The sequence below is a fragment of the Papaver somniferum genome, unplaced genomic scaffold (assembly GCF_003573695.1).
Source record: "Papaver somniferum cultivar HN1 unplaced genomic scaffold, ASM357369v1 unplaced-scaffold_115, whole genome shotgun sequence".
Classification (NCBI taxonomy): Eukaryota; Viridiplantae; Streptophyta; class Magnoliopsida; order Ranunculales; family Papaveraceae; genus Papaver; species Papaver somniferum.
In genome coordinates, this window is record NW_020620492.1 from 2,428,599 (window position 1) to 2,500,687 (window position 72,089).

Here is a 72,089-nt window from a genome sequence, read left to right on the forward strand (position 1 = left end):
TGAGTATAATATTTACAATCTCCATTAATGGAGTTTAATGAAAGAAATCAAGAATATAATCTCTCTCTTAGAATTTCTATCTCCTGAAAACTTTCTCAGCACTCCAAGACTGATCTCAAAAACCCCTCCCTTTTCTTGAGCCTACTCGTCCTCTTTATATAGGGTAATTACATAGTGGATGACAGCTAAGCTGTCTTTTTGTTTCGGATCTGACTTGCGAGTTCTTCGCAAGAGTTCTATTGTACATTCTCGCAGACACTCTAAGCTTCGCAGAATCATCACGCTTTTCCCATGTTTCTGCCACCATCACCTGCTATGTCATTCTCTCAAATCACTCTGCGACACTCGCAATGTGTTTTTAATGAAGACTTCGCAGATGTAGTCTTCTTGCGATATTTTGATCCTACATTGATATTTGATGCCATTGTTTTTTTTTTTCTTATATTGGTCTGATGTACCTTGACCAAGGAAATTGCAAATTGTAGGCATGTGTTCCGCAATTTTTTGGTTGTAAGTATCATAATGAATAGAACCTTTGTGCTTGTGTTTCCACAATGTATGTATGAGTGTTGAAATGTGTATCGCAGACCTGAGTTTCATGATAACTTGCGTCGCATACCTGTGTTTCTGGATAAATTAAATCTAGGTCCGGTATAATGGATCAATACCCATTTTTTTTAATTGTAACTTAAATAATTGTCACGGAAATAATTGTTACAAAGAGTGTTAGTTAAAAAGAACACGTGTCATCATCTGAGTGCTGATATAGGAGGATGACACGTGTTGCTAAAAGATTTGTTACAAGAAATAGGTAACACTTATAGGTCTTACTGTAACCGTTACTACAAGAAGACAATGTCCTCAAACGACTCGTTGCAATAATATGCTCACACCTAAAACTGTTAGAATTTTCGTGAAAAATGAGCCACGTGTCACAATCCTAAAATTAGGTCAATTGTGACTATTAACTATTGTAACACTTTTTATATGTGACTGTATCTGGATTTTGTCACAGATGAAACCGTTACAAAACACCATCACAGTTATTAATAATGGCCTATTTAGTATAGTTATAACCGTTGCAAACTCAATCAGTAACAGGTATATCCCGTGAAAAAATCCTGGAAACGGTGTAGTGTCAGTAAGGGGTACAAAAATATGACCAAGGCGTCGACGTATTCGGTTTATCTGCGGGTGCATGAGACCTCCGGAGCGTTACCGTCCATGTACGTTTGGAAAGCCTTGGCTACGATGCACTCGATCCCAAAGAAACCCCACTTAGGGTGTGACTTCGTAACCCCAAGCCATATCGGCGAAGGTGATAAGAAGCCACGAAAACTACTGAATGTCGTAATAACTGGATGGGAGGAGACCAACATGCATTTTAGGGTTACCCTCCTTGAAGGGGCAATCAGGGGGAATATAAAGGGATGACACCCTCCATATTAGTGAGCTGTGTGACCAAAAAATACGGCAATGTCATGGGGCTAATGTTCATGGGAATAGCTAGGCCTCTCGCATTGTCGCGGAAAAAAATAAAATAGATGTTAAGACGAGGTAGATGGATTATTATTCGCAAGGGTAATAAGCGACTGATACTTCGTCCAATTAAGATCCTTCAAAAAGGGTGGGAAAAAATAAGACCTTAACTAGGAGGCGCAATAAGACCTCGTAGAGCAGCAAGGGAAACAAAATATGTTCAAGAGGCAAAAGAAAGAAAGAATACAAAAGCAAAAGAAAAGAAAGAAAGAACATGAAATGAAGAAATATGATTATCAAGTAATACACTTGAAGGAAATGAAGTGATGCAGTGCGAGAGCTAAATTTGAATGAAGTCGAGGATGGAGCGAACTTGGAGCAAAAGAGAAATCGATGAGGAAAAGAAAATGGGCATGCGAGGAACAACGAAACAACACGAATCAAGATCAAAACAACGCGAAGATCAATGGATGGAGAAGAACCAAAATCATGCAACGAGTAACCAAAAACAACACGAAGTGAGACCAAAACTTTCAAAACTTAACGAATGAAATGCTTTAAGCAAAACAAGGGAAGAGTCAACAAAGGAGCATTATATGGGTTTTGCTTTAGATATCATAAGTTCCTTCATCCACCAAAGAAAAATGAGGCACACACATAACGAACAAGGGATATATTCTCACGAGGATGACGAAGGAGACCAAAGAAGGAGGCGACGAAGAGACGACAACGAAGAAAGGGATCTGATAAGGGCTTTGGAAATAACGAGATGGGAAGATCAAAGGCGGAGATACGAGGATGAAAGGAGGCAAAAAAACAAAAGGAAACACGAAATAAACTATAAGCGACGAGAAAAAAACCCGATCAAAGAAGATGAATCCATGAAGAAACAAGTCTGAATCATGAAATCCGGGGATGTTGGGGAAGAGGGGAAAAATCGAAAAGAGGAGGAGGATGATGATGTTAACAAGGATATAACATCGAAATAACCAAGTAAGACACCCCGTCGAGTAAGGTACCAACCGGAAAAGCAAGGTGGAATGGAAAAACGAGGCAACCGAATGACACAACAAGGGCATGAAAGCGGCAACGAAGTGATGATGGGAATCTCGCAAGAAAGAGATGCAAATTGAAAAACGAAAACGACTTCGTCCCGAAAACGGATCCTATATCGAGGGGAAGGAACTTATGAAGAATACGAGGAAGAAGACGAACGAGAAGGGAAGAAGAGAAGGCTACTAGAAGAGAGACCTAAGGAGGTTTCTATTGGAGGCGAGATATGAAAATCATACGCTAAGACGCGAAGAAGGAATAAGGCGCGAGGATAAGAGCAAACACCATAATCCAGGAAGAAGCATTGGAGAGACAAGAAGAAAGACTGTGGATCAGGAAATCTTACATGAGCTACGGAGATTGAGGGTACAGATGGGAGACTCGCTAAGGCAAGATAATTTGCAATGGATGGAGGAGGAGGGAATATCAACCGCACTGACTCGTGCAGGGTTGGAAACAACACCAAAAGGAAATCCAAGGCGGACTGACCAAAAGAAGGAAGGGTCACGTCGAGTTAACATTGAATAGAGTGAAGGACAACGCCTCAGCAAGGGAAAAGGCAATAGAACTGACAGGGCCGCTGGAAAATGATGAATAAATATGCAAGAAGTGGACCATGCAAACCATAGATTGCGTCATTATTCTCTCTCAATAAACGGGATAACGTTAACGAAGATATCTCGCTCACTACGTACTTCGTCAATTTTAGCTCATTATGTATAACACAACACCTCGCTACTTCTCGCCCACATGAAGAATCAACAACCGAACATACAAGGGAAAAATCGGATCGAAACAATGGATGATCCCAACAACAACTCATGATCGACAACAACAAGATCAAGGAATGATGCTTTTATACCACAAAGAAGCTTCGTAACTTCGCAAAAGAATAAGAGGCAAGTATATATTCAAGTTATTATTCTTTCGCTCGTTCCTTCATCATTAAAGGTCAAAGTCATCCACTTAAGCACCACACGTCTCGCTCCAAGAAATATACCAAGACGTATTTTTTCTTAAGGATCGCTCTCCAAGCAATACTCAAGGAAAAAAGGGAAAAATGTAGATACCAAAAACTGTGCTCGACATGTGGCGCCCAATGAAAGCCGGTGTTGTATAGCATCGCTAGGATAATCTACATGGTATCTTACCTTAGTTCTCTATCTTCTTCTTCTTCCCCAAAAACTAGATCTAGAGCTCCAAAGACTCATTAATTGAGTCTCATGTAAACACAAAGCATTATAGTGAAAATCATGGATGTAGATCCTTTATGGATCGAACCATGTAAAAATCTTGAGTCTCCTTTTCATTTCTAGTAATTTTATCTTTGATTTGTAGTTGAAATAAGTTTAAATCTTGAAAAATGAAGTAGAAATGAAAGTTTGGGTGTAGCTATGGATTTTCCGTAGTTACAGCTGCAAACTGGAAGGTTGGTAGATTTTTTTATTTTCTCTGTACAATTAAGATTTCTTGAATCATATCAAATCTGGTTTACCCTTTAACTGGTTTTAAGGATAACTTTCAATGAGCATGTCATGTGCTTGGTGCTACTGGGTGAACCACACCATTTAGTGATGTGCATACAGTGTAGACAGGAGTTATTTACCATCAGTAATTGAGTAGTTAAAATCAATCTTTTGCCAAAAATATGGTACTGGTAGAAGTCGTTTGACCTTATGGAATGGAGGCACTTCCATTTTGTCTGTTGGAAATCTTGAATTAGGAAATGATATTCTTCAATTATTTTATTTTTTGGATCATAGCATAATAATATCGGTCAGCTTGTTTCGATGCAAAGATCTTAATCTAGTATTGCTTGGTTTATCTCCGATTAGACCATCTGCTGCAACAGCTATTGTTCACAAACTACTGAAAGATTTACTTCTCTAGGTACCTCAAGGGGCGTGAAAAGAAGATTTATACGCAACTTGAAGAAGAAGGAATTGCAAGCAAAAATTGGGATTTTAGCAGTTTTTGAAGAAGAAGCTAATGATGGAGTCTGATGTGGAGTGGAATCAGCTAGTCAAGTTTTATTTCTTTGAGCTAGTGGCTCTGAACTAACCAAGATGCTGGAAGGTGCAGTCCACTTGCCGAATAAGTGTATATTCAAAGATCTTAGGTACGAGCTTCTCTTACATCTTTTTCTTTCTCAGACCTTTCACCCTATACGATAAACCGTCGAATCTTAGAGTTCCATAGTTTATCTTCTAACTCGCTCTCTTTCATGATTTCATCTATACATGATATGCCTCTACATTAGTCATCTGGAGTGGGACGGAGCGTGGATTCGAGAAATGGTGTGCAAGTTATCAATCAACGCATGTTGGAGGGGTGCAATTGCACACCCACCTCTTCACGTGGCTCCGCCCCTGCCTGGACAATATTTACGCGGGATGATGTCATTAATGATGTCATAGACCTTTTATAGTGACAAAAATACAATTTTTTCTTTTTTTATCTCTTTTAACAAAAATAAATAAATAAAAACTTAAAACTTAAATATCTTTTGAACCATATGTCCAAAAATGCTAAATTTTATATATTCGAAAAGCCCTCGACGATAGCTTTCCAACGAGTACCATTGTCACTATCTTTCGGAGATTTTAATTTTTGCCTTATTTTTTAGCTATAAAATGAACTATTATACGAGTTAATTTTACAAAATGAACTATTATACGAGTTTATTTTACAAAATGAACTATCATGCTAGTTAGTTCATTCCAAAAAGTGAACTCTTTGGATTAAATAACATACGAGTTCATTCTACAAAATGAACTACCATACGACTTCATTCTACCAAATGAACTTGTATAATGAACTATATTACGAGTTCATTATACAATATGAACACCTATCACCAAATGAACTTGTATAATGAACTATATTACGAGTTCATTATACAATATGAACACCTATCACGGGTTCATTTTACAATATGAACTACCGTTTACGTGTTCATTTTATAAAATGAACTACCATAATGAACAACTATTACGAGTTCATTCTACAATATGAATTACCATTCTTAATTAATATTATGAGTTCATTTTACAACATGAATTATCAATCCTATAACATGAACAACTATTATGAGTTCGTTCGAAATTAAGAATATCTATCACGAGTTCATTCTTCAATATGAACTATAATAATGAACTACCATTGCGACTTCATTCTTCAAATTGAACAATTAATATGAGTTTATTCTACAAAATAAATTGCTAGTGTATACGAGTTCATTCTACGAAATGAACTGTTAGAACTAGAATAAACTACCAATGTTATAAAATAGTATTTATTTTCAAATATGAACTACTATTATACCTAAAAAACTTAAAAGTTCCGGAACATAACGACAATGATACTCGTTGGAAAGCTATCGTCAAGGGCTTTCCGAATATATACAATTTATTAATTTTTGACTTATATTTTGAGAGATATTTAATTTTTAAAGTTTTATCTATTAAGGTTAAGAAAATAATGAAAAAAGAGAAAACCAAAAAAATAAAATAAAAACAAATGGAAAAAGTGATTTATGAAAGGACCAAATAGACATGAGATCACCTGAAAAACGACCAACCATATTTTCCCGATACAATTTGTTTTGCCAGATGTCATATTATAATTGGTCCAATAATCATTATCTAATAATTCCACGTAAACCAAAAATTATTCGTTTCTTATTCTATTTGTATTGCTGTTTGGAATAGGAATAGAAATAGGTGTACGAGAACAAGTAGGAAAGCTCCCCTGATACGAGACTTATATAAAGGGAGCAGGTACCTCAGCAAAACACACACATTGGCTTCTACAGGAGCTAGCTTTTCTTTGTCCTTCAAGGTATGGACGTGTCTTCTTCGAAAAATCGCGGGTTGTCATCATCTTCATTAAAGGTATTCTTAATCCTCTTATGCAGTGTTTTATGTGTATTTTCCGTAGTAGCCAAAGAGGAAGCAACGGCAAAGTTCGGAACAGTGATTGGTATTGATCTTGGTACGACCTATTCATGTGTTGGTGTTTACAAGAACGGACATGTCGAAATCATAGCAAACGACCAAGGTAACCGTATTACACCATCTTGGGTTGGTTTTACTTCTTTAGGAGAACGTTTGATCGGTGAGGCTGCAAAGAATCAAGCACCTGCGAATCCCGAGAGAACTTTCTTCGATAGCAAAAGACTTATCGGAAGATTGTTTGGCGATAAAGATGTACAAAAAGATATAAAACTCTTACCGTATAACGTCGTGAATAAAGATGGAAAGCCTTATGTTGGGGTAACGCTCAAGGATGGGGAAGCTAAAGTTTTCAGCCCTGAGGAAATCAGTGCGATGGTACTAACTAAGATGAAGGAGACAGCTGAAGCGTTTCTTGGAAAGAAAGTTAAGGATGCCGTTATCACTGTACCAGCGTATTTCAATGATGCTCAGAGACAGGCTACAAAGGATGCTGGTGTGATTGCTGGATTGAATGTAGTAAGAATCATCAACGAGCCAACTGCAGCTGCAATCGCCTATGGTTTGCATAAAAAAGGTGAAGAGAAGAACATCCTTGTTTTTGACCTTGGTGGTGGTACATTCGACGTCAGCATCTTGAATATTGATAATGGGGTTTTTGAGGTTCTTTCGACAAACGGTGACACGCATTTGGGAGGTGAGGACTTTGATCACAGGGTTATGGATTACTTCATTAAATTGATCAAGAAGAAGCATGGAAAGGACTTTAGCAACGACAACAAGGCTCTTGGGAAGCTAAGGAGGGAGTGTGAACGTGCTAAGAGAGCGTTGAGTAACCAACATTCGGTGAGAGTTGAGATTGAGTCTCTATACGAAGGCTTGGATTTCTCTGAATCACTTACCCGTGCTCGTTTCGAAGAATTGAACACTGATCTATTCAAGAAGACCATGGGACCTGTGAAGAAGGCTATGGCTGATGCTGGACTAGAAAAAAACCAGATTGATGAGATTGTCCTTGTTGGTGGAAGTACCAGGATTCCCAAGGTTCAACAGCTCATTAAAGAATACTTCAACGGCAAAGAGCCAAACAAAGGTGTCAACCCTGATGAGGCTGTTGCTTACGGTGCTGCTGTACAAGGAGGTATCTTGAGCGGAGAGGGTGGTGATGAAACCAAAGATGTTCTTCTTTTGGATGTCGCACCACTTACTCTCGGTATCGAAACCGTTGGCGGTGTGATGGCCAAGGTTATCCCTAGGAACACAGGTATCCCAACCAAGCGATCTCAATTTTTTACCACTTACCAGGATCAGCAGACCATTGTCTCCATACATGTTTTCGAAGGTGAAAGAAGTCTCACAAAAGACTGCAGGGAACTTGGAAAGTTTGATCTTTCTGGACTTGCTCCAGCTACAAGGGGAATCCCTCAGATTGAAGTCACATTCGAGGTTGATGCCAATGGTATTCTTAATGTAAGAGCTGAAGACAAAGCAAGTGGAAAGGCAGAGAAGATCACTATCACAACTGAAAAGGATCGCTTGAGCCAAGAGGAGATTGACCGAATGGTTAAAGAAGCGGAGGATTTCGCAGAGGAAGATAAGAAGGTCAAGGAAAATATCGAGGCGAGAAACAGCTTGGAGAGTTATGTGTACAACATGAAGGCGCAGGTCAATGATAATGACAAGCTTGCAGACAAGCTGGAATCAGATGAGAAAGAGAAGATTGAGGAAGCAGTAAAGGAGGCTCTTGAATGGCTTGATGAGAACCAAGCAGCTGACAAGGAAGATTACGACGAGAAATTCAAGGAAGTAGAAGCTGTTTGTAATCCAATCATCACTGCCGTGTATCAGAGATCTGGTGGAGCTCCTGGTGCTGGATCACAAGAAGATGCTGACGAGCTTTAGGAAATTTCCCTTTGTGTTTCATTTTTTTCTCTCTTTTTGTTTGTTTTATTGATTTTGATGACTAATCCGGTCTGCTATAGTACTAAATGAAATTTATGAGCCTTATTTTTTTTTTTTTTTTAAATCATGCATTCAGCTTTAATTTGATGGTCAAAACCTGACTTCTGATTTAGCTCGATCTATTTTGTTTTTGTCCTTTCATTCCCTTTCAAAATCCGAAAGATGAAGACCTGATAGGAAATTTGTAAGGCTTCAAATAGGACACATTCACTACATGTCGATATATTGGTCCCAGCTCATAGCTTCCAGGTGAAGAAGAGAAGTGAATGCTCAAGAGATTTGGTGCATTAAGTCGAGATAAGTGGACGCAAAATCATATCTCAGTCACTCAGCAGCCAGCATTAACTCATGCATGATTTGTGGCAAGTTAGGCTTACAACAAGCAATTGTTTTCCCTGACAATGTTATACAGTCATATACTTGCTAGATCATGCAGTGCATTGCAATGCCGTGCCATGTATATATGCATTCATTTACCTTATGAATCCTGGTCTGGGGTACCACGAAAAATCAATTTGGATTTTACCTAATAATAGGAAGTGAAGGTGGTGCATGATAACCTTTGAAAGAACTTGTATGTAGTACATGATAGCAAGATTTAATCTATCTGATCCTCTACGCGTTTTGTACCACAGATCAGCTATACGTACTTCATTACACCAAAACCATAACACCAGTATTCATGATCTACTTATGAAAATAATCTAGGATACACTTCACTCAATTCGACTACTCAAATGCTGAGTAGTACTACAAACTTTTTTTTGCTGAAGAATATTTTCTCATGCAATTGGTTATTCGATCTCTTGCAAACCAACCGAAAGTAATCATAGAAGTACAGAAGTGGATGCTGAAGCTGATTAATTAATTAACTAATAATATGATTTCAAGTGAATTTCCTTTTCTATGGTTAAAAGCTGAATCAAGCTTTCTTCTTAGAGCTTCTGGCCCATTAAATATATTTAGACCAATAAGAGTTTCCTGTTTTTTCATACCACCAATTTTTCGACCCCACTTCTCTACCTTTCCGTGGTATAATATTTTTTAAGGAAACCCTATAATTATTTTTCCTCTCTTTTTCGCTCATGCCCTCCTCTTCCCCGCTCTTTCTTTTTGTTGCCTCCCGGCTTCTACTTATCTTTATTCTTTCTTCTGCTTTCTTATTCGTTCTGATTCATCATATATTGTGATATTGATTAACTGTTTACGTCCTCTAGATAAAGATATTCTCCTCCACACAGATAACCTAGCATCAAACTTCTCTATAATTGGATCCCATATTAGTTTTGAACCAGACTTTGCACTAAGTGGCATCCCCAAATACATAAATGTTAAACAATCAGTTGAACAGATGAATTCTTCTGCCCAAGTAGATAGGTGAAGAACATCTCCAATAGCAATGAGGCGAGTTTTATAAGTATTTACCTTTAGGACGACAATAAACTCAAAACAATGCAATGCAGAAAACAAGTTGTGTAACTCCTCCTTTTTGTTATCGACAAAGAAAATAGTGTCATCTGCATAATGAAGGTGATTGACTATGATATTTTTGGGTGAAACATAGAAGCCACTAAATAGGCCTTGATTAGCTACTCTGTCCATGAATCTAGAAAAACCCTCCATTGCAATATTGAATAAAAGTGGAGAAACCGGACAACCTTGCCTAACACATCTTGTAGTGGTAAAATATATCCAAAAGAAGAACCATTGATGAGAACCGAGAAAGATTAAGTAGAATAACAGAACCTTAACCAATTACACCATTTCCTACCGAAACCCATTTGACGAAGCACAAATTCGAGATATCTCCAGTTGATTCTGTCAAACGCCTTCTCGAGTTCAATTTTGCACACGTTACCAGCATTTCCAGACCTAAGTCTAGAATCTACCAATTCATTAGAAATTAAAGTACCGTCAATTATCTGCCTACCTTCAATATATGCACATTGCACTGGCGAAATAAGTTTATCCATAACAAGTTTAAGCCTTGTAGCTAGAACTTTTGCTATGATCTTGTATACGCTAGTAAGAAGGAAAATAGGTCTACAATATTTACAGTTTCAATATGATCCTTCTTTGGTACAAGAGTAATGATATTAGAGTTATGTTTAGAGTTGATAATACTTGTAGTGCAAAATTCATTCACAGTACCCAAAATATCTTCTTTGACTAAATGCCAACACTTCTGAAAAACACATGACTGGGAAGCCATCTGGACCTGGGGATTTAGCATTAGCTAAATATTTGATAGCATGAAGAACCTCTTCTTTAGTGAAATTAGATTCAAAAATAGAGAACTCTGTAGAGGTAATAGTATCGAACTCAATTCCCTCTAAGACAGGTCTTATTAATTTTTCTTCAGTAAAAAGAGTTTTGTAGTACTCCACAGTATGATCTTGTAGCCTACCTCTATCAGAAACTAACTCATTGTCGATGTGAAGTTGTTGGATTCTATTGTATCTTCATCTAGCCGATGCACTATTAATAAAAAATGAGGTATTATGGTCTCTTTCTTGCATCCATGAAGTCTCCTACATCTTTGAAATCTTTTCAAACTCAAAATTTTTTAAAATTTGCATACTCCGTTCCTCTTCAGTAAGAATATTATCTTCCGCGAATTCTTCCAGTGCTTGTAAGTCCGAGAGAATTGCATTTAGCTTTGTATTGGTGTGTCCAACAACTTCTTTGTTCCAGACCTTTAGCTTCTCTTTAAGTTCTTATAATTTTTTCCAAATCACGGTGCTTGGGGTACCTGTAAAACAAAAGGAAAGCCACCAATCTTCTAGTAATTGTAAGAATCCATTCTCCAAGAACCACATAACCTTCAAACATGAAAGGACTAGTTCACCAGGATGGGTCAGAAATATCTAAAAGGAGTGGGATGTGATCATAGGTTGGTCTATCTTTGGCTAAATGAGAAGAAGGATGCCCCCTAGACAGTCCCGGTCTCCCTTTAGCAGATGCCTGGAAATGAGTCACCCCTTAGTAATTAGGTTACCCCTTATCCAAAGTGACAGTCCGTATAGTAATTTTCTCCCACAAGCGCAAAAACCACTTTTTTAGCCAATTTCGCCGCAAAAGCTTATTTCTCCAAAAATACCTACAGGGACATAAAAAGCCATAATAAATATAAAATCGAGCACTAATAATATATACAATTGAGATTATATAAGACACAAAAATGTGCCTATCAAATACCTCCAAACTTATTATTTTGCTAGTCCTCGATCAAATCAAATAGAAAATAAAATCTTAACTCACTGTCGCAGGCATCGTCGATTGCATTTAGCGTATGCAACAAGCCTTTAAACCCCTAGGTGGCCCTAGTGGCCGAGTTATAGTCTCGGTAGGGATTACAAGAGATATACCCACAAAACCTTAATACTCCAGACCCTAGCTATCTACAACGAACCTTGGAAGGCACTAAAGAATCTCCTTGATTGGCATACTTATTGACTACAAGAGGAAGTACCCTGATGCGAAATTTCAATTAATGTACACGAGTTTGCACTCAAGCATACTAAAATTCATATATAAGTGATAGAGCTCTACTCAGATAGTTGCACTATGGACATCATATTCGGAGTCAAACTAATCACATGGAAAGATTAAGAGATGGATATAGAAAAACATAGATGGTTTTGATATTTACTAAGTGAACGGCGTTTCCCATATCTGTCTGAAGGCCTCCGCAAAAATGAACCTATCCTAATGGATTTAGGTACTAGTCTGACTAATATCAACACACTGGCATATACAAGGGAACCAGTGGTCGATAACCTAACTCTAGGTCAACACAACTGGCATATACAAGGGTACCAGTGGTCGACTTTATTGAATTTTCCTTTTTGTCGAATGGTCTGGTCAAAAAAAAATTTCTTTTTTTTTTTCCTTTTTTTTTTCAACTGTTTTTTTCTCAATTGTTTTTTTTTTTCAACTGTTCTTTTATTTTTTTTGTAACTCAATCACTCTAATTCATCCTAGCATTGGTAACAACTTGAATCGTGGGCCCCACCTATCACTTAGAGAAACATGGTTTAAAAACAAAATAAAATAAAAATAGAAGTGAAAAGGACTCAACGAGATATGATGAAACTATCATGTTATTTCTAACCCCTGAGCTCTGTGCTTTTATGAATAGAATCTTTAGATGTTTCCATCTATTCAGATTGGTTCCTCAACTCCTACAACCAAAATGCTTCCATACACTTAGATTGGTTAGTGCCATCCTAAATACGCATAAGTTTCTAGGATCTGGAGTTTATTTATTCATACTGCAACTAAAAAGTTTCTCCCATACCCCCAAACTTAAATCTAACATTTTCCTCAATGTTCTAAAGATGAAATTAAAAACATGAACAAGGAGAAACTGTTACCATTTGAAGCAAAAGAGAGAAGGAAAGATATTACCGTGTTGCATGAGATTGGGTTACCTCCCAAGAAGTGCTAAGTTTAAAGTCTTCAGCCATACATAGAAAAGGTTTAGTCAACTCGAACCGTATAACAGTAGCCGGAAAAGAGCTGACAAAAGGAAACTGCAGTGAACCAAGAAAATGTACAAGACTAGCATGCCCTTACCTAGTTTCTGGATAACTATCGCTAATTGAGGTTCAGGTTCAGGTTCTATGAAGGGGTCTAAATAGACTATTTTCCTCGGATGCATTTCCTCATAGGTAGGATCCAAATTATTAGGTCCTAGAGTCTGGAAAAACTCAGATAAGAACCTCGAATCACAAAATAACCTAAATAATTTAGGATCCTCTAAGTCAATTAGGTATGACTTACATAGTTGACCACAGTCAGAGTAGTGGTCATTTTGAAGCAAATGTGTCGATTCTAATTTCCTAAAGTACTTAGGCTTAGTCTCAGAACTTAATAAGTGACACATTTGAAATCTATACGTTCCCACAATTGGAAGAAAACTATTTGGCGGGAAAACAAAGTCAATCTGGGTATCATAGCCTGGGAAAACCACATCAACCAGAGGATGGGTTTCTAACGACTGAAATTTTTTCAGGACATCATTAGGTTCGGGAAAACGAGTATGAAGGTAATCTTGCAAAATGGTCGAGGCAGAGATATCAAGTCCTAAGTGTGTGGACTTTCTGAGAGTTAAAGGTAAGGCACTACGAAAGTGATAATCACCCCCAAACTTAGAGTTTTCAGTGTCTTTAGATAGACCTCTAATTATTTCTTGAATTTCCGTACATTCAGAGTTCTTAAAATATTCAAGAGATTCTTCTAAGTTATTATCAGGTAGTGCATCTTTACTCATCTCTACGGGTCTATCTTCTTCTTCCAAGACTATTGTTTCTAAGTCGCTAGACTCTAAATAGTATTTTCGAAATGAACCGGTTCCTCTAAACCACTATCGGCTTCGTAATCAAAAGGAAAAACTACATCGTCTAAAACGGTGTTATCTTTAATCAAATCCTTGTCCTTTTGAATAGGTGAATAATCATAAAAATTATTGGGATTTGAACTAGAAATAATATAATCACTATATAGCTCAATTGGATTACTAGACTCCTGATCACTATGCCTACATATTTCAGATTCTTCATTACTGCTATCCTCATCATCATAGTACGAAGATGATTGAACCTTATCTAATTAAGTAGTGTCTTTTATTCTAACCTCGTCCTCTAGATTAGGTAAATATTCACTATTTACATCAAGGGTAAAATTGGAAACACTATTTTGGAAATTTAGATCTTTTAGAGAAGTTCTATTCTGGGTCTCTAACAAAAGATTTTGGGCCGACTCACATGAATTCCTGTCGTAATCTAGGAAATCAGGTAAAGAAAGTTCACTCATTTGCATTATTTTCGTCCATAACTAAGTTATTCATTTCAGCGAACTTACGTGTTGTCTCAGCTAAATTACGTGTCGACTCAAGTAAAGAGGAATTAGCAGAATTTTTCTCGTATGACTGATGGTTGTGAGGATAGTGATTGGGCTCACCATGGTATGAACCATAACCTTGAAAAGTTTGGCGTTCCCAACCACTATTCCCACCATGGTAATAAAACTGATGATGTCCATATTCAAGATCAGGTCGATATTCATTGTATTGGCTTTTAACATACCAGCTCGACATTCTTAATTGCAAGGGAATTCTACACAATCACAAACAAGGCTGACTCGACCAAATCAAACCTATAAAATCTAGCAAACAAAAAGCATGATGGCTCCACTTAGATTGTTTCTAGACCATCTTCTATCTTTCGAAAGGGAATTCGTTACAATTTAAGCAAACCCCTCTGGAGTCAATCCGAGTCAAAGTAAGTTGAATTGAGGCGAGGGAAGCTCAGTGGAGCTTTGATACCCAAGGCCTCACCGCTATCACAAGGCGGCGCAGTCACGCATTCAACTCACAGAGACCATCATGAACTTCGAAGTATGCTAAAAGAGTAACCAATATTTTTTGAATGACTGTCCTATTAAGCTCGTTACCCTATAGGTCTCGTTCTAGTCAAAATTTTAGGCTTAGGTTCGCGTTAGGTTTCGTTTTCCTAAGGCGGGCAAGAAGGGAGCGGTGATGAAATCCGAACCCTTATCTTGTATTGGCCAGGCCTTGCCCTTTACTAGGAATTTAAAAACAGTCCAAATTCGTCCTCAATCAATGAATCATCTTAAGGAATACAGTAACTCGCTTACAGGAGATTCGCGAGTGTTTCCATGGACTTACCTCCCGTACCAGACGGGGGATGAACCATTGAAGTCGACTCGGGCCACGACTCCTATGTCATGTACGAACCCGAGGGGTCGAGACGATATCGTAATCGTCGTCCTTCCCTGCACACAGTTTGTATTTTTTTTGTAACTCAATCACTCTAATTCATCCTAGCATTGGTAACAACTTGAATCGTGGGCCCCACCTATCACTTAGAGAAACATGGTTTAAAAACAAAATAAAATAAAAATAGAAGTGAAAAGGACTCAACGAGATATGATGAAACTATCATGTTATTTCTAACCCCTGAGCTCTGTGCTTTTATGAATAGAATCTTTAGATGTTTCCATCTATTCAGATTGGTTCCTCAACTCCTACAACCAAAATGCTTCCATACACTTAGATTGGTTAGTGCCATCCTAAATACGCATAAATTTCTAGGCTCTGGAGTTTATTTATTCATACTGCAACTAAAAAGTTTCTCCCATACCCCCAAACTTAAATCTAACATTTTCCTCAATGTTCTAAAGATGAAATTAAAAACATGAACAAGGAGAAACTGTTACCATTTGAAGCAAAAGAGAGAAGGAAAGATATTACCGTGTTGCATGAGATTGGGTTACCTCCCAAGAAGTGCTAAGTTTAAAGTCTTCAGCCATACATAGAAAAGGTTTAGTCAACTCGAACCGTATAACAGTAGCCGGAAAAGAGCTGACAAAAGGAAACTGCAGTGAACCAAGAAAATGTACAAGACTAGCATGCCCTTACCTAGTTTCTGGATAACTATCGCTAATTGAGGTTCAGGTTCAGGTTCTATGAAGGGGTCTAAATAGACTATTTTCCTCGGATGCATTTCCTCATAGGTAGGATCCAAATTATTAGGTCCTAAAGTCTGGAAAAACTCAGATAAGAACCTCGAATCACAAAATAACCTAAATAATTTAGGATCCTCTAAGTCAATTAGGTATGACTTACATAGTTGACCACAGTCAGAGTAGTGGTCATTTTGAAGCAAATGTGTCGATTCTAATTTCCTAAAGTACTTAGGCTTAGTCTCAGAACTTAATAAGTGACACATTTGAAATCTATACGTTCCCACAATTGGAAGAAAACTATTTGGCGGGAAAACAAAGTCAATCTGGGTATCATAGCCTGGGAAAACCACATCAACCAGAGGATGGGTTTCTAACGACTGAAATTTTTTCAGGACATCATTAGGTTCAGGAAAACGAGTATGAAGGTAATCTTGCAAAATGGTCGAGGCAGAGATATCAAGTCCTAAGTGTGTGGACTTTCTGAGAGTTAAAGGTAAGGCACTACGAAAGTGATAATCACCCCCAAACTTAGAGTTTTCAGTGTCTTTAGATAGACCTCTAATTATTTCTTGAATTTCCGTATATTCAGAGTTCTTAAAATATTCAAGAGATTCTTCTAAGTTATTATCAGGTAGTGCATCTTTACTCATCTCTACGGGTCTATCTTCTTCTTCCAAGACTATTGTTTCTAAGTTGCTAGACTCTAAAACAGTATTTTCGAAATGAACCGGTTCCTCTAAACCACTATCGGCTTCGTAATCAAAAGGAAAAACTACATCGTCTAAAACGGTGTTATCTTTAATCAAATCCTTGTCCTTTTGAATAGGTGAATAATCATAAAAATTATTGGGATTTGAACTAGAAATAATATAATCACTATATAGCTCAATTGGATTACTAGACTCATGATCACTATGCCTACATATTTCAGATTCTTCATTACTGCTATCCTCATCATCATAGTACGAAGATGATTGAACCTTATCTAAATAAGTAGTGTCTTTTATTCTAACCTCGTCCTCTAGATTAGGTAAATATTCACTATTTACATCAAGGGTAAAATTGGAAACACTATTTTGGAAATTTAGATCTTTTAGAGAAGTTCTATTCTGGGTCTCTAACAAAAGATTTTGGGCCGACTCACATGAATTCCTGTCGTAATCTAGGAAATCAGGTAAAGAAAGTTCACTCATTTGCATTATTTTCGTCCATAACTAAGTTATTCATTTCAGCGAACTTACGTGTTGTCTCAGCTAAATTACGTGTCGACTCAAGTAAAGAGGAATTAGCAGAATTTTTCTCGTATGACCGATGGTTGTGAGGATAGTGATTGGGCTCACCATGGTATGAACCATAACCTTGAAAAGTTTGGCGTTCCCAACCACTATTCCCACCATGGTAATAAAACTGATGATGTCCATATTCAAGATCAGGTCGATATTCATTGTATTGGCTTTTAACATACCAGCTCGACATTCTTAATTGCAAGGGAATTCTACACAATCACAAACAAGGCTGACTCGACCAAATCAAACCTATAAAATCTAGCAAACAAAAAGCATGATGGCTCCACTTAGATTGTTTCTAGACCATCTTCTATCTTTCGAAAGGGAATTCGTTACAATTTAAGCAAACCCCTCTGGAGTCAATCCGAGTCAAAGTAAGTTGAATTGAGGCGAGGGAAGCTCAGTGGAGCTTTGATACCCAAGGCCTCACCGCTATCACAAGGCGGCGCAGTCACGCATTCAACTTACAGAAACCATCCTGAACTTTGTAGTGTGCTTAAAGAGCAACCAATATTTTTCGAACGAGTTTCCTATTAAGCTCGTTACCCTATCGGTCTCGTTCTATTCCAAATTTTAAGCTTGGGTTCGCGTTAGGTTTAGTTTTCCTAAGGCGGGCAAGAGGGGAGCGGTGATGAAATCCAAACCCTTATCTTGTATTGTCCAGGCCTTGCCCTTTACTAGGAATTTAAAAACAGTCCAAATTCGTCCTCAATCAATGAATCACCTTAAGGAATACAGTAAACCCGCTGACAGGATATTCGCGAGTGTTTCTATGGACTTACCTCCCGTACCAGACGGGGGATGAACAGTTGAAGTCGACTCGGGCCACGACTCCTATGTCATGTACGAACCCGAGGGGCCGAGACGATATAGTAATCGTCGTCCTTCCCTGCACACAGTTTATATAATTTTTTTTTGTTTAATAATACCCTTCCGTAGGGTTAAAAAAAAAAGAAATAAAGTCCAATTGTTTAAAGTCCAATTGTTTAAAGTCCAAAGTCTAAAATAAATAAAAAAAATTACAGTTTTCCTCACACACTCTAAAAAAAATTTAAAATTTAAAAATTTAAAATTAAATCCTAAAATTGTCCTTTTTTCTTCTCTTTTCGCTTTAAGCCTTTTCCTCTGCAAGTCCTTAGTGCTCAACTTCGAACATGTAAAATCAAAGAAAAAAAGACAAAGTAAAAATGAACAAATAATAAAAAAAAAACCTAAAAAAATAAAATAAAAATAAATCTATATACAAGTCCGCGTCGGCGGCGTCATTTTGTTGTAGTATTTGTAGTGCGATAAATAGGGATTCGATGCTCGGACTTGTAAAGATTTAAAAACATAAAAATATATACAAAAATTTGTCACAGGATCAAGAGATACTGGGACTCAGGATTTCACCAATTCTTATACTCATGCGAATCAACTATTAATTCTAGACAATTATAGCTTATAATGATAACAAATATCGACTCTTTTCTTTGCCAAAAATAGATTTTGTAAAGTATTAGATGTAAATCATAAGCATGATGCATCAAGAGTTCCTAGACTAAGCATACATCATCAGATAAAATCACAAACAATCAAGAAAAATCATAAATCAACTCATAATAGTGCAAATAGTCATAAAAGAATTAAATAGAATTACTAATGCATAAAGAATGGTTTCCTCCATCATCCCAGTAATGGGGTTTAGCTATTCATAATAATCATGTTCTAAAAATATATATTTGATGCTCAAAATATGATTAAAAGAGTCAAAAGCTATGAAACAATGATTCTAAGACTCACAAGATGTTTAAAAGATTGAAAAAGGATAAAACAGAGGATCTACGACCCTCAGTAAGCGTCCAGAAAGAAACGATAGATGGTAACTGCTGCTGAAGAACGACACTTCCTCTCTGCTGCTTGCACTGTTGAAGAACGACGGCCCTGGAGGGTCCGTTCTTCGTCTTCTTCTTCCTCCTCGATCAGCAGCAGGAAGCTTTCCTGCAACTCCTGTTCTTCGCCTCTGCAACCTCCCTCTGGTCTCCGATCGACCCCAAAACTCTTGATCCTCTTCTCTCACTTCGTACCAGCCTTTTTATATACCCAATCAGCTCCAAAAATCCCGAGAAAATCTCTTCTATCGGCAACTATTCTTTTTTTCTTCTTCTCTGCGTGCAGTTGAGAAAATCTCTCCTGTTACTCTGTACGCGTTTTTTAGATATAAAATTGCCACCAAACTCTTATCAAGACTTGAACAGGACCAAGTATAGTTTACTTCAACGTAAAACTCTCCCAGAATCTCTTAAAAATAGCTTTGAAAGTTAAACAGAGAGTACGTGTCCTGTTTGGACTTTGATCGCTTCCTCCGACTTATACAGCCCAATTGGTTGGGTTAAATCACTTGTAACAGGCCTTTTTAGTCTATTAGAGTCCATCCCAGTCGAGTTTGGCGATTGAGTCTCTTTAGAAATCGTCCAACAATCGAATCCTAAAAACTGTTCGTGAAACATTTCTTTTCCCGCCAAAACGTTAATTTGAAATGTGAAGAAGGATGCCCCCTAGCCAGTCCCGGTCTCCCTTTAGCAGATGCCTGGAAATGGGTCACCCCTTAGTAATTAGGTTACCCCTTATCCAAAGTGAGATTCCGTATAGTAATTTTCTCCCACGAGCGCAAAAACCACTTTTTTAGCCAATTTCGCCGCAAAAGCTTATTTCTCCAAAAATACCTACAGGGACATAAAAATCCATAATAAATATAAAATCGAGCACTAATAATATATACAATTGAGATTATATAAGACACAAAAATGTGCCTATCAAATACCTCCAAACTTATTATTTGCTAGTCCTCGAGCAAATCAAATAGAAAATAAAATCCTAACTCACTGTCGCAGGCATCGTCGATTGCATTTAGCGTATGCAACAAGCCTTTAAACCCCTAGGTGGCCCTAGTGGCCGAGTTATAGTATCGGGAGGGCTTACAAGAGATATACCCACAAAACCTTAATACTCCAGACCCTAGCTATCTACAACGAACCTTGGAAGGCACTAAAGAATCGTCACCCCTTATCCAAAGTGAGAGTCCGTATAGTAATTTTCTCCCACGAGCGCAAAAACCACTTTTTTAGCCAATTTCGCCGCAAAAGCTTATTTCTCCAGAAATACCTACAGGGACATAAAAAGCCATAATAAGTACAGAAATGGGTACTAACACAATATACAATTGGGCTATATTAGACACATAAATGCGTCTATCAAATACCCCCAAACTTATTATTTGCTAGTCCCGAGCAAATCAAAACTACAAAATAAAATCCTAACTCACTGTCACAGGCATCGTCGATTGCATTTAGCGTATGCAATAAGCCTTTAAACCCCTAGGTGTCCCTAGTGGCCGAGTTATAGTCTCGGGAGGGCTTACAAGAGATATACCCACAAAACCTTAATACTCCAGACCCTAGCTATCTACAACGAACCTTGGAAGGCACTAAAGAATCTCCTTGGTTGGCATACTTATTGACTACAAGAGGAAGTACCCTGATGCGAAATTCCAATTGATGTACACGAGTTTGCACTCAAGCATACAAAAATTCATATATAAGTGACAGAGCTCTACTCAGATACTAAAATTCCAATTGGGTGCCTGGACTATGGGGGCGGTAGTGAGTAATGACTTAAGCTTCTCAAAAGCCTCTAAACAAGCATCATCAAAGACAAACTTAACATCTTTTGCAAAGAGGAAAAAGATATCAATTTTAGTATCTTATATATGAATTTTAGTATGCTTGAGTGCAAACTCGTGTACATCAATTGGAATTTCGCATCAGGGTACTTCTTCCTGTAGTCAATAAGTATGCCAACCAAGGAGATTCCTTAGTGCCTTCCAAGGTTCTGCGTAGATAGCTAAGGTCTGGAGTATAGGTTTTGTGGGTATATCTCTGGTAAGCCCTCCCGAGACTATAACTCGGCCACTAGGGCCACCTAGGGGTTTAAAGGCTTATTGCATACGCTAAATGCAATCGACGATGCCTGCGACAGTGAGTTAGAATTTTATTTTGTAGTTTTGATTTGCTCGGGACTAGCAATAATAAGTTTGGGAGTATTTGATAGACGCATTTATGTGTCTAATTTATCTCAATTGTGTATATTATTAGTGCCCATTGTTGTACTTATTTTGGTTTTTAATCTCCTTGTAGGTGTTTTTGGATAAATAAGTCTTTGAGGCAAAAATTGGCTAAAAATGTGGCCCTTGGATTGCCGTTGATAGGTAGCGGAAAACATCCCAGAAGAATTGCTAAAGGCACCCCTAATTTGGATAAGGGGCACCGCATTTCAGGGAATGTACTAAAGTGACACCGGAACTGGATAGGGGGAGGTCATCTTCAAAATTCAAAACAGAAATTGGCGAAAAAAAAAGGTAGCAGCGACATTAGTTTTTGAGCAGAGATTTGGGCGACTTCGGAGGAGATTCAATGGGCATATTTGGTACCTACGGACTCTAGAAGACATTACAATCCCAGTACAATCAATTGGACCCAGAAAATTGGGCTGGAATACCCGTGAGAAGCAAAGAAAGGGAAAACATAGTACATGTTCTCTGTTGGGTTTTTAGAATATTTTTGAGAGATTTCTGGAGGACTTTGACGCTGGATTAACATGTACATGGTCCTATTCAAGATTATGGAAGAGTTTGGTAGCTATTTTATAGCTAACAGCACGTGAAAAAGCTCAACAGAAGCGATTATCGTTTCAACTGCATGAGAAGAAGAAAAAGAATAATCGCATATTTAGTCGAGATTTATGGATCTGTTGGGCTATATAAGTGTTGGTTTACATCAAAGAAAAGTTTAGAGAGAAATATGAGAGAGTTCAGAGCCGAAACGAGGAAGATACCATTGATTGTTGCTGCTGCTGTTGTTCAAGGAGGAAGACGAAGAACGAAGAACAGACGCTTCTGGAGCGTCTTTCTTCAATAGTACCTACAGCAGAATTACTGTGTCGTTATTTTGCTGCAGTTCAGAAGTATCGTTTACAGGCAGTCTTATTCGAACATTGTAACAGTGACGCTGTAACATTTATACAGCGTTGCAAAAATTTTGTTAAACACCATATCATCAATAAAAACATCTATTAAGCCATTTTGATCAAGTTTTTGATATGATGAGCTAAACCCCTTAGCCAAGGCGACGGAGGAAGCCATTGTTTCATATTTATTATTTATTTGCAATATTTTTACATGATTATTTGCATGGAATTTATATTGGATAATTGATTTTTATTGAATAATTGTGATTCGTTTTGATGGAGCATGCTTAGTTTAAGACTTTTGATGTTTCATGCTTGGTGTTTACATTTATTACTTCAAAAATCTACAAAAGGCATAAAGTTAGAATCACTCTAAAAGAAAAATTGCATGAATATTAATTATTAGAATTTATCAAATAATGGGTCAATGGTGGAATCCAAGTCTTGGTGTTTTTCGCTATAACTTTGAACAACTCTTTTTATTTGCTTGTTTAATTTAAATCTAAAAATTGTTTTCTTCACAAGTCTGAAAAGACCCCTTTTTACCACTACAACTACAATCACTTTTGAAATACCACCAGAAGACGAACGAGAAGGGCAGAGGATAAGGCTACTAGAAGAGAGACCTAAGGAGGTTGCTAGTGGAGGCGAGATATGAAAATCATACGCAACGACGCGAAGAAGGAATAAGGCGCGAGGATAAGAGCAAACGCCATAATCCAGGAAGAAGCATTGGCGAGACAAGAAGAAAGACTGTGGATCAGGAAATCTTACATGAGCTACGTTGATTGAGGGTACAGATGGGAGACTCGCTAAGGCAAGATAATTTGCAATGTATGGAGGAGGAGGGAATATCAGCCGCACTGACTCGTGTAGGGTTGGAAACAACACCAAAAGGAAAGCCAAGGCGGACTGACCAAAAGAATGAAGGGTCACGTCGAGTTAGCATTGAATAGAGTGAAGGACAACGCCTCAGCAAGTGAAAAGGCAATAGAACTGACAGGGCCGCTGGAAAATGATGAATAAATAGAAGAGGACCATGCAAACCATAGATTGCGACATTATTCTCTCTCAATAAAAGGGATAACGTTAACGAAGATATCTCGCTCACTACGTACTTCGTCAATTTTAGATCATTATGTATAACACAACACCTCGCCACTTCTCTCCCACATGAAGAATCAACAACCGAACATACAAGGGAAAAATCAGATCGAAAGAATGGATGATCCCAACAACAACTCATGATCAACAACAACAAGATCAAGGAATGGTGCTTTTATACCACAAAGAAGCTTCGGAACTTCGCAAAAGAATAAGAGGCAAGTATATATTCAAGTTATTATTCTTTCGCTCGTTACTTCATCATCAAAGGTCAAAGTCATCCACTTAAGCACCACACGTCTCGCTCCAAGAAATATACCAAGACGTATTTTTTCTTAAAGATCGCTCTCCAAGCAATACTCGAGGAAAAAAGGGAAAAATGTAGATACCAAAAATTTTGCTCGACATGTGGCGCCCAATGAAAGCCGGTGTTGTATAGCATCGCTAGGATAATCTACATGGTATCTTACCTTAGTTCTCTATCTTCTTCTTCTTCCCCGAAAACTAGATCTAGAGTTCCAAAGACTCATTAATGGAGTCTCATGTAAACACAAAGCATTATAGTGAAAATCATGGATGTAGATCCCTTTATGGATCGAACCATGTAAAAATCTTGAGTCTCCTTTTCATTTCTAGTAAATTTATCTTTGATTTGTAGTTGAAATAAGTTTAAATCTTGAAAAATGAAGTAGAAATGAAAGTTTGGGTGTAGCTATGGATTTTCCGTAGTTACAGTTGCAAACCGGAAGGTTGGTAGATTTTTTTCTTTTCTCTTTACCATTAAGATTTCTTGAATCATATCAAATCTGGTTTACCCTTTTAACCGGTTTTAAGGAAAACTTTCAATGAGCATGTCATGTGCTTGGTGCTACTGGGTGAACCACCATTTAGTGATGTGCATACAGTGTAGACAGGAGTTATTTACCATCAGTAATTGAGTAGTTAAAATCAATCTTTTGCCAAAAATATGGTACTGGTAGAAGTCGTTTGACCTTATGGAATGGAGGCACTTCCATTTTGTCTGTTGGAAATCTTGAATTAGGAAATGACATTCTTCAATTACTTTTTTTTTTGGATAATAGCATAATAATATCGGTCAGCTTGTTTCGATGCAAAGATCTTAATCTAGTATTGCTTGGTTTATCTCCGATTAGACCATCTGCTGCAACAGCTATTGTTCATAAACTACTGAAAGATTTACTTCTCTAGGTACCTCAAGGGGCGTGAAAAGAAGATTTATACGCAACTTGAAGAAGAAGGAATTGCAAGCAAAAATTGAAATTTAGCAGTTTTTGAAGAAGAAGCTAATGATGGTGTCTGACGTGGAGTGAAATCAGCTATCCGAGCTTTATTTATTTGAGCTAGTGTCTCTGAACTAACCAAGATGCTGGAAGGTGCAGTCCACTTGCCGCTCGACATGTGGCGCCCAATGAAAGCCGGTGTTGTATAGCATCGCTAGGATAATCTACATGGTATCTTACCTTAGTTCTCTATCTTCTTCTTCTTCCCCGAAAACTAGATCTAGAGTTCCAAAGACTCATTAATGGAGTCTCATGTAAACACAAAGCATTATAGTGAAAATCATGGATGTAGATCCCTTTATGGATCGAACCATGTAAAAATCTTGAGTCTCCTTTTCATTTCTAGTAAATTTATCTTTGATTTGTAGTTGAAATAAGTTTAAATCTTGAAAAATGAAGTAGAAATGAAAGTTTGGGTGTAGCTATGGATTTTCCGTAGTTACAGTTGCAAACCGGAAGGTTGGTAGATTTTTTTCTTTTCTCTTTACCATTAAGATTTCTTGAATCATATCAAATCTGGTTTACCCTTTTAACCGGTTTTAAGGAAAACTTTCAATGAGCATGTCATGTGCTTGGTGCTACTGGGTGAACCACCATTTAGTGATGTGCATACAGTGTAGACAGGAGTTATTTACCATCAGTAATTGAGTAGTTAAAATCAATCTTTTGCCAAAAATATGGTACTGGTAGAAGTCGTTTGACCTTATGGAATGGAGGCACTTCCATTTTGTCTGTTGGAAATCTTGAATTAGGAAATGACATTCTTCAATTACTTTTTTTTTTGGATAATAGCATAATAATATCGGTCAGCTTGTTTCGATGCAAAGATCTTAATCTAGTATTGCTTGGTTTATCTCCGATTAGACCATCTGCTGCAACAGCTATTGTTCATAAACTACTGAAAGATTTACTTCTCTAGGTACCTCAAGGGGCGTGAAAAGAAGATTTATACGCAACTTGAAGAAGAAGGAATTGCAAGCAAAAATTGAAATTTAGCAGTTTTTGAAGAAGAAGCTAATGATGGTGTCTGACGTGGAGTGAAATCAGCTATCCGAGCTTTATTTATTTGAGCTAGTGTCTCTGAACTAACCAAGATGCTGGAAGGTGCAGTCCACTTGCCGAATAAGTGTATATTCAAAGATCTTAGGTACGAGCTTCTCTTACATTTTTTTCTTCTCAGACCTTTCACCCTATACGGTAAACCGTCGAATCTTAGAGTTCCATAGTTTATCTTGTAACTCGTTCTCTTTCATGATTTCATCTATACATGATCTGCCTCCACATTAGTCATCATTTAGCACCTGGACTGGGGCGGTGCCTGGATTCGAGAAATGGGTGCGTAAGTTATCAATCGACACATGTTTGAGGGGTGCAAAAGGGTTAAAATAACTAAAAATTGGATAAGCTATATCAAATTAGGCTTGTGAGATCACATTGGAGGAGGTGCAATGGCACACCCACCTCGCCATGTGGCTCCGCCACTGCCTGGACAAATGTTCAGTGATGTTTTATGTGTTTGGTAGGAACACTTGCAAAGAAAGATCCCTGGCTTGAGGGCGTGGGAAGTTCCAAGCATAGAACACTCGATGGATTAGGATTGCATACAGTGGAAAATGATACCTTGAGCGTCTTGGCTCCTACGGAAGGTGCATCTGTTCTGTAATTTATTCTTGGTTGCCTGGATGGTGTTAGCCACTTGTTTACAACAAGTTAGAGCAAACAATTCCTGGATTTCTTAAACAAGTCAGAGAATCCTTAAGATAGTCTACTTCCTCAACCGGAAAAAGTGATTTATGAAAGTACCAAATAGACATGAGACTGTTGGAATATACGGTGCATTATAGATCAAGAAGACCAAGTCTGTAACAATACCTTCTAGATTATAGGATCAAGTCAGCTAGTAAATCCTCTAATGTAGATAGATAAGTTTCACCTAGTCAAAGATATGGTTTGTTTCTTTATCTTCTAGGTCCATATCCTATCAACTATAAATAGGATCAATCTTGTAAATGTAAAATATCCCAGCAAGCCTGGAGATCAATCCAATTCACCCTACGGGGTTTCTCAGTGGATGTAGGTCAGTGACCGAACCACTTTAAACATTGTCTTCTTTGATTTCTGTTTTCCGATCTATGAACCCTCGATACCCATAATTTATTATGGTATCAGAGCGGGGAGATCCGCTCAATTGCTTCCGCTTTCTATTTTTCGTTATCGTTTTCATCAATTTTGTTCATTATAATCATCGATAGTAGTCTGTTTTTCCCTATCTATGATTATTTATGTTCCATCAGAGTTGTAGCAAAATAACTCTTCCTTTATGGACGATTCTGTCAACAGTTGGCGTATATCACAAATCTTTCATTATGAAAAGTAGTTTCTGTTTCTAAGCAAGAAATACTGTTTTGCTTCTAATTTAGTCAACTGATTCTATCTTTTTTATGGGTCACAAAAATCACAGAGATGATGTTTTCATATTATCAACTGTTTCCAACAGTACTCAAGGCCAAGCTTTCATGGTGGCTTGACCAATAATCCATGTGCTCTCATACGTTGAGTTTCTTTTTTGATAACTTAATATATTTTTTTTTTTCATCATACTCATTATCTGAGTTTCTATCCATACCTTACAAGTCTTCATGGTAGTATGGATCTTAATTGTTTTTCTCTATTTAGTTCACTGCATCTTTGAATTCTCCGTTAAAGATGCAATCTCAGTCTTCTGTGACTTCTATCCATCATATTCAATGCCCAATATTGTTCAAATATATTTTTGGATATCAAATCCTTTTTTTTTTCCCGAACATCTTTCATATCTTGGGAAATTATCCAAATCACGACTAATATCATCAGTGAACAAAGAAAATATCGTCCTCTCAGCATCTCAACATCATAAGTTTCAAGTAAAGAGGTTGTATAGTACTCACGTTTTGGCATAGAAAAAATTCGTGGGTTCTATAATCTTTATCATTATTGTACTGTACATCGCATCAATGTATGCTTTTGAGTCTATCAGTACATATCACTTTCAGTGATTGTCATTCTAAACGAGGTTTTATCTTGTTCTCAAAATTTGTTTGTTCATTCTCTCAAGAACATTCAAATCAATTCTGAAAATATTTTCTATTTTCGAACTTCTTGCCATTTCTGGTAATCAAGATAAGTTTCAAAATCAAGTCAAGACCTGTTTCAGCAGTTCGATGCTCGTTTTGCCTCATTATTGTGTGTCTTAATTGATGATCCAGTTCGTCTCAAGCGTGATCTTCGAAGTCCAAGTACAAGATATGGAGGAAGATATTGAAGAAGAACAATCAAATTGCAGCTTTTAATTACATGAGAAAGCCAGCTCATAAAGTTCAATCGCCATGGTCCGTGAAAGAAGATCATATACCATTATCGAAGTACGTTATACAAAGTTTCTTTACAAGGTTTCTTTTCAAGATGTTGTCCAAGTTGCACACTTCAATTCTCTCTGTGTCCAACTTGTGGGGGGGTGTTGGAATATACGGTGCATTATAGATCAAGAAGACCAAGTCTGTAACAATACCTTCTAGATTATAGGATCAAGTCAGCTAGTAAATCCTCTAATGTAGATAGATAAGTTTCACCTAGTCAAAGATATGGTTTGTTTCTTTATCTTCTAGGTCCATATCCTATCAACTATAAATAGGATCAATCTTGTAAATGTAAAATATCCCAGCAAGCCTGGAGATCAATCCAATTCACCCTACGGGGTTTCTCAGTGGATGTAGGTCAGTGACCGAACCACTTTAAACATTGTCTTCTTTGATTTCTGTTTTCTGATCTATGAACCCTCGATACCCATAATTTATTAGAGACCACCTAAAAAAAGGACCAACCATATTTTTCCGAGACAATTTGTTTTGCCAGATGTCATATTATAATTGTTCCAATGACCATCATCTAATAACTCCACCTAAACCAAAAATTATTCGTTTCCTATTCTATTTGTATTTCTGTTTGGAATAGGAATAGAAATAGGTGTACGAGAACAAGTAGGAAAGCTCCCCTGATACGAGAGTTATATAAAGGGAGCAGGTACCTCAGCAAAACACACACATTGGCTTCTACAGGAGCTAGCTTTTCTTTGTCCTTCAAGGTATGGACGTGTCTTCTTCGAAAAATCGCGGGTTGTCATCATCTTCATTAAAGGTATTCTTAATCCTCTTATGCAGTGTTTTATGTGTATTTTCCGTAGTAGCCAAAGAGGAAGCAACGGCAAAGTTCGGAACAGTGATTGGTATTGATCTTGGTACGACCTATTCATGTGTTGGTGTTTACAAGAACGGACATGTCGAAATCATAGCAAACGACCAAGGTAACCGTATTACACCATCTTGGGTTGGTTTTACTTCTTTAGGAGAACGTTTGATCGGTGAGGCTGCAAAGAATCAAGCACCTGCGAATCCCGAGAGAACTTTCTTCGATAGCAAAAGACTTATCGGAAGATTGTTTGGCGATAAAGATGTACAAAAAGATATAAAACTCTTACCGTATAACGTCGTGAATAAAGATGGAAAGCCTTATGTTGGGGTAACGCTCAAGGATGGGGAAGCTAAAGTTTTCAGCCCTGAGGAAATCAGTGCGATGGTACTAACTAAGATGAAGGAGACAGCTGAAACGTTTCTTGGAAAGAAAGTTAAGGATGCCGTTATCACTGTACCAGCTTATTTCAATGATGCTCAGAGACAGGCTACAAAGGATGCTGGTGTGATTGCTGGATTGAATGTAGTAAGAATCATCAACGAGCCAACTGCAGCTGCAATCGCCTATGGTTTGCATAAAAAAGGTGAAGAGAAGAACATCCTTGTTTTTGACCTTGGTGGTGGTACATTCGACGTCAGCATCTTGAATATTGATAATGGGGTTTTTGAGGTTCTTTCGACAAACGGTGACACGCATTTGGGAGGTGAGGACTTTGATCACAGGGTTATGGATTACTTCATTAAATTGATCAAGAAGAAGCATGGAAAGGACATTAGCAACGACAACAAGGCTCTTGGGAAGCTAAGGAGGGAGTGTGAACGTGCTAAGAGAGCGTTGAGTAACCAACATTCGGTGAGAGTTGAGATTGAGTCTCTATACGACGGCTTGGATTTCTCTGAATCACTTACCCGTGCTCGTTTCGAAGAATTGAACACTGATCTATTCAAGAAGACCATGGGACCTGTGAAGAAGGCTATGGCTGATGCTGGACTAGAAAAAAACCAGATTGATGAGATTGTCCTTGTTGGTGGAAGTACTAGGATTCCCAAGGTTCAACAGCTCATTAAAGAATACTTCAACGGCAAAGAGCCAAACAAAGGTGTCAACCCTGATGAGGCTGTTGCTTACGGTGCTGCTGTACAAGGAGGTATCTTGAGCGGAGAGGGTGGTGATGAAACCAAAGATGTTCTTCTTTTGGATGTCGCACCACTTACTCTCGGTATCGAAACCGTTGGCGGTGTGATGGCCAAGGTTATCCCTAGGAACACAGGTATCCCAACCAAGCGATCTCAATTTTTTACCACTTACCAGGATCAGCAGACCATTGTCTCCATACATGTTTTCGAAGGTGAAAGAAGTCTCACAAAAGACTGCAGGGAACTTGGAAAGTTTGATCTTTCTGGACTTGCTCCAGCTACAAGGGGAATCCCTCAGATTGAAGTCACATTCGAGGTTGATGCCAATGGTATTCTTAATGTAAGAGCTGAAGACAAAGCAAGTGGAAAGGCAGAGAAGATCACTATCACAACTGAAAAGGATCGCTTGAGCCAAGAGGAGATTGACCGAATGGTTAAAGAAGCGGAGGATTTCGCAGAGGAAGATAAGAAGGTCAAGGAAAATATCGAGGCGAGAAACAGCTTGGAGAGTTATGTGTACAACATGAAGACGCAGGTCAATGATAATGACAAGCTTGCAGACAAGCTGGAATCAGATGAGAAAGAGAAGATTGAGGAAGCAGTAAAGGAGGCTCTTGAATGGCTTGATGAGAACCAAGCAGCTGACAAGGAAGATTACGACGAGAAATTCAAGGAAGTAGAAGCTGTTTGTAATCCAATCATCACTGCCGTGTATCAGAGATCTGGTGGAGCTCCTGGTGCTGGATCACAAGAAGATGCTGACGAGCTTTAGGAAATTTCCCTTTGTGTTTCATTTTTTTCTCTCTTTTTGTTTGTTTTATTGATTTTGATGACTAATCCGGTCTGCTATAGTACTAAATGAAATTTATGAGCCTTATTTTTTTTTTTTTTTAAATCATGCATTCAGCTTTAATTTGATGGTCAAAACCTGACTTCTGATTTAGCTCGATCTATTTTGTTTTTGTCCTTTCATTCCCTTTCAAAATCCGAAAGATGAAGACCTGATAGGAAATTTGTAAGGCTTCAAATAGGACACATTCACTACATGTCGATATATTGGTCCCAGCTCATAGCTTCCAGGTGAAGAAGAGAAGTGAATGCTCAAGAGATTTGGTGCATTAAGTCGAGATAAGTGGACGCAAAATCATATCTCAGTCACTCAGCAGCCAGCATTAACTCATGCATGATTTGTGGCAAGTTAGGCTTACAACAAGCAATTGTTTTCCCTGACAATGTTATACAGTCATATACTTGCTAGATCATGCAGTGCATTGCAATGCCGTGCCATGTATATATGCATTCATTTACCTTATGAATCCTGGTCTGGGGTACCACGAAAAATCAATTTGGATTTTACCTAATAATAGGAAGTGAAGGTGGTGCATGATAACCTTTGAAAGAACTTGTATGTAGTACATGATAGCAAGATTTAATCTATCTGATCCTCTCCGCGTTTTGTACCACAGATAAGCTATACGTACTTCATTACACCAAAACCATAACACCAGTATTCATGATCTACTTATGAAAATAATCTAGGATACACTTCACTCAATTCGACTACTCAAATGCTGAGTAGTACTACAAACTTTTTTTTGCCGAAGAATATTTTCTCATGCAATCGGTTATTCGATCTCTTGCAAACCAACCGAAAGTAATCATAGAAGTATAGAAGTGGATGCTGAAGCTAATTAATTAATTAATTAATTAATAATATGATTTCAAGTGAATTTCCTCTCATGTGGTTAAAAGCTGAATCAAGCTCTTTTCTTAGAGCTTCTGGCCCCATTAAATATATTTAGACCAATAAGAGTTTCCTGTTTTTTCATACCACCAATTTTTCGACCCCACTTCTCTACCTTTCCGTGGTATAATATTTTTTAAGGAAACCCTATAATTATTTTTCCTCTCTTTTTCGCTCATGCCCTCCTCTTCCCCGCTCTTTCTTTTTGTTGCCTCCCGACTTCTACTTATCTTTATTCTTTCTTCTGCTTTCTTATTCGTTCTGATTCATCATATATTGTGATATTGATTAACTGTTTATTTATTTGTTTGTTAACAAGTGCCAAACGAGAAATCTTAACCGGGTATGAACTGGCTTTTGATTTCTGTTTTATTCTTCTTCTTTTGTTCGAATAACGCAAATTATGCATTGAACGAGATTACGGTCTTTAATTGGTTATTGATCAATATTATTAAGTTTGATATTTGATTAAGAAGTTACTACACAATACAAATGTCTGAAGTCCAAGCTTCTAATGGGATGAAGCCAAGGAAGTCGGGAATTTTTTTTTTTTGATTAAAAGAGAAGATTTCTTAAAGAATTAAGAATGTATAATGAATCTACCAGCGGTATATGAAAGAAACAAAACAAAACGGATGATTACATAGAGATAGAGTTCCATGTACAGAGCACAGAATTTGAAAATTTCAAATGGACACGGTTACCTGTTGCTGCCGCCCAAGACAACACAGAAGATTTATCTTCTAGAATCAGGTCGTCATCAGTCTCATATAGATACTTCTCTTCAAAACGTCTGCAATTCCTTTCCCTCCAAATGATATTGATGATCGTCGTAGGTATTAATCCCCAAATATAATTTCCTGAACTTGAAAAGTTATTGTGATGCCACATATTTTCCAAACTTATCATCGAGGTAGAAAAAACCCAAGTCCATCCAGTATTAGGTAAGAGACCGGACCAAATCTTATACGTGATTCTGCAGTGAAGAAAAAGATGGTCTTGCGTCTCAACACCAACTCCACACAAAACGCACGAGTTATACAGATCCATACCTTTAAGATGCAACACATAAATGTATTTAGCTTCCCATGTAAAAGATACCACATTAAAATGTTTATCTTTGGAGGAATTGCTGATTTCCAGATAAATTTAAAAAGAAAATTAGTAACCCCATAATCGGCAACCAACTTAGCATAAAGTGATTTTACTATGAATACACCCGAAGTGTTAAGATTCCACCTTCTCGTATCTGGCAGTGCATCTTGAACTGGAGGATTATCACCAATAATATTAATGAGGACAACATATTCTTCTACCTCTAGGTTTGTAAGAACTATCTTGATGTCAAACATTATATTTCCTTGCAATGACACCATGTCTGCTAACGTAGCATTCATGTGTCTCGATAACTTGTAAAGAGTAGGTGATACAGACGCTTGAGGAAGTTCTCCACACCAAATATCATTCCAAAAAGCAATGGTGTTGCCCGAATGAACAAAAAGTGTTGAATTTTCACTTAGTAAGCTTGAAGTTTCATCAATTCCACGCCAACATTAAACTCCATACGCTTGATTTATATTTCCAGGAATCCAATTGGAAAAATCAGAACCGTACTTGTCTGCTACAATCTTATACCAAAGTTTATTCTTTCGACACCAAACCTCTAAGACCATTTAGACAATAAAGATAAACTCATTATGATGAGTTAACAAACACCAAGACAACCATTTTCTTTTGTTGCTTGAACAAGATCCTAGTTAACCAAGTGTAAGGTCTTTGCACCCTCCTTGTATTCCCACAGAAAATTACACATCTTCTTTTTCAGAGTCTTAATAACTGAAATAGGCTCCTTAAACAAGGAAAATTAATAAGTGGGTAGAAAAGATAAGATACATTTTAGAAGAGCAAGCTTACGTCCTCTAGATAAAGATTTTCTCCTCCACACAGATAACCTAGCATCAAACTTCTCTATAATTGGATCCCATATTAGTTTTGAACCAGACTTTGCACTAAGTGGCATCCCCAAATACATAAATGTTAAACAATCAGTTGAACAGATTAATTCTTCTGCCCAAGTAGATAGGTGAAGAACATCTCCAATAGCAATGAGGCGAGTTTTATAAGTATTTACCTTTAGGACGACAATAAACTCAAAACAATGCAATGCAGAAAACAAGTTGTGTAACTCCTCCTTTTTGTTATCGACAAAGAAAATAGTGTCATCTGCATAATGAAGGTGATTGACTATGATATTTTTGGGTGAAACATAGAAGCCACTAAATAGGCCTTGATTAGCTATTCTGTCCATGAATCTAGAAAAACCCTCCATTGCAATATTGAATAAAAGTGGAGAAACCGGACAACCTTGCCTAACACATCTTGTAGTGGTAAAATATATCCAAAAGAAGAACCATTGATGAGAACCGAGAAAGAATAAGTAGAATAACAGAACCTTAACCAATTACACCATTTCCTACCGAAACCCATTTGACGAAGCACAAATTCGAGATATCTCCAGTTGATTCTGTCAAACGCCTTCTCGAGTTCAATTTTGCACACGTTACCAGCATTTCCAGACCTAAGTCTAGAATCTACCAATTCATTAGAAATTAAAGTACCGTCAATTATCTGCCTACCTTCAATATATGCACATTGCACTGGCGAAATAAGTTTATCCATAACAAGTTTAAGCCTTGTAGCTAGAACTTTTGCTATGATCCTGTATACGCTAGTAAGAAGGAAAATAGGTCTACAATATTTACAGTTTCAATATGATCCTTCTTTGGTACAAGAGTAATGATATTAGAGTTATGTTTAGAGTTGATAATACTTGTAGTGAAAAATTCATTCACAGTACCCAAAATATCTTCTTTGACTAAATGCCAACACTTCTGAAAAACACATGACTGGGAAGCCATCTGGACCTGGGGATTTAGCATTAGCTAAATATTTGATAGCATGAAGAACCTCTTCTTTAGTGAAATTAGATTCAAAAATAGAGAACTTGTACAGGTAATAGTATCGAACTCAATTCCCTCTAAGACAGGTCTTATTATTCTTCTTCAGTAAAAAGAGTTTTGTAGTACTCCACAGTATGATCTTGTAGCCTACCTCTATCAGAAATAACTCATTGTCGATGTGAAGTTGTTGGATTCTATTGTATCTTCTTCTAGCCGATGCACTATAATAAAAAATGAGGTATTATGGTCTTTCTTGCATCCATGAAGTCTCCTCCATCTTTGAAATCTTTTCAAACTCAAAATTTTTTAAAATTTGCATACTCCGTTCCTCTTCAGTAAGAATATTATCTTCCGCGAATCTTCCAGTGCTTGTATGTCGAGAGAGAGAAATTGCATCCAGTCGTTCCCTCGAGAGATTGCATTAGCTTTGTATTGGTGTGTCCAACAACTTCTTTTTCCAGACCTTTAGCTTCTCTTTAAGTTCTTATAATTTTTTCCAAATCACGGTGCTTGGGGTACCTGTAAAACAAAAGGAAAGCCACCAATCTTCTAGTAATTGTAAGAATCCATTCTCCAAAGAACCACATAACCTTCAAACATGAAAGGACTAGTTCACCAGGATGGGTCAGAAATATCTAAAAGGAGTGGGATGTGATCATAGGTTGGTCTATCTTTGGCTAAATGAGAAGAAGGATGCCCCCTACAGTCCCGGTCTCCCTTTAGCAGATGCCTGGAAATGGGTCACCCCTTAGTAATTAGGTTACCCCTTATCCAAAGTGAGAGTCCGTATAGTAATTTCTCCCACGAGCGCAAAAACCACTTTTTTAGCCAATTTCGCCGCAAAAGCTTATTTCTCCAAAAATACCTACAGGGACATAAAAAGCCATAATAAATATAAAATCGAGCACTAATAATATTACAATTGAGATTATATAAGACACAAAAATGTGCCTATCAAATACCCCCAAACTATTATTTGCTAGTCCTCGAGCAAATCAAATAGAAAATAAAATCCTAACTCACTGTCGCAGGCATCGTCGATTGCATTTAGCGTATGCAACAAGCCTTTAAACCCCTAGGTGGCCCTAGTGGCCGAGTTATAGTCTCGGGAGGGCTTACAAGAGATATACCCACAAAACCTTAATACTCCAGACCCTAGCTATCTACAACGAACCTTGGAAGGCACTAAAGAATCTCCTTGGTTGGCATACTTATTGACTACAAGAGGAAGTACCCTGATGCGAAATTCCAATTGATGTACACGAGTTTGCACTCAAGCATACTAAAATTCATATATAAGTGACAGAGCTCTACTCAGATAGTTGCACTATGGACATCATATTCGGAGTCAAACTAATCACATGGAAAGATTAAGAGATGGATATAGAAAAACATAGATGGTTTTGATTTTACTAAGTGAACGGCGTTTCCCATATCTGTCTGAAGGCCTCCGCCAAAATGAACCTATCCTAATGGATTGAGATACTAGTCTGACTAATATCAACACACTGGCATATACAAGGGAACCAGTGGTCGATAACCTAACTCTAGGTCAACACAACTGGCATATACAAGGGTACCAGTGGTCGACTTTATTGAATTTTCCTTTTGGTCGTCGAATGGTCTGGTCAAATTTTTTTTTTTTCCTTTTTTTTTTCAACTGTTTTTTTCAATTTTTTTTTTCAACCTTTTTTTTTTTTTGTAACTCAATCACTCTAATTCATCCTAGCATTGGTAACAACTTGAATCGTGGGCCCCACCTATCACTTAGAGAAACATGGTTTAAAAACAAAATAAAAAAAAATAGAAGTGAAAAGGACTCAACGAGATATGGTGAAACTATCATGTTATTTCTAACACCTGAGCTCTGTGCTTTTATGAATAGACTCTTTAGATGTTTCCATCTATTCAGATTGGTTCCTCAACTCCTACAACCAAAATGCTTCCATCCACTTAGATTGGTTAGTGCCATCCTAAATACGCATAAATTTCTAGGCTCTGGAGTTTATTTATTCATACTGCAACTAAAAAGTTTCTCCCATACCCCCAAACTTAAATCTAACATTGTCCTCAATGTTCTAAAGATGAAATTAAAAGCATGAACAAGGAGAAACTGTTACCATTTGAAGCAAAAGAGATAAGGAAAGATATTACCGTGTTGCATGAGATTGGGTTACCTCCCAAGAAGTGCTAAGTTTAAAGTCTTCAGCCAGACATAGAAAAGGTTTAGTCAACTCGAACCGTATAACAGTAGCCTGTGGGAAAAAAAAGAGCTGACAAAAGGAAACTGCAGTGAACCAAGAAAATGTACAAGACTAGCATGCCCTTACCTAGTTTCTGGATAACTATCGCTAATTGCGGTTCAGGTTCAGGTTCTATGAAGGGGTCTAAATAGACTATTTTCCTCGGATGCATTTCCTCATAGGTAGGATCCAAATTATTAGGTCCTAGAGTCTGGAAAAACTCAGATAAGAACCTGGAATCACAAAATAACCTAAATAATTTAGGATCCTCTAAGTCAATTAGGTATGACTTACATAGTTGACCACAGTCAGAGTAGTGGTCATTCTGAAGCAAATGTGTCGATTCTAATTTCCTAAAGTACTTAGGCTTAGTCTCAGAACTTAATAAGTGACACATTTGAAATCTATACGTTCCCACAATTGGAAGAAAACTATTTGGTGGGAAAACAAAGTCAATCTGGGTATCATAGCCTGGGCAAACCACATCAACCAGAGGATGGGTTTCTAACGACTGAATTTTTTCAGGACATCATTAGGTTCGGGAAAACGAGTATGAAGGTAATCTTGCAAAATGGTCGAGGCAGAGATATCAAGTCCTAAGTGTGTGGACTTTCTGAGAGTTAAAGGTAAGGCACTAGGAAAGTGATAATCACCCCCAAACTTAGAGTTTTCAGTGTCTCTAGATAGACCTCTAATTATTTCTTGAATTTCCGTATCTTCAGAGTCCTTAAAATATTCAAGAGATTCTTCTAAGTTATTATCAGGTAGTGCATCTTTACTCATCTCTACGGGTCTATCTTCTTCTTCCAAGACTATTGTTTCTAAGTCGCTAGACTCTAAAACAGTATTTTCGAAATGAACCCGTTCCTCTAAACCACTATCGGCTTCGTAATCAAAAGGAAAAACTACATCGTCTAAAACGGTGGTATTAATCAAATCCTTGTCCTTTTGAATAGGTGAATAATCATAAAAATTATTTGGATTTGAACTAGAAATAATATAATCACTATACAGCTCAATTGGATTACTAGACTCCTGATCACTATGCCTACATATTTCAGATTCTTCATTACTGCTATCCTCATCATCATAGTACGAAGATGATTGAACCTTATCTAAATAAGTAGTGTCTTTTATTCTAACCTCGTCCTCTAGATTAGGCAAATATTCACTATTTACATCAAGGGTAAAATTGGAAACACTATTTTGGAAATTTAGATCTTTTAGAGAAGTTCTATTCTGGGTCTCTAACAAAAGATTTTGGGCCGACTCACATGAATTCCTAATCTAGGAAATCAGGTAAATCAGGTAAAGAAAGTTCACTCATTGCATTTTCGTCCATAACTAAGTTATTCATTTCAGCGAACTTAGTGTTGTCTCAGCTAACTTACGTGTCGACTCAAGTAAAGAGGAATTAGCAGAATTTTTCTCGTATGACTGATGGTTGTGAGGATAGTGATTGGGCTCACCATGGTATGAACCATAACCTTGAAAAGTTTGGCGTTCCCAACCACTATTCCCACCATGGTAATAAAACTGATGATGTCCATATTCAAATTCAGGTCGATATTCATTGTATTGGCTTCTATCATACCAGCTCGACATTCTTAATTGCAAGGGAATTCTACACAATCACAAACAAGGCTGACTCGACCAAATCAAACCTATAAAATCTAGCAAACAAAAAGCATGATGGCTCCACTTAGATTGTTTCTAGACCAGCTTCTATCTTTCGAAAGGGAATTCGTTACAATTTAAGCAAACCCCTCTGGAATCAATCCGAGTCAAAGTAAGTTGAATTGAGGCGAGGGAAGCTCAGTGGAGCTTTGATACCCAAGGCCTCACCGCTATCACAAGGCGGCGCAGTCACGCATTCAACTACAGAAACCATCATGAACTTTGAGTGTGCTTAAAGAGCAACCAATATTTTTCGAACGAGTTTCCTATTAAGCTCGTTACCCTATGGTCTCGTTCTATTCCAAATTTTAGCTTGGGTTCGCGTTAGGTTTCGTTTTCCTAAGGCGGGCAAGAAGGGAGCGGTGATGAAATCCAAACCCTTATCTTGTATTGGCCAGGCCTTGCCCTTTACTAAATTTAAAAACAGTCCAAATTCGTCCTCAATCAATGAATCACCTTAAGGAATACAGTAAACCCGCTGACAGGAGATTCGCGAGTGTTTCGATGGACTTACCTCCCGTACCAGACGGGGGATGAACCGTTGAAGTCGACTCGGGCCACGACTCCTATGTCATGTACGAACCCGAGGGGCCGAGACGATAGTAATCGTCGTCCTTCCCTGCACACAGTTTATATAATTTTTTTTTGTTTAATAATACCCTTCCGTAGGGTTAAAAAAAAGAAATAAAGTCCAATTGTTTAAAGTCCAATTGTTTAAAGTCCAAAGTCAAAATAAATAAAAAAAATTACAGTTTTCCTCACACACTCTAAAAAAAATTAAAAATTAAAAATTAAAATTAAATCCTAAAATTGTCTTTTTTCTTTCTTTTCGCTTTAAGCTTTTTCCTCTCCAAGTCCTTAGTGCTCCACTTCGAACCTGTAAATCAAAGAAAAAAAGACAAAGTAAAAAGGAACAAATAATAAAAAAAAAAAACCTAAAAATAAAATAAAAATAAATCTATATACAAGTCCGCGTCGGCGGCGCCATTTTGTTGTATATTTGATGCGTAAATAAGGATTCGATGCTCGGACTTGAAAAGATTTAAAACAAAAATATATACAAAATTTGTCACAGGATCAAGAGATACTGGGACTCAGGATTTCACCAATTCTTATACTCATGCGAATCAACTATTAATTCTAGACAATTATAGCTTAATGATAACAAATATCGACTCTTCTTTGCCAAAATAGATTTTGTAAAGTATTAGATGTAAATCATAAGCATGATGCATCAAGAGTTCCTCAGACTAAGCATACATCATCAGATAAAATCACAAACAATCAAGAAAAATCATAAATCACTCATAATAGTGCAAATAGTCATAAAAGAATTAAATAAATTACATGCATAAAGAATGGTTTCCTCCATCATCCCAGTATGGGGTTTAGCTATTCATAATAATCATGTTCTAAAAATATATTTGATGCTCAAAATATGATTAAAAGAGTCAAAAGCTATGAAACAATGATTCTAAGACTCACAAGATGTTTAAAAGATTGAAAAAGGATAAAACAGAGGATCTACGACCCTCAGTAAGCGTCCAGAAAGAAACGATAGATGGTAACTGCTGCTGAAGAACGACACTTCCTCTCTGCTTGCACTGTTGAAGAACGACGGCCCTGGAGGGTCCGTTCTTCGTCTTCTTCTTCCTCCTCGATCAGCAGCAGGAAGCTTTCCTGCAACTCCTGTTCTTCGCCTCTGCAACCTCCTCTGGTCTCCGATCGACCCCAAAACTCTTGATCCTCTTCTCTCACTTCGTACCAGCCTTTTTATATACCCAATCAGCTCCAAAAATCCCGAGAAAATCTCTTCTATCGGCAACTATTCTTTTTTCTTCTTCTCTGCGTGCAGTTGAGAAAATCTCTCCTGTTACTCTGTACGCGTTTTTTAGATATAAAATTGCCACCAAACTCTTATCAAGACTTGAACAGGACCAAGTATAGTTTACTTCAACGTAAAACTCTCCCAGAATCTCTTAAAAATAGCTTTGAAAGTTAAACAGAGAGTACGTGTCCTGTTTGGACTTTGATCGCTTCCTCCGACTTATACAGCCCAATTGGTTGGGTTAAATCACTTGTAACAGGCCTTTTTAGTCTATTAGAGTCCATCCCAGTCGAGTTTGGCGATTGAGTCTCTTTAGAAATCGTCCAACAATCGAATCCTAAAAACTGTTCGTGAAACATTTCTTTTCCCGCCAAAACGTTAATTTGAAATGTGAAGAAGGATGCCCCCTAGCCAGTCCCGGTCTCCCTTTAGCAGATGCCTGGAAATGGGTCACCCCTTAGTAATTAGGTTACCCCTTATCCAAAGTGAGATTCCGTATAGTAATTTTCTCCCACGAGCGCAAAAACCACTTTTTAGCCAATTTCGCCGCAAAAGCTTATTTCTCCAAAAATACCTACAGGGACATAAAAATCCATAAAATATAAAATCGAGCACTATAATATAACAATTGAGATTATATAAGACACAAAATGTGCCTATCAAATACCTCCAAACTTATTATTTGCTAGTCCTCGAGCAAATCAAATAGAAAATAAAATCCTAACTCACTGTCGCAGGCATCGTCGATTGCATTTAGCGTATGCAACAAGCCTTTAAACCCCTAGGTGGCCCTAGTGGCCGAGTTATAGTATCGGAGGGCTTACAAGAGATATACCCACAAAACCTTAATACTCCAGACCTAGCTATCTACAACGAACCTTGGAAGGCACTAAAGAATCTCCTTGGTTGGCATACTTATTGACTACAAGAGGAAGTACCCTGATGCGAAATTCCAATTGATGTACACGAGTTTGCACTCAAGCATACAAAAATTCATATATAAGTGACAGAGCTCTACTCAGAACTAAAATTCCAATTGGGTTGCCTGACTATGGGGGCGGTAGTGAGAATGACTAATGAATTAAGCTTCCAAAAGCCTCTAAACAAGCATCATCAAAGACAAACTTAACATCTTTGCAAAGAGGAAAAAGATATCAATTTTAGTATCTATTATGAATTTTAGTATGCTTGAGTGCAAACTCGTGTACATCAATTGGAATTTCGCATCAGGGTACTTCTTCCTGTAGTCAATAAGTATGCCAACAAGGAGATTCCTTAGTGCCTTCCAAGGTTCTGCGTAGATAGCTAAGGTCTGGAGTATAGGTTTTGTGTGGGTATATCTCTGGTAAGCCCTCCCGAGACTATAACTCGGCCACTAGGGCCACCTAGGGGTTTAAAGGCTTATTGCATACGCTAAATGCAATCGACGATGCCTGCGACAGTGAGTTAGAATTTTATTTTGTAGTTTTGATTTGCTCGGGACTAGCAATAATAAGTTTGGGAGTATTTGATAGACGCATTTATGTGTCTAATTTATCTCAATTGTGTATATTATTAGTGCCCATTGTTGTACTTATTTTGGTTTTTAATCTCCTTGTAGGTGTTTTTGGATAAATAAGTCTTTGAGGCAAAAATTGGCTAAAAATGTGGCCCTTGGATTGCCGTTGATAGGTAGCGGAAAACATCCCAGAAGAATTGCTAAAGGCACCCCTAATTTGGATAAGGGGCACCGCATTTCAGGGAATGTACTAAAGTGACAGTGACACCGGAACTGGATAGGGGGAGGTCATCTTCAAAATTCAAAACAGAAATTGGCGAAAAAAAAAGGTAGCAGCGACATTAGTTTTTGAGCAGAGATTTGGGCGACTTCGGAGGAGATTCAATGGGCATATTTGGTACCTACGGACTCTAGAAGACATTACAATCCCAGTACAATCAATTGGACCCAGAAAATTGGGCTGGAATACCCGTGAGAAGCAAAGAAAGGGAAAACATAGTACATGTTCTCTGTTGGGTTTTTAGAATATTTTTGAGAGATTTCTGGAGGACTTTGACGCTGGATTAACATGTACATGGTCCTATTCAAGATTATGGAAGAGTTTGGTAGCTATTTGATGAGTGCCTAATATTGTATATATTTATCCCTTTTTGTTGGCATTTAACTCATCTTTTATGCATTAATTCTACATTTTATCCCATATTCTGTATTTTCATTGTTTTCAAGAATAAATATTTTTCTTACTTAATTTTGCATTTTTAGGTAATAAATAAAGTTCGGATGAGTCGCGGGGCAAAAAGAGCAGAAAAGTAGTGAAAATCCGGGAGAAATTACGCAAGGAAGCCGCAAAGAATGGTGCGCACAACCTCATTTTCTACACACAAAAGCGCCTCCGTTCTCAGCCATCAGATCATTTCTCAGAAGCATCCGACGGTCGCTCCTTCATAGAGCATCAAAATCTGAAGTCTATGCCGAGCACCACAGCGATGAAATTTCAAGCCTTCAGATTAGATGGTAGTTGAATCCAACGGTCGCTCCCTTGCTGTTCATCAACGTTTGATATCTCCGCGTTACACTACAACACCTAACTCCATCTGGCGTCGTTGATTTTGTTGTATTATATAATCCAGCGGTCGCTACAAGCTTCACTTCATCTCACCGTCCGATTGATCTTTCATCTCCCTATCCCACGGCTCAGCGTCGCAGATCATCAAACTCGATACACTCGCCTCACACCCTAGCGACCGAGCACCTACACCTCAAACAAACGCACCCTTCCCTTTCTCCATCGAACCATCTCCTCCATCAACCCCCTCTGCAGAACCACCATACTCTGTACCACCACCATGTCCGTCTCCATCACCACCACCTCACCCCAAATCACTCCACTATTTTCTCCCCAAATCACTCTACCTATACCCATCATCACTATCACGTTTTACATCAACTAATCTCCTCAATTTCTCATCTCTGCCGACTGAAACCCTAGGTGAGAAATTGAAGATATAAGTTGATGTTAGAGCAGCAATTGGAGCGGGAGATGACTCAGGAAGAGAAATAGAAGGATGGGTCGACGAGATGGAGCGAGAATTTCATCAACAGTAGGTAATTGGCAAAACCTAATTTTACTGACTTTGGGGAAAATTGGGGGAAAACCTAATTTTGTGTAATGGGTATAAATTGGTGTTGGGGGAAGTATTAGAGAGGAGACTATTTACCTCTCTGGACTAGCCAGTAGAGAATTGGAGAAAAATTTTATGAACTAAAAATTTTAGCACTTGTATGTTTACAGTTGCAAATTGCTTCTGTTGTAGTTATTTGTTATGATGCAATCTGTGTTTAACTTATCTCATTTAGTGTATGCATGTTGTCACTTCATGGTTAGCATGAGCTAATCATCCTCAGGCCAAGGCTCAGTGAAGCCTTGTGCACTGTCAAGTGTGAATGAGCTAGGATAGTTACTTCCTGTTGCTATGCTTTGATTGTGCAAATGAGAGATGTCAATGTTCATAGAGCCTGTGATTGGCTGTACTGTCAAAAGACAGCCAATGCTAGGGGTAGACTTGTGAGCAAGTTGGTGTTCTTCCATTTCTAGTTGTATGCTTAGGATTGAACTTAACCTAGACCATGTCACTTGATTAGGATACAAGGTGGATCATATGCTTTGGCTTGCCCACCACTTCTCTTTTAATCAATCTTAATTTCAGTCACTTTTAATTCCAGTCTTGTATGCTTGTATCACCTGTTACTTTTCTTGCCTTTCATTTTCTTGCATTTTATAACTATTGTGCACTGAAGTCAGTGCACTGAACACAATCCTGCCTCTTGCCCTTGGCTGCCAAGCCTTGGTTGTTTGTTGCTTTTCTTAACTGCTTCTTTATTGCCTTTCCCTGCATTTTTGGTTCTTTGCTTATCTTTCCCTGCTTTGGTTCTTAGCCTATTGCCTTACCTTGTGTTCTTATTTCTCTACCTGAAACCTTGCCTGCCCTTAGCTTATTACACATCTTAGTTAGGAAAACTTCTCATATGCTCCTCTCCCTGTGGACAAACCCCTACTCACCCTTTTATTACAAATCTTGACCTTGTATACTTGCAAGTATATTGTGTGTGTTTGATCATACACCAAGTTTTTGGCGCCGCTGCCGGGGAGCTGGCTGCCATATTTTTGAAGTTTTCAGAGTCTGCTGCTGTTGTTGGCCCTGCCAAGTTGCTGCTGTTGTTGTTGCTGCTGCCAACTGAAGCTGCCTAGCTGCTGCTGCTGCTGTTGCTTCTGCCAAGCTGCTGCCAACTTGCTGCCAACTGCTGCCAACTGAAACTGCCTAGCTGCTGCTACAACTGCAAGTGTTGCTGAAGCTGCTGTGAAGCTGCTGCTACTGGTGCTGTTGCTGTGCAGCTGCTGCTGTTGCTGCTGCTGCCAAAGCCAAAGCCAAAGCCTGCTTTCTCTGCTGCTGGGCTCTGCTCCACCTGTTGCTGCTGGGCCTGCTGCCAACCTCTTCTGCTGGGCTTGTGCAACAATCTCTGAACTGGGCTTGAACCAACTGAGCTGGGCTCAGTAACCTCAACTTCTGCTGGGCTTGCAACTTCTGCTCTTGGGCTTGCAACTTCAGCTGGGCTCCATTGCTGCTGCTGCTGGGCTCTGCTCCACCTGTTGCTGCTGGGCTTGGACGTGAGCTGCTAGGACGATCCTAAAGCCCAACTGGGCCTTGCAACTAAAAGGGGACTAAAAGCCTATTTTTGGGCTTCCCTCCAAAAACAAGTAAGCCTAACCCATGAGTTAACCCACTTGGGCCTCATTTAAATTCAAATTTGGGCTTGTAATAATTTATAATTATTTATTTTGGGATTGTAATAATTTTTATTTTCTTTTTCTTTTTTTTATTTGGGATTGTAATAATTTTTTTTTTATTTTCTTTTTTGTTTTTCTTTATTTTTCTTTTATTTTTCTTCTTCTTTTATGGGTTTGTTTAAATTATTATTATTGTTTTTATTTTCTTTTATGAGTTGTGATAATTTATGCTAGGTTTAGTTCAAAAATTTTCAAAAACCCAAAATTTTTAAACCAAAAACAAAACCCCTTCTTTAAACCAAAACCCATTCAAAACCAAATCTTCATAACCTTGGGGCAAATTGTTTCCGATTGCTCTGTCTGACCAACATGTTAGTTAAGGTACCTACTAGGACATGATTGTGACCTACAGAGACCAGACAAACAGACTTGTTAGAATTAACCCAGACGAACCTATCGAAATTCTAAGTTCTGAGGGAGACAGTCCAGATCAACCAGAAACAATGGGAGAACCACGTACTCTCAAGGATTATATGTACCCAACTAGAGCCAGTCAACCGTCTGTATTTTGCTGCCCGAGGCTAATGGCCATTATGAGCTGAAATCTAGCACAATACAGATGCTTCCTATTTTTAGAGGTGTTGAGAATGAAAACCCGTACCACCACGTGAGAGAATTCGAGGAAATTTGTGGAACTCTGCGTTTCACTCAAATGACCGACGAAACCCTGAAGTTAAGGCTTTTTCCTTTTTCCCTGAAAGATAAGGCAAAGGCCTGGCTCTATGCTTTACAGCCTCAATCCATCATGACATGGGATGACCTCACAAAGGAGTTTTTCAAAAAGTTTTTCCCGAACCACAAGACTGCGACAATTCGTCAAAGTCTGAATAGCTTTGTGCAATTAGAAGGTGAGACCTTAGCTAGATACCTGGAGAGATTCAATGAATTATTGCTCCAATGTCCCCATCATGGTTTTGAAAAATGGAGACTTGTGCAAATTTTGTATGAAGGTCTAGATGTGTCCACCCGAACAACGGTTGAGTCGATGTGTAATGGTCTATTCGTAGATAAAACTGCTGACGCGTCTTGGGACTTCTTGATTGAAGTAGCTGAAAAGACGCAACAGTGGGAATCCATCCGTGAAACCAGAAAGACTACATCTGAAGCAAAGGCTTTTAGGATTGAAGCGGATTTTGAGGGTAGAGCAAACATGGCATCAATAGTTAGGAGATTAGAAGAGTTAGAACTACATAAAAATTCAAAACCTTCCACCACTACTCTCCGAGAACATGTCGCTTCATCTGTTTGTGCTGCTTGTAACGACCCCAACCATCAATTCCAAAATTGTCCAGATTTGCTTGCAGTCCAGGAGTCTAGGCTTGAACAGGCACATGCCATGTTTCAGAAACCAGAGCATAACCCTTATTCACAGACCTACAATCCAGGATGGAGAAACCACCCTAACTTTTCATGGTCAAAAGGACCCACTCAAGGAGGACCATCTCAACCCAATCAGAGCTATCAACCCAATCAGAGCTATCAAAACAATCAGGGATATCAGAACAATCAAGGTTATCAACACCCGAGAAACCCTCAACAACAATCAAACTCTCAACAACAATCATATCCTCAACACAATACAGACAAGAGATTATCCACCCTAGAGGAAATGTTCCAGAGTTTGATGCAAAGTCAGAAAAATCTAGATCAAAAGATGGATCAAATATGTGAGAGAGAAAAGGGTAAACTTCCGAGCCAACCCCAACAAAATCCAAAGAGGATATTTCAAACAGGCACAACATCCTGCACTGAAACCTCACCTGATCAAATCCATGCCATTACCACCCTCCGAAGTGGTAAAGTCATCGAGAACAACGTGGGCGAACCTAATGAATCTGATACAAATTCCACGCTGTCTCCACAACCCCAGAAAACCAAAGAATCTGAGCAAGTTGGAAAATCTGACAATTCTACTGCTGTGAATGTCCCTTTGCCAACTCATCTTCCTGTTGCTCCATTTCCTCAAAGATTGATCTATCAACAGAAAAGTACCCATTACAATGAGATGTTAGATCTGTTCAAGAGAGTCAACATCAACATTCCTTTTCTTGAAGCAATCAAGCAAATCCCTGCTTACGCCAAATTCCTCAAAGACTTGTGTACTCAAAAGCGCAAGCTCAATGTGCAAAAACGTGCTTTCTTAGCTGAGCAGGTAGTTCCATCATTCTGAACAAAACTCCACCCAAGTTTAGGGATCCAGGATGTCCAACAATTTCTTGCACTATAGGAGAACACACGGTCAATAAAGCGTTATTAGACCTAGGTGCAAGTGTTAACCTACTGCCATATTCTGTTTATGAGCAGTTAGGTCTTGGGGAGTTGAAACCAACATCTATCACTCTACAACTGGCAGACCGATCTGTCAAGATTCCTCGTGGAGTGGTGGAAGATGTTTTGATCAAGGTTGACAAATTCTATTTTCCCGTAGACTTCATTGTCTTAGACACTCAACCTGTACAAAACCCGACTGTCACATTCCTGTCATCTTAGGACGTCCTTTCTTGGCTACGTCCAACGCATCATAACTGTCGGAATGGAGTGTTGAAGCTGTCTTTTGGGAACATGACGTCGAGCTGAATGTGTTTAATGTTAGTCAACAACCTGTGAATCTTGATGATGATGATGTACACGAAGTTAATATGATTGAAGGATTAATGCAAGATTCGTTGACTAACATTCTATCCGTTGACCCCTTTCAAGCATGTATGGAGAACTTTAACCCTGATTTCTATGATGATGCATACTGTAGTGACGTCCTATCTCTGCTCGAATCTGTACCTCAAATGGACGTCACTGAAAGGAAATATGAAGTGGAACAACCCCTATTCTCTGATTCCAAGCTTATTCCATCCATTGTTGAGCCACCCAAGCTTGAATTGAAACCATTGCCTAGTACGTTGAAGTACGCATTCCTAGGTTCTTCTGATACTTTACCTGTCATTATTTCATCATGTTTAGACACGGAACAGGAAAGTAAGCTTTTAGAAGTACTTAAGGAACACAAAGAGGCCTTAGGATGGACCATATCAGATCTCAAAGGAATTAGTCCCACCATTTGCATGCACCACATTAACCTTGAAGAGAATGCCAAACCATCGAGGGAAATGCAAAGGAGACTTAATCCTAACATGAGAGATGTAGTCAAAGGAGAATCCTGAAACTACTTGATGCGGGTATCATATACCCAATTCCCGATAGCAAATGGGTTAGTCCCATTCAAGTTGTGCCTAAGAAGTCAGGCATTACTGTTGTTCAGAACGACAAGAATGAATTAGTCCCTACTCGTACAACCACAGGATGGCGAGTATGCATCGACTACAGGAAGTTGAACACAGTAACAAGGAAGGATCACTTCCCGCTCCCTTTCATTGACCAAATGCTAGAACGTGTGTCTGGACACAGTCACTACTGTTTTCTAGATGGCTTTTCCGGTTATAACCAAATTCACATTGCTCCGGAAGATCAGGAAAAAACTACATTCACGTGTCCATTTGGGACGTTTGCTTATAGACGTATGCCCTTCGGGTTGTGTAATGCACCTGCTACTTTTCAGCGTTGCATGATGAGCATTTTTTCTGACATGATAGATAGTTTTCTCGAGATCTTTATGGATGATTTCTCTGTTTTTGGTTCCTCGTTTGACGAATGTTTGAAGCATCTTGCCCTCGTGATATCCAGATGTAAAGAAAAGAACCTTGTTCTAAATTGGGAAAAATGCCATTTTATGGTGAATTCAGGAATAGTTCTAGGACACATCATCTCAGAAAAGGAATTGAAGTGGATAAAGCTAAAGTTGACCTCATTCAACATCTACCACAACCTTGCTCTGTGAAGGAGATCAGATCATTTCTAGGTCATGCTGGTTTTTACCGGCGATTCATCAAAGATTTCAGCAAAATCTCCAGACCTCTGTGCAGTCTTCTCTCCAAAGATGTTGCCTTCAATTTCGATGCTGCCTGTGTGAAGGCATGGGAGGAATTAAAAACCCTTCTCACCACCGCTCCTATAGTCCGACCACCCGATTGGAAGCTTCCGTTCGAACTTATGTGTGATGCCTCTGATTATGCTGTTGGTGCTGTTTTAGGACAGCGAGTTGATAGACTACCATATGTGATATACTATGCTAGCAAAACCCTTAATGATGCCCAACTCAATTATTCAACTACCGAGAAGGAATTGCTTGCCGTCGTTTTCGCATTAGACAAGTTTAGATCTTATCTGATAGGGTCTAAGATCATCATATACACAGACCATGCGGCTTTGAAGTATCTTCTTTCCAAGAAGGATGCTAAAGCTCGCCTTATTCGATGGATACTCTTATTACAGGAATTCGATCTCGAAATCCGTGATAAGAAAGGTTGTGAGAATGTGGTTGCTGATCATTTGTCTAGATTAACTTTAGAGTCTATTGATGAATGTGAGCTGATTAGAGAATCATTCCCAGATGAACAGCTGATGTCTATCTCAGACCTTCCTTGGTTTGCTGATATTGTTAACTACCTCGCTACAGGTAGGATGCCCTCACGTTGGTCGAGACAAGACCGCTCTAAATTCCTGGCTGAAGTCAAACATTTCCTTTGGGATGACCCATATTGTTCAAGTACTGTCCAGACCAATCATCAGGAGATGTGTCCCCAACACTGAACAGAAAGATGTGATATCTTTCTGTCATGACCAAGCATGTGGAGGCCATTTCAGTGCCAAGAAAACCGCTGCAAAGATCTTGCAGTGTGGATTCTATTGGCCATCATTGTTCAAGGATTGCCATGATTATTGTGTTGCTTGTGAACGCTGTCAAAAGCTAGGAAGCATTTCGAGGAGAAACATGATGCCATTGAACCCCATTTTGATTGTGGAGATTTTTGATGTTTGGGGGATAGACTTCATGGGTCCATTTCCCATGTCTGACAGCAAGTTGTACATCCTAGTCGCAGTTGATTACGTTTCTAAGTGGGTAGAAGCCATAGCAACCAGAACAAATGACCACAAGGTGGTACTTTCATTTCTAAAGAAACATATTTTCACGTTTTGGTACCCCTAGAGCTATCATCAGTGACGGCGGTTCACATTTTCGTAACAAGTACTTTGAGTCTTTAGTACGCAAGTATGGCATAACTCACAAGGTTGCTACTCCGTACCCGTACCACCCTCAGACTAGTGGACAAGTGGAAGTGTCTAATAGGGAAATTAAGCACATTCTGGAGAAGACGGTCAACCCGTCCAGGAAAGATTGGTCATTGAGATTGAATGATGCTTTGTGGGCCTATAGAACAGCTTATAAGACACCAATTGGCATGTCCCCCTATCGTCTAGTGTATGGAAAGCCGTGCCATCTACCTGTGGAATTAGAACATCGTGCCTACTGGGCAATCAAAGAGCTGAACTTTTCTCTGGACGAAGCTGGAATTCAAAGGAAACTTCAACTCAACGAGTTGGAAGAATTGAGAAATGAGGCTTATGACAGTGCCAAGCTGTACAAGCAAGAAGATGAAGATGTTTCATGACAAGCGTATTCTGCGCAAATCCTTCACTCCTGGTCAGAAAGTCTTGCTGTATGACTCCCGATTACATCTTTTTCCAGGAAAACTGCGTTCCAGATGGAAGGGTCCGTACCTAGTACGCACAGTTTTTCCTCATGGAGCTGTAGAGTGGAGGATGTCTCCAACAAGAACGTTTTCAAAGTCAACGGGCAGAGATTAAAGCCATTCCTTGAGCCATTTCCACCCGACATTGAAACAACCAACCTGGAGGACCCAGTCTATGTGGACTAAACTGGTCCACTCTTTCCCTAAATAACCAAAAAGTTTTCCAAATTTTCCCTAAAAACCAAAATTTTTCGTTTTCCCATCAAAACCAAATGTTTCCCAACAAAACCAAATTTTTTCCAAAAAGTCCAATCCCATTAAAAACCAAATTTTCTTGTAGATAATGTGTTAGTTAAATTTCCTTTGTGTATATTTTGTGCTCATCCATTGTGACTCCTAATATGATGGATTTTTGCCTTGAATAACGGAGTTTTAATCGAGCTCCACCGTACAATCGGGTATTCTCTCTCCTTTTACTCTACTCAGCATGTTCCTCTTCATATATTGTTTTATAATTCTTTCCATATTTTGAAACATTGAGGACAATGTTTAGTTTAGGTTTGGGGGTATAGAGTAGATACCATGATAATTGCCATAATTGAAAACGAACTCCTTCTTCTTTTTGAAAAATTCCAAAAAAATTGAAAAATCAAAATTCAAAAAAAATTAAAAAATGAAAAAATCATAAAAATGGAGCTCATTTACCTTGAAATGTTGACTCTTGTGCAAATATGTATTTTTATTAGGAGTCTTAGTCTAGATATTTAGGCACCCTGATTCTAGCACAATTCACATAGTGATAAGAAATTTGCACGCGCACGATCTACCAATACATGTATGGCCTCGATCTTCAAGGTGTTTGATAGGAAGTTACGATTGCCAATCACTTTAGAATACTGAACGAAACTTGACTAGCTTGTTCTTTGGTTGGTTGGGATAGAAGGTGGAGGTTACATTAAGAAAGACAACCATCGAATTTAACTGGGTGCATCAAAAAGGGCTACCTCTTGCAAAGTGTCATGTAATCTTTTGTTTCCTTTTGTATATGTATCAAAAGTGTTTCCTTTAAAAAAAAAAAAAAAAAAAAAAAAAAAAAAAAAAAAAAAGATGTATATATTCAGAAAAAAAAAAAAAAAAAAAAAAAAAAATACAAAAAAATCAAGTATTTATCAATTCCATCATCTCTTGTTCCAAAAAAAAAAGATAGTCAATGTAAATAAGAGTCATGTAAATAGTCATCTTTTGTTGTTTTTGTAATAAGCAAGGAGGGTGTATGCCATTGATGTACAACGCGAGTAATTGTGAAATACCTCCAACTCATTCACAATTCTCGTAAAGTCCGGACAGCTAGCTAGATTTCGACCTCAGTTCTTAGCCTGAGAAACTATCTCTTGGTGATTAGTAGTCATACTTCAGATCTTTCTTTACACATGTGTAGATACACTTTACACTCTTATCACATGTCTTTTTTGTTATCAGTGCTAGGATTGTGCCTTCGATAGCTAGATTGACATCTCCATTTTGCTGTGAGCTTAAACTGTTTTGCACATGTCACATTTGATGGAATCTGAGCTTATATTTTGACCTAGAACTTTGTAGGTACGTTCTAAGCAAACCTTCACGAGACTTCAACTCGTCCACTAGGGACACTTAGTGGTTTAAAAGGCTTAGTGCATACGCTAAATGCATTCGAGAGACCAGCGACAGTGGTATAGTTAGGATTTCCTTAGTTTTGTTTTACTTGAGGACAAGTAAAATTCAGGTTTGGGGGTATTTGATGAGTGCCAAATATTGTATATATTTATCCCTTTTTGTTGGCATTTAACTCATCTTTTTGCATTAATTCTACATTTTATCCCATATTCTGTATTTTCATTGTTTTCAAGAATAAATATTTTTTACTTAATTTTGCATTTTTAGGTAATAAATAAAGTTCGGATGAGTCGCGGAGCAAAAGAGCAGAAAAGTAGTGAAAAGCCGGGAGAAATTACGCAAGGAAGCCGCAAGAATGGTGCGCACAACCTCATTTTCTACACACAAAAGCGCCTCCGTTCTCAGCCGTCAGATCAGTTCCAGAAGCATCCGATGGTCGCTCCTTCATAGAGCATCAAAATCTGAAGTCTCTGCCAAGCACCACAGCGCTGAAATTCCAAGCCTTCAGATTAGATGGTAGTTGAATCCAACGGTCGCTCCCTTGCTGTTCATCAACGTTTGATATCTCCGCCTTACACTACAACACCTAACTCCATCTGGCGTCGTTGATTTTGTTGTATTATATAATCCAGCGGTCGCTACAAGCTTCACTTCATCACCGTCCGATTGATCTTTCATCTCCCTATCCCACGGCTCAGCGTCGCAGATCATCAAACTCGATACACTCGCCTCACACCCTAGCGACCGAGCACCTACACCTCAAACAAACGCACCCTTCCCTTTCTCCATCGAACCATCTCCTCCATCACCCCCTCTGCAGAACCACCATACTCGTACCACCACCATGTCCGTCTCCATCACCACCACCTCACCCCAAATCACTCCACTATTTTCTCCCCAAATCACTCTACCTATACCCATCATCACTATCACGTTTTACATCAACTAATCTCCTCAATTTCTCATCTCTGCCGACTGAAACCCTAGGTGAGAAATTGAAGATATAAGTTGATGTTAGAGCAGCAATTGGAGCGGGAGATGACTCAGGAAGAGAAAGAAGGATGGGTCGACGAGATGGAGCGAGAATTTCATCAACAGTAGGTAATTCAAAACCTAATTTTACTGACTTTGGGGAAAATTGGGGAAAACCTAATTTTGTAATGGGTATAAATTGGTGTTGGGGGAAGTATTAGAGAGGAGACTATTACCTCTCTGGACTAGCCAGTAGAGAATTGGAAAAATTTTATGAACTAAAATTTCAGCTGTTGTTTACAGTTGCAATTGCTTCTGTTGTAGTTATTTGTTTGATGCAATTGTGTTTAACTTATCTCATTTAGTGTATATGTTGTCACTTCATGGTTAGCATGAGCTACATCTCAGGCCAAGGCTCAGTGAAGCCTTGTGCACTGTCAAGTGTGAATGAGCTAGGATAGTTACTTCCTGTTGCTATGCTTTGATTGTGCAAATGAGAGATGCAATGTCATAGAGCCTGTGATTGGCTGTACTGTCAAAAGACAGCCAATGCTAGGGGTAGACTTGAGCAAGTTGGTGTTCTTCATTTCTAGTTGTATGCTTAGGATTGAACTAACCTAGACCATGTCACTTGATTAGGATACAAGGTGGATCATAAGCTTGGCTTGCCCACCACTTCTCTTTAGTCAATCTTAATTTCAGTCACTTTTAATTCCAGTCTTGTATGCTTGATCACCTGTTACTTTTCTTGCCTTTCATTTTCTTGCATTGTATAACTATGTGCACTGAAGTCAGTGCACTGAACACAATCCTGCCTCTTGCCCTTGGCTGCCAAGCCTTGGTTGTTTGTTGCTTTTCTTAACTGCTTCTTTATTGCCTTTCCCTGCATTTTTGGTTCTTTGCTTATCTTTCCCTGCTTTGGTTCTTAGCCTATTGCCTTACCTTGTGTTCTTATTTCTCTGCCTGAAACCTTGCCTGCCCTTAGCTTATTACACATCTTAGTTAGGAAAACTTCTCATATGCTCCTCTCCCTGTGGACAAACCCCTACTCACCCTTTTATTACAAATCTTGACCTTGTATACTTGCAAGTATATTGTGTGTGTTTGATCATACACCACTATTTTATAGCTAACAGCACGTGAAAAAGCTCAACAGAAGCGATTATCGTTTCAACTGCATGAGAAGAAGAAAAAGAATAATCGCATATTTAGTCGAGATTTATGGATCTGTTGGGCTATATAAGTGTTGGTTTACATCAAAGAAAAGTTTAGAGAGAAATATGAGAGAGTTCAGAGCCGAAACGAGGAAGATACCATTGATTGTTGCTGCTGCTGTTATTCAAGGAGGAAGACGAAGAACGAAGAACAGACGCTTCTGGAGCGTCTTTCTTCAATAGTACCTACAGCAGAATTACTGTGTCGTTATTTTGCTGCAGTTCAGAAGTATCGTTTACAGGCAGTCTTATTCGAACATTGTAACAGTGACGCTGTAACATTTATACAGCGTTGCAAAAATTTTGTTAAACACCATATCATCAATAAAAACATCTATTAAGCCATTTTGATCAAGTTTTTGATATGATGAGCTAAACCCCTTAGCCAAGGCGACGGAGGAAGCCATTGTTTCATATTTATTATTTATTTGCAATTTTTACATGATTATTTGCATGGAATTTATATTGGATAATTGATTTTTATTGAATAATTGTGATTCGTTTTGATGGAGCATGCTTAGTTTAAGACTTTTGATGTTTCATGCTTGGTGTTTACATTTATTACTTCAAAAATCTACAAAAGGCATAAAGTTAGAATCACTCTAAAAGAAAAATTGCATGAATATTAATTATTAGAATTTATCAAATAATGGGTCAATGGTGGAATCCAAGTCTTGGTGTTTTTCGCTATAACTTTGAACAACTCTTTTTATTTGCTTGTTTAATTTAAATCTAAAAATTGTTTTCTTCACAAGTCTGAAAGACCCCTTTTTACCACTACAACTACAATCACTTTTGAAATACCACCAGAAGACGAACGAGAAGGGCAGAGGATAAGGCTACTAGAAGAGAGACCTAAGGAGGTTGCTAGTGGAGGCGAGATATGAAAATCATACGCAACGACGCGAAGAAGGAATAAGGCGCGAGGATAAGAGCAAACGCCATAATCCAGGAAGAAGCATTGGCGAGACAAGAAGAAAGACTGTGGATCAGGAAATCTTACATGAGCTACGGAGATTGAGGGTACAGATGGGAGACTCGCTAAGGCAAGATAATTTGCAATGTATGGAGGAGGAGGGAATATCAGCCGCACTGACTCGTGTAGGGTTGGAAACAACACCAAAAGGAAAGCCAAGGCGGACTGACCAAAAGAAGGAAGGGTCACGTCGAGTTAGCATTGAATAGAGCGAAGGACAACGCCTCAGCAAGTGAAAAGGCAATAGAACTGACAGGGCCGCTGGAAAATGATGAATAAATAGAAGTGGACCAGGCAAACCATAGATTGCGACATTATTCTCTCTAAATAAAAGGGATAACGTTAACGAAGATATCTCGCTCACTACGTACTTCGTCAATTTTAGATCATTATGTATAACACAACACCTCGCCACTTCTCTCCCACATGAAGAATCAACAACCGAACATACAAGGGAAAAATCAGATCGAAAGAATGGATGATCCCAACAACAACTCATGATCAACAACAACAAGATCAAGGAATGGTGCTTTTATACCACAAAGAAGCTTCGGAACTTCGCAAAAGAATAAGAGGCAAGTATATATTCAAGTTATTATTCTTTCGCTCGTTACTTCATCATCAAAGGTCAAAGTCATCCACTTAAGCACCACACGTCTCGCTCCAAGAAATATACCAAGACGTATTTTTTCTTAAAGATCGCTCTCCAAGCAATACTCGAGGAAAAAAGGGAAAAATGTAGATACCAAAAATTGTGCTCGACATGTGGCGCCCAATGAAAGCCGGTGTGTATAGCATCGCTAGGATAATCTACATGGTATCTTACCTTAGTTCTCTATCTCTTCTTCTTCCCCGAAAACTAGATCTAGAGTTCCAAAGACTCATTAATGGAGTCTCATGTAAACACAAAGCATTATAGTGAAAATCATGGATGTAGATCCCTTTATGGATCGAACCATGTAAAATCTTGAGTCTCCTTTTCATTTCTAGTAATTTATCTTTGATTTGTAGTTGAAATAAGTTTAAATCTTGAAAAATGAAGTAGAAATGAAAGTTTGGGTGTAGCTATGGATTTTCCGTAGTTACATTGCAAACCGGAAGGTTGGTAGATTTTTTTCTTTTCTCTTTACCATTAAGATTTCTTGAATCATATCAAATCTGGTTTACCCTTTTAACCGGTTTTAAGGAAAACTTTCAATGAGCATGTCATGTGCTTGGTGCTACTGGGTGAACCACCATTTAGTGATGTGCATACAGTGTAGACAGGAGTTATTTACCATCAGTAATTGAGTAGTTAAAATCAATCTTTTGCCAAAAATATGGTACTGTAGAAGTCGTTTGACCTTATGGAATGGAGGCACTTCCATTTTGTCTGTTGGAAATCTTGAATTAGGAAATGACATTCTTCAATTACTTTTTTTTTTGGATAATAGCATAATAATATCGGTCAGCTTGTTTCGATGCAAAGATCTTAATCTAGTATTGCTTGGTTTATCTCCGATTAGACCATCTGCGCAACAGCTATTGTTCATAAACTACTGAAGATTTACTTCTCTAGGTACCTCAAGGGGCGTGAAAAGAAGATTTATACGCAACTTGAAGAAGAAGGAATTGCAAGCAAAATTGAAATTTAGCAGTTTTTGAAGAAGAAGCTAATGATGGTGTCTGACGTGGAGTGAAATCAGCTATCCGAGCTTTATTTATTTGAGCTAGTGTCTCTGAACTAACCAAGATGCTGAAGGTGCAGTCCACTTGCCGAATAAGTGTATATTCAAAGATCTTAGGTACGAGCTTCTCTTACATTTTTTTCTTCTCAGACCTTTCACCCTATACGGTAAACCGTCGAATCTTAGAGTTCCATAGTTTATCTTGTAACTCGTTCTCTTTCATGATTTCATCTATACATGATCTGCCTCCACATTAGTCATCATTTAGCACCTGGACTGGGGCGGTGCCTGGATTCGAGAATGGGTGCGTAAGTTATCAATCGACACATGTTTGAGGGGTGCAAAAGTGGTTAAAATAACTAAAAATTGGATAAGCTATATCAAATTAGGCTTGTGAGATCACATTGGAGGAGGTGCAATGGCACACCCACCTCGCCATGTGGCTCCGCCACTGCCTGGACAATGTTCAGTGATGTTTTATGTGTTTGGTAGGAACACTTGCAAAGAAAGATCCCTGGCTTGAGGGCGTGGGAAGTTCCAAGCATAGACACTCGATGGATTAGGATTGCATACAGTGGAAAATGATACCTTGAGCGTCTTGGCTCCTACGGAAGGTGCATCTGTTCTGTAATTTATTCTTGGTTGCCTGGATGGTGTTAGCCACTTGTTACAACAAGTTAGAACAAACAATTTCCTGGATTTCTTAAACAAGTCAGAGAATCCTTAAGATGTCTATTCCTCAACCGGAAAAAGTGATTTATGAAAGTACCAAATAGATGAGACTGTGGAATATACGGTGCATTATAGAGCAAGAAGACCAAGTCTGTAACAATACCTCTAACATTATAGGATCAAGTCAGCTAGTAATCCTCTAATGTAGATAGATAAGTTTCACCTAGTCAAAGATATGGTTTGTTTCTTTATCTTCTAGGTCCATATCCTATCAACTATAATAGGTCAATTTGTAAACGTAAAATATCCCAGCAAGCCTGGAGATCAATCCAATTCACCCTACGGGGTTTCTCAGTGGATGAGGTCAGTGACCGAACCACTTTCAACATGTCTTCTTGATTTCTGTTTCCGATCTATGAACCCTCGATACCCATATTTTTATGGTATCAGAGCGGGGAGATCCGCTCAATTGCTTCCGCTTTCTATTTTTCGTTATCGTTTTCATCAATTTTGTTCATTATAATCATCGATAGTAGCTGTTTTTCCCCTATCTGATTCTTTATGTTCCATCAGAGTTGTAGCAAAAAAACTCTTCTTAGCGACGAGTCTGTCAACAGTTGGCGTATATCAAATCTTTCATTATGAAAAGTAGTTCTGTTTCTAAGCAGAAATACTGTTTTGCTTCTAATTTAGTCAACTGATTCTATCTTTTTTATGGGTCACAAAATCACAGAGATGATGTTTTCATATTATCAACTGTTTCCAACAGTACTCAAGGCCAAGCTTTCATGGTGGCTTGACCAACAATCCATGTGCTCTCATACGTTGAGTTTCTTTTTTGATAACTTTCATCATACTCATTATCTGAGTTTCTATCCATACCTTACAAGTCTTCATGGTAGTATGGATCTTAATTGTTTTTCTCTATTTAGTTCACTGCATCTTTGAATTCTCCGTTAAAGATGCAATCTCAGTCTTCTGTGACTTCTATCCATCATATTCAATGCCCAATATTGTTCAAATATATTTTTGGATATCAAATCCTTTTTTTTTTCCCGAACATCTTTCATATCTTGGGAAATTATCCAAATCACGACTAATATCATCAGTGAACAAAGAAAATATCGTTCTCTCTCAGCATCTCAACATCATAAGTTTCAAGTAAAGAGGTTGTATAGTACTCACGTTTTGGTATAGAAAAAATTCGTGGGTTCTATAATCTTTATCATTATTGTACTGTACATCGCATCAACGTATGCTTTTGAGTCTATCAGTACATATCACTTTCAGTGATTGTCATTCTAAACGAGGTTTTATCTTGTTCTCAAAATTTGTTTGTTCATTCTCTCAAGAACATTCAAATCAATTCTGAAAATATTTTCTATTTTCGAACTCTTGCCATTTCTGGTAATCAAGATAAGTTTCAAAATCAAGTCAAGACCTGTTTCAGTTTCAGCAGTTCGATGCTCGTTTTGCCTCATTATTGTGTGTCTTAATTGAAGATCCAGTTCGTCCAAGCGTGATCTTCGAAGTCCAAGTACAAGATATGGAGGAAGATATTGAAGAAGAACAATCAAATTGCAGCTTTTAATTACATGAGAAAGCCAGCTCATAAGTTCAATCGCCATGGTCCGTGAAAGAAGATCATATACCATTATCGAAGTACGTTATACAAAGTTTCTTTACAAGGTTTCTTTTCAAGATGTTGTCCAAGTTGCACACTTCAATTCTCTCTGTGTCCAACTTGTGGGGGTGTTGGAATATACGGTGCATTATAGATCAAGAAGACCAAGTCTGTAACAATACCTTCTAGATTATAGGATCAAGTCAGCTAGTAAATCCTCTAATGTAGATAGATAAGTTTCACCTAGTCAAAGATATGGTTTGTTTCTTTATCTTCTAGGTCCATATCCTATCAACTATAAATAGGATCAATCTTGTAAATGTAAAATATCCCAGCAAGCCTGGAGATCAATCCAATTCACCCTACGGGGTTTCTCAGTGGATGTAGGTCAGTGACCGAACCACTTTAAACATTGTCTTCTTTGATTTCTGTTTTCTGATCTATGAACCCTCGATACCCTAATTTATTAGAGACCACCTAAAAAAAGGACCAACCATATTTTTCGAGACAATTTGTTTTGCCAGATGTCATATTATAATTGTTCCAATGACCATCATCTAATAACTCCACCTAAACCAAAAATTATTCGTTCCTATTCTATTTGTATTTCTGTTTGGAATAGGAATAGAAATAGGTGTACGAGAACAAGTAGGAAAGCTCCCCTGATACGAGAGTTATATAAAGGGAGCAGTACCTCAGCAAAACACACACATTGGCTTCTACAGGAGCTAGCTTTTCTTTGTCCTTCAAGGTATGGACTGTCTTCTTCGAAAAATCGCGGGTTGTCATCATCTTCATTAAAGGTATTCTTAATCCTCTTATGCAGTGTTTTATGTGTATTTTCCGTAGTAGCCAAAGAGGAAGCAACGGCAAAGTTCGGAACAGTGATTGGTTATTGATCACTCCCTATTCATGTGTTGGTGTTTACAAGAACGGACATGTCGAAATCATAGCAAACGACAAGGTAACCGTATTACACCATCTTGGGTTGGTTTTACTTCTTTAGGAGAACGTTTGATCGGTGAGGCTGCAAAGAATCAAGCACCTGCGAATCCCGAGAGAACTTTCTTCGATAGCAAAAGACTTATCGGAAGATTGTTTGGCGATAAAGATGTACAAAAAGATATAAAACTCTTACCGTATAACGTCGTGAATAAAGATGGAAAGCCTTATGTTGGGGGTAACGCTCAAGGATGGGGAAGCTAAAGTTTTCAGCCCTGAGGAAATCAGTGCGATGGTACTAACTAAGATGAAGGAGACAGCTGAAACGTTTCTTGGAAAGAAGTTAAGGATGCCGTTATCACTGTACCAGCTTATTTCAATGATGCTCAGAGACAGGCTACAAAGGATGCTGGTGTGATTGCTGGATTGAATGTAGTAAGAATCATCAACGAGCCAACTGCAGCTGCAATCGCCTATGGTTTGCATAAAAAAGGTGAAGAGAACAACATCCTTGTTTTTGACCTTGGTGGTGGTACATTCGACGTCAGCATCTTAATATTGATAATGGGGTTTTTTGAGGTTCTTTCGACAAACGGTGACACGCATTTGGGGGTGAGGACTTTGATCACAGGGTTATGGATTACTTCATTAAATTGATCAAGAAGAAGCATGGAAAGGACATTAGCAACGACAACAAGGCTCTTGGGAAGCTAAGGAGGGAGTGTGAACGTGCTAAGAGAGCGTTGAGTAACCAACATTCGGTGAGAGTTGAGATTGAGTCTCTATACGACGGCTTGGATTTCTCTGAATCACTTACCCGTGCTCGTTTCGAAGAATTGAACACTGATCTATTCAAGAAGACCATGGGACCTGTGAAGAAGGCTATGGCTGATGCTGGACTAGAAAAAAACCAGATTGATGAGATTGTCCTTGTTGGTGGAAGTACTAGGATTCCCAAGGTTCAACAGCTCATTAAAGAATACTTCAACGGCAAAGAGCCAAACAAAGGTGTCAACCCTGATGAGGCTGTTGCTTACGGTGCTGCTGTACAAGGAGGTATCTTGAGCGGAGAGGGTGGTGATGAAACCAAAGATGTTCTTCTTTTGGATGTCGCACCACTTACTCTCGGTATCGAAACCGTTGGCGGTGTGATGGCCAAGGTTATCCCTAGGAACACAGGTATCCCAACCAAGCGATCTCAATTTTTTACCACTTACCAGGATCAGCAGACCATTGTCTCCATACATGTTTTCGAAGGTGAAAGAAGTCTCACAAAAGACTGCAGGGAACTTGGAAAGTTTGATCTTTCTGGACTTGCTCCAGCTACAAGGGGAATCCCTCAGATTGAAGTCACATTCGAGGTTGATGCCAATGGTATTCTTAATGTAAGAGCTGAAGACAAAGCAAGTGGAAAGGCAGAGAAGATCACTATCACAACTGAAAAGGATCGCTTGAGCCAAGAGGAGATTGACCGAATGGTTAAAGAAGCGGAGGATTTCGCAGAGGAAGATAAGAAGGTCAAGGAAAATATCGAGGCGAGAAACAGCTTGGAGAGTTATGTGTACAACATGAAGACGCAGGTCAATGATAATGACAAGCTTGCAGACAAGCTGGAATCAGATGAGAAAGAGAAGATTGAGGAAGCAGTAAAGGAGGCTCTTGAATGGCTTGATGAGAACCAAGCAGCTGACAAGGAAGATTACGACGAGAAATTCAAGGAAGTAGAAGCTGTTTGTAATCCAATCATCACTGCCGTGTATCAGAGATCTGGTGGAGCTCCTGGTGCTGGATCACAAGAAGATGCTGACGAGCTTTAGGAAATTTCCCTTTGTGTTTCATTTTTTCTCTCTTTTGTTTGTTTTATTGATTTTGATGACTAATCCGGTCTGCTATAGTACTAAATGAAATTTATGAGCCTTATTTTTTTTTTTTTTTAAATCATGCATTCAGCTTTAATTTGATGGTCAAAACCTGACTTCTGATTTAGCTCGATCTATTTTGTTTTTGTCCTTTCATTCCCTTTCAAAATCCGAAAGATGAAGACCTGATAGGAAATTTGTAAGGCTTCAAATAGGACACATTCACTACATGTCGATATATTGGTCCCAGCTCATAGCTTCCAGGTGAAGAAGAGAAGTGAATGCTCAAGAGATTTGGTGCATTAAGTCGAGATAAGTGGACGCAAAATCATATCTCAGTCACTCAGCAGCCAGCATTAACTCATGCATGATTTGTGGCAAGTTAGGCTTACAACAAGCAATTGTTTTCCCTGACAATGTTATACAGTCATATACTTGCTAGATCATGCAGTGCATTGCAATGCCGTGCCATGTATATATGCATTCATTTACCTTATGAATCCTGGTCTGGGGTACCACGAAAAATCAATTTGGATTTTACCTAATAATAGGAAGTGAAGGTGGTGCATGATAACCTTTGAAAGAACTTGTATGTAGTACATGATAGCAAGATTTAATCTATCTGATCCTCTCCGCGTTTTGTACCACAGATAAGCTATACGTACTTCATTACACCAAAACCATAACACCAGTATTCATGATCTACTTATGAAAATAATCTAGGATACACTTCACTCAATTCGACTACTCAAATGCTGAGTAGTACTACAAACGTTTTTTTGCTGAAGAATATTTTCTCATGCAATTGGTTATTCGATCTCTTGCAAACCAACCGAAAGTAATCATAGAAGTATAGAAGTGGATGCTGAAGCTGATTAATTAATTAACTAATAATATGATTTCAAGTGAATTTCCTCTCCTATGGTTAAAAGCTGAATCAAGCTCTCTTCTTAGAGCTTCTGGCCCCATTAAATATATTTAGACCAATAAGAGTTTCCTGTTTTTCATACCACCAATTTTTCGACCCCACTTCTCTACCTTTCCGTGGTATAATATTTTTTAAGGAAACCCTATAATTATTTTTCCTCTCTTTTTCGCTCATGCCCTCCTCTTCCCCGCTCTTTCTTTTTGTTGCCTCCCGGCTTCTACTTATCTTTATTCTTTCTTCTGCTTTCTTATTCGTTCTGATTCATCATATATTGTGATATTGATTAACTGTTTATTTATTTGTTTGTTAACAAGTGCCAAACGAGAAATCTTAACCGGGTATGAACTGGCTTTTGATTTCTGTTTTATTCTTCTTCTTTTGTTCGAATAACGCAAATTATGCATTGAACGAGATTACGGTCTTTAATTGGTTATTGATCAATATTATTAAGTTTGATATTTGATTAAGAAGTTACTGCACAATACAAATGTCTGAAGTCCAAGCTTCTAATGGGATGAAGCCAAGGAAGTCGGGAAATTTTTTTTTTTTTGATTAAAAGAGAAGATTTCTTAAAGAATTAAGAATGTATAACGAATCTACCAGCGGTATATGAAAGAAACAAAACAAAACGGAAGATTACATAAAGATAGAGTTCCATGTAGAGAGCACAGAATTTGAAAATTTCAAATGGACACGGTTACCTGTTGCTGCCTCCCAAGACAACACAGAAGATTTATCTTCTAGAATCAGGTCGTCATCAGTCTCATATAGATACTTCTCTTCAAAACGTCTGCAATTCCTTTCCCTCCAAATGGTATTGATGATCGTCGTAGGTATTAAGCCCCAAATATAATTTCCTGAACTTGAAAAGTTATTGTGATGCCACATATTTGCCAAACTTATCATCGAGCTAGGAAAAACCCAAGTCCATCCAGTATTAGGTAAGAGACCGGACCAAATCTTATATGTGATTCTGCAGTGAAGAAAAAGATGGTCTTGCGTCTCAACACCAACTCCACACAAAACGCACGAGTTATACAGATCCATACCTTTAAGATGCAACACATAAATGTATTTAGCTTCCCATGTAAAAGATACCACATTAGAATGTTTATCTTTGGAGGAATTGGTGATTTCCAGATAAATTTAAAAGGAAAATTAGTAACCCCATAATCGGCAACCAACTTAGCATAAAGTGATTTTACTATGAATACACCCGAAGTGTTAAGCTTCCACCTTCTCGTATCAGGCAATGCATCTTGAACTGGAGGATTATCACCAATAATATTAATGAGGACAACATATTCTTCTACCTCTAGGTTTGTAAGAACTATCTTGAAGTCAAACATCATATTTCCTTCCAATGACACCATGTATGCTAACGTAGCATTCATGTGTCTCGATAACTTGTAAAGAGTAGGTGATACAGACGCTAGAGGAAGTTCTCCACACCAAATATCATTCCAAAAAGCAATGGCGTTTCCCGAATGAACAAAAAGTGTTGAATTTTCACTTAGTAAGCTTGAAGTTTCATCAATTCCACGCCAACATGAAACTCCATACGTTTGATTTATATTTCCAGGAATCCAATTGGAAAAATCAGAACCGTACTTGTCTGCTACAATCTTATACAAAAGTTTATTCTTTCGACACCAAACCTCTAAGACCATTTAGCCAATAAATCTAAACTCATTATGTTGAGATAACAAACACCAAGACAACCCTTTCTTTTGTTGCTTGAACAAGATCTTAGTTAACCAAGTGTGAGGTCTTTGCACCCTCCTTGTATTCCCACAGAAAATTACACATCTTCTTTTTCAGAGTCTTAATAACTGAAATAGGCTCCTTAAATAACGAAAAGTAATAAGTGGGTAGAAAAGATAAGATACATTTTAAAAGAGAAAGTTTACGTCTTCTAGATAAAGATATTCTCCTCCACACAGATAACCTAGCATCAAACTTCTCTATAATTGGATCCCATATTAGTTTTGAACCAGACTTCGCACTAAGTGGCATCCCCAAATACATAAATGTTAAACAATCAGTTGAACAAATGAATTCTTCTGCCCAAGTAGATAGGTGAAGAACATCTCCAATAGCAATGAGGCGAGTTTTATAAGTATTTACCTTTAGGCCGACAATAAACTCAAAACAATGCAATGCAGAAAACAAGTTTTGTAACTCCTCCTTTTTTTTATCGACAAAGAAAATAGTGTCATCTGCATAATGAAGGTGATTGACTATGATATTTTTGGGTGAAACATAGAAGCCACTAAATAGGCCTTGATTAGCTACTCTGTCCATGAATCTAGAAAAACCCTCCATTGCAATATTGAATAAAAGTGGAGAAACCGGACAACCTTGCCTAACACATCTTGTAGTTGTAAAATATATCCAAAAGAAGAACCATTGATGAGAACCGAGAAAGAATAAGTAGAATAACAGAACCTTAACCAATTACACCATTTCTTACCGAAACCCATTTGACGAAGCACAAATTCGAGATATCTCCAGTTGATTCTGTCAAACGCCTTATCGAGTTCAATTTTGCACAAGTTACCAGCATTTCCAGACCTAAGTCTAGAATCTACCAATTCATTAGAAATTAAAGTACTGTAAATTATCTACCTACCTTCAATATATGCACATTGCACTGGCGAAATAAGTTTATCCATAACAAGTTTAAGCCTTGTAGCTAGAACTTTTGCTATGATCTTGTATACGCTAGTAAGAAGGCAAATAGGTCTACAATATTTATAGTTTCAATATGATCCTTCTTTGGTACAAGAGTAATGAAATTAGAGTTATGTTTAGAGTTGATAATACTTGTAGTGCAAAATTCATTCACAGTACCCAAAATATCTTCTTTGACTAAATGCCAACACTTCTGAAAAACATGACTGGGAAGCCATCTGGACCTTCATTAGCTAAATATTTGATAGCATGAAGAACCTCTTCTTTAGTGAAATTAGATTCAAAAATAGAGAACTTTGTACAGGTAATAGTATCGAACTCAATTCCCTCTAAGACAGGTCTTATTAGTTCTTCTTCAGTAAAAAGAGTTTTGTAGTACTCCACATTATGATCTTGTAGCCTACCTCTATCAGAAAATAACTCATTGTCGATGTGAAGTTGTTGGATTCTATTGTATCTTCTTCTAGCCGATGCACTACTAATAAAAAATGAGGTATTATGGTCTCTTTCTTGCAGCCATTTGGTGTTTGATTTGATCCTCCATGAAGTCTCCTCCATCTTTGAAATCTTTTCAAACTCAAAATTTTTTAAAATTTGCATACTCCGTTCCTCTTCAGTAAGAATATTATCTTCCGCGAATCCATCCAGTGCTTGTATGTCCGAGAGAATTGCATTTAGCTTTGTATTGGTGTGTCCAACAACTTCTTTGTTCCAGACCTTTAGCTTCTCTTTAAGTTCTTATAATTTTTTCCAAATCACGGTGCTTGGGGTACCTGTAAAACAAAAAGAAAGCCACCAATCTTCTAGTAATTGTAAGAATCCATTCTCCAAGAACCACATAACCTTCAAACATGAAAGGACTAGTTCACCAGGATGGGTCAGAAATATCTAAATGGAGTGGGATGTGATCATAGGTTGGTCTATCTTTGGCTAATTGGGTAACAAATGGGTAGTGTTGTTCAAAAGATGGGGAGATGAGAAACCTATCTAATCTGCACATTACTGGGTTTGCTTGACCATTTGATCAGGTGTATCTTGCCCCTTTTAGGGGTAAGTCAATAAGATCATGCTCCAATATGAAGTTGTTGAATTTTGTCATACTCCTTGTAATTCTTCTTCTCATCACATTTGGTAATTGTGTTAAAGTCACCACCAATACACCAAGGAATATTAGTCCAATATCTACATACATTATCAAGCTCAATCCAAAAATCAGTTCTATCAACTGGATTATTTGGTCCATAAACATTTGTTCGAACCCACTGGAAGTTGTCAATCTTATTTGTGCAAAGAATCGAGAGAATATAATCACCAACTAGTGAGTCACTAACCTCCAAAAAATCTCTATCCCAGATAATCAACATACCACCAGAACTACCCACAGATTGTTGTAAAGTCCAGCCAACGTTCTTATACCCACAAATATGCTTAATATCCCAAGATGAACAATGCATCATTTTTTTTTTTCTTGAAGAATTATAATAGGAGCCATGATCATTTGAATCATTTGGTGCACTACTGTTTTTTGATATTTATAGGCTGAATATTTGAATTGCTGGACCAGGTAGATTGAGGGATTAGAGGGTTGTACCTATGCACATCCAGGGCTTGAGTATAGTTATGAGCTTCCAGGGTTACAGATGCAGGTGCAGGTACAATAAAAAGGGCGGGTACAGTAACAGGTGCAGGTGTGATTGAGATATAATGAGTTAATGGGTACGGATTTTGACACAGATTCTCAATTATGGAATTTAGAGTTGAAGTAACAGTGGGTTCATTGGAAGGTGTTACTATCAATGGGATTTCAGGGTTCAATGGGAGTATAGGGTTTGATGGGATTATGTTAATGGGTTCATCACTGTTAATGCAAATCTCCATATCTATGATTGCAGGTATCGACATTCTGAATGCTGCAGGCTGCTGAGTCATTATCTCGATTTCCATGTTAGATGCTGCATCAGATGCCACTTTAGATGTGCTATCCGTAGGTGTGACTGAAAGAGCAGACATACGAGTAAGCAGACTTGGGTAACTCACTTGCTGCCATACCTGTGTAACGGGCTTGGACTTATTCTTCCTCTTCTTGGACTTATTCTTCCTCTTCTTTCTGGATTTCCGATTCTTCTTTTTTGACCGTAACTGTTGAGGTAAAATTCCATTGAAAACTGACGTAGATACAGACGGAATATCAACTGCCATATCAACTGATTTAGATGTGCCAGCTACATTGTAGCTATTATGGAGGAACTTTCTCTTCTTGGCCCTACTTGTTTCCAAAGAATCAGGTATAGCTGATATTTCATTTAATGCAGATTCCGTATACGTAGGAGGTGAGATGAGGTAGTGCAGGTAGATGATGAAGATTTTCCCGTAACTTGAATGTATGCAGTGAACATCTGTTTTCCGCAGAAAATCTTAACTACTCTAGGAATAGAGTTGATGCCATTTTTGTTCCTTATTTTCTTACGCATTGACTGAAGGTTGGTAAGTTTAAGAGTCGGAGTATCAACCTTAAGCAAAACGCCACAGATATGAACTGTTGCGTGAATGACCTCTAAGGACAAAAATTGGAATGGAATACCGAATACCTCAATGTTAAAATCATAATGATTAACAGCTGCAGAACCCCAAATTTGATGATGCCATCGGAAAACCGAGTAGGTGACATTGTATGCTTTGAACTGGAATTCCAAGTTAGCTCGTGAAAACACGTAATCTCCATAGAAAATTGCTTGAAATGAGTTTATATGAAATAACTCAAAATCCTTTTGAATCTGTAACTCAGAACATAGGAGTTTCCCGAGCTTTGACCATGATATGACTTTACTTGAGGAAGAAATCACAAAAGGATTGTTCCATTCCCCTAAGTGGATATTCTTACGATCAAGTTGGATGAACTGCCCATATTTGGAATTTTTTGTTTTAACAGAGCAAGGTGCAGCATACCTTTCACAGAGAAATGGTGAATTGACCTGTGTATGGGGTGTGATCTAATCAGTCTTCTTTTTTCTGTGTGAATAAGGATTGAGCATAGGATGTATTAGGGTTGATAAAGGTTTCGGGATGGATTTGGTGGTTGGATGGGTTTGGTGTAGGTTTTGATAACGAGGATGAATAACTGGTAATGGATTCCATAGCATTGGTAATGTCGAACTATCCTTCATAACTAGGACCAGATGGAACGATGAATGAAACTGGATGTCCTTTAGGATTTGTCCCAGCAAGCATGATTGATAGACAATAACCATTGTAATTTCTAAGCTTTGTTGCAATAAACCACTGTTGTTTATCTTCATGCTTCCAATGTGTCCTTCCAAGATCCCAGTTTTTGCAGCTTCATGGAATAATTTTTGTAATTCCTTAGCTAACTTGATGGTGAATGATCCGATTAGTTTTCCATGAACATGGAATTCTGTTAGGGTTATGGGTCAAGAAGGATTTATTTTACTGCAGGATAATCTAAAGAATTTCCGTTCTATTGTGATAAACCGGTGTTCTGAAGCCATGGCTAGGTTTAAGAGGTTCAAAAGGAATTAAACTAAGGAACTAATCTAAGGTTCTAATCTAAGGGACTAATCTCTGACAGGATGAAGAAATCTTAGGTTCGGAGAATGGAGGAGGAGGAGAGAGAAAACCATTTTCGAAGACCGATTATTCGTCCATAGGAAGTCAGGAAAATATTTAGTCATTTAAACTACTTTACGTCTTCGCTGGATCAGGCAGATCTATGTGCATTAATTTGAACTTATATCTTAGCTACTAATTCTCATGCTACTGTAGGCTTTGCGGGTAAAAGCAATGACATTTTTGTGACGTGCTTACCTTGATTTGCTAGAATGGGTAAGGTAAGTTTACAATGATAAAGTATCAACTATTTAGTTTTATCCTCGCGAGGAGGCATTAAGGTCAACTAATTTTCTCCGTATGTTATTATATCTTTGGCAAAGGGGACTTGCTTAGTATTACCTTAATACGTAGTAATCACGGAGCTGTAATATTATTTAAATTTCTTTAGGTAATCTTTCTCTGGATAGATGTAGCAAACATGGTGAGAAATAGTTTGAACGTCTCCTGTTTTTGTTGGTTTGATGAAGGGGAATATCTTGCAGTTTCGATGTTGCGCAGAATCCTAATGACTCATAGTGGGTCGATATGATGTTTCCTTTGTGAATTGTCGATTATATGGAGAGATGAAGAAAGAAAACTATATATATTCCTAAAAGGCTAAGTATATCTTGCAATGATCCAGTTGTAGTTTAGCGTAACAACTAACCATGTATGTGCAAGGACAAGATGGATGTGGTGTTGGTAGAAAATAACTCAGTTTGACTCAGATACTAGCTAAATTAGTATGAGTACCACTCTGGTATGCTCCAACATGATCTGTACACAGTTAAGCAAAAGTAGACAGTTGAAGGGTTGAGTTTCTTTATCTTATAACCTTCTAAAGCAAACAAGTACTTCCCATGTATGCTGCTATATGACCCGTGCACAGTTCGACAAAAAGAGACTATCGATGGATTGGGTTTCTTTATCTTATGACCTCCATTAAAGATGAAGCTGCGTTGTTATGCTAACATAAGAACATATTTTTCTCCACAAAACATTTAGGCCCGTGCAACGCACATATTTAGATGATAGTTTATGAGGTAAGAGATTTCAATCTAAACACCAACAGGAAATTGAAATACCAAGAGCTCAAACCCTAACACTGAATTTTAGATATAAAATACATGCTTAATCCTAATTGACGACGTTGCAGTAAGTATCAGGATCAAATCCAAACCTGAAACCAAGAAATCACCAGTACAAATTCTTCGTACGAACTCCTTGAATCTTCACCTGAATTGAAGATGATGAAGAACAACAACAACAAAATAAATTGATAAAAAATTTAAGATTTAATCAGCGCAAGATAGGATTGATACCCTGAGAAATTGATTTCTCAGGACTGTTACCATGATAGCATTCGATAAATCAAATGTCTACATGTTTAACTATGAACGATTTTGATCAATAAATTGATTAGAAGAAGATTAATTTTCTTACAGAGATGACATGAGTATATATGCTCGATACTCTCACAAACCTGATGCTCTCACACGTGTACTCGGCACATACATAACTCACATGACTCTCATGACTGGCACACTAACATTACACACACAACAATCATTTTCTCTGCTATTATGTACCTTATGCTACGTACAATCGCGCAGCCATCCCCAAACCACAACCAGTAAAGAAAAATAGTCTGATTTTTTTTTTAAATCAAATCTTTTTAGAGTAAGCTCATGCAAAACACTATGGTTCCTATATTTTTTAGGTCTACGAATTTCCACGGAAGCATAAATTTGTTTATAGACCGAACTTGGATTCCTAACCCAAGTATAAACCAACAATAATACAAAAACCAGGAACACGAAATACATCTCCCGACTAACACCAACCTAATTTCCGAGAAACAAAACAATAAAGCTCCACAAATCAACTTTCATTGTAATGCCATTCTCTGCTAACTTATTCTTCTTCTTGTTTTCTTCAGCGACGTCCTCATCGCTGACATCAACCCGAGCTTTCCAAATACTATTGGAGTTCAAGAAACAAGTTGATCCAAACAATACAACTTCGACATCATGGAGTGAATCATCTCTGTACCCTTGTGATTCATGGGTCGGCGTCAACTGTAATATATGCAACAACGGCAACAGATCAGTCAACTGGATAGCCGGCTGTAAAATTGGAAGCAACAATAGAGTCACGGGATTGAACCTCGAGAAATTGAACCTGTAGGTTCAATTGGTATTCTGATTCTGAGTGAATTAACTGAATTGACATATCTTATGCTGGTTTTGAGTTGGATGCCCATATTCTAACATGGTATGAGAGCAGGCTATTTGCGTCGAGTCATTGACCGCGCCTTTACTTCGTGTCATCCGAATTATTGTCCACGTGTTAGACCCAACGAGGCTACACGTGAAGGGGCGTGTTGAGATTATTAGTCCCACATG

General features: G+C 38.1%; 3 protein-coding genes and 1 pseudogene across 3 annotated transcripts; 3 read left to right on the forward strand and 1 right to left on the reverse strand.

Annotated features, from left to right (window-relative positions):
* The first annotated feature begins 6,374 nt into the window (after positions 1–6,374).
* LOC113329283 (luminal-binding protein 5-like) lies at positions 6,375–8,387 on the forward strand. The gene has a single exon (XM_026576241.1). The coding sequence runs from the start codon at positions 6,375–6,377 to the stop codon at positions 8,385–8,387; it is 2,013 nt and encodes a 670-aa protein (XP_026432026.1).
* A 1,200-nt stretch (positions 8,388–9,587) lies between these two features.
* On the reverse strand, positions 9,588–10,070 carry LOC113329111. The gene has a single exon (XM_026576082.1). The coding sequence runs from the start codon at positions 10,068–10,070 to the stop codon at positions 9,588–9,590; it is 483 nt and encodes a 160-aa protein (XP_026431867.1).
* An 18,513-nt stretch (positions 10,071–28,583) lies between these two features.
* On the forward strand, positions 28,584–30,768 carry LOC113329284 (luminal-binding protein 5-like; the record flags this gene model as incomplete). The annotated part of the gene is made up of 2 exons (XM_026576242.1): positions 28,584–28,635; positions 28,856–30,768. Coding segments are annotated over 2 exons (1,965 nt in total), but the record flags the coding sequence as incomplete, so codon positions are not given.
* Positions 30,769–60,179: 29,411 nt separating this feature from the next.
* Positions 60,180–62,414, forward strand: LOC113329112 (annotated as a pseudogene).
* Positions 62,415–72,089: the final 9,675 nt, after the last annotated feature.

Coding starts and splice junctions, on each gene's coding strand:
- LOC113329283 (XM_026576241.1), top strand. CDS start 6,375: ATGGACGTGTCTTCTTCGAAAAATCGCGGGTTGTCATCATCTTCATTA.
- LOC113329111 (XM_026576082.1), bottom strand. CDS start 10,070: ATGGAGGGTTTTTCTAGATTCATGGACAGAGTAGCTAATCAAGGCCTA.